Below are 72089 nucleotides of genomic sequence, written 5' to 3'. Positions count from 1 at the left end.
ATAGAACTAAAAGCCTTCCTCACCACAAAGGATATTATCAACAGAATGAAAAGGCAACCAAATGAATGGGAGAAAGTATTGCCAAACCATAAATATGACAAGGAGTTGATATGGATATGACATCCATATCATATAATATGATATCCAAAATATGATAAGGAACTCATAAAACTCAATAGCAAAAAACCCCAAATAATCCAATTAAAAAATGGGCAGAGGATCTGAACAGACATTTTTCCAAAGAAGGCATACAAATGCCCAACAGGTACCTGAAAAGACGCTCAACATCACTAACTATGGGAGAAAAACAAATCCAAACCACAGTGAGCTATCCCCTCACATCTGTCACAATGGCTGTTGTCAAAGACAAGAGGTAACAAATGTTGGCAAGGAGGTGATGAAAAAGGAATGCTGGTGCACTGATGGTGGAAATGTAAATTAGTGCTACCACCATGAAAACAATATTGATGTTCCTTAAAAAGTTAAATATAGAACTACCATCTGTTCTTAACAATCCCACTTCTGGGCATACATCTATAGGAAATGAGATTACTTATCTTGACTAGAGAATCTGCATCACCATATTTATTGCAGCATTATTCACAATAGTCAAACATGGAAATAATTTGAGTGTCCATCAATGGATGAAAGGATAAAGAAAGTGTGGTGTGTGTATGTATGTGTGTGCGTGTAATATACAATGAAATAGTCATAAAAAGATGGAAATCTTGTCTTTGCTTCAACACATATGGACCTTGAGGGCATTATGTAAGGTGAACTATGTCAGACAGAGAAAGTCAAATACTGTATAATACCATTTATACATGGAATCTAAAAGAGCCCACCTTGTAGAAATAGATTGTAGATTGGTGATTGAAAGGGGCTATGGGTTGGGGGATATAGGGAGATGTTGGCCTAAGTGTTTAAAATTCCACTTATAAGATGAATTAGTTCTGGGAATCTAATGTACAGTATGATGACTATAGTTAACAATACTGTATTATATATTCCAAAATTAATAAGTAAAAGTAAGTCTTAAATATTCCCACCACACACACACACACACACACACACAAAGGTAATTATGTGAGAGGATGGATGTGTTAACTAATCTTATTGTGGTAATCATTTCACAATATGTGCACATATCAAATCGTCACATTGTATACCTTTAGCTTACACAATAAGTCAATTATATCTCAATAAAGCTGGAAAAAATCTAGTATGTGTTTGTTCTGAAATTGACTTGGAATTTCTTTAAGCAATTCTAAGGATTAAGAAATACCAAATAGGAAGGAATAAAACTGAAATGCCAATTTCGGAAATTATTATAAAAGTGAAACTGTCCAAAGAGCAAAATATCAAAAATTATTTAAAGAGATAGAAGATAGATAGGTTGTTATAAATGATCTGCTGAGTGCAGTTCCATGTACCTGCTAGAAGAGCACAAGATGTAAGTACTGGGAGATAATATTCCAAAATTCTTGCTCTCTATCTGTTATGGGTAAACCCAATTGTGAAGAATTTAAAAAAATGTCTCAGAGAATAAATATTCTAAATCATCAAAATATTAGAAAACCCAGTTATTTTACTGTGAGGTTATAACACACTGAAGACAGAACTAAATGATTTCTTACTTTGAATAGAAATTACTGGCTTTTTGAAAACTTTTCATTTTTTCTCTTTTTAGGAAAATAAGTTCAATTTTTAAAAAGATGTTATGTATTTATTTATTTGAGAGAGAGATAGTGAGAGAGAGCATGAGTGGGGAGGAGAGGGAGAAGCAGTCTCCCCACGAGCAGGGAGCCCTTGCTGGGCTCGATCCCAGGGCCCTGGGACCGCGACCTGAGCCGAAGGCAGACGCTTAACCGACTGAGCCACCCGGGCGCCTCAATAAGCTCAAATTTTTATATTGAAAATGCCAGGTAAACACTTGCCTTAGATTGTATTTATTATTTAAAACTTCAGCCTCCTTTCTCTTTTCCTAAGTCCAGTGGCATGTGCTCCTATTAAAGACTAAAGTAAATGACCAGCTACCTTGAAGAGGAAGGGTGACTGACATTAAAATAATTCAAAGCCAAATTTCTAAAGTGTTATTAAATATTAACCATCAGTATAATAATAGTTTAATAAAAAGTCACCAGTTCTATTTCATGTAAAATTAGGAAAATGATTTATTTTGATGAATAAAAAGGCAAGAAAGAGCATTATTTTAATCCAGACTTCATGTCATTTATTTAATTGATGCAATTATAGACACATTTCAAGTGATCTTTTGTGAAAGAAATACTAATGCTCATGAAAAGACAAACTCAAATGATTGTAGGTAGTGTGTGCTAAATGCTATTTAAGAGGCGTATAAAGAAATGCACAATTACTGTAGTATATTCTAATTCAGTTACACAGAGAGTGACAGGTCCTGAACAGACGGTGGTGGTGCTAAGGGCAAACTCCAGGTCCGTCAAGAGACTCACAACTGGGGCCTATTTGTGGCACAGAGGCATCAGGACACTCCAGAAATGTGCATCTGTGCTGCCTCCCTTCCTGACTCAAATGGAAGCTACTGCTAGGCATCTTCCTGTGTGTGAGGAGTGTGTGTGTGTGCATATGTGTCTTCTATATAACATTCTCTTTTAATCCACACCAGAGATCTGAGAAAAATTTTGTTAGAGAATCACATCAATCTTTCACAGAACACAGCCTACTTCCCACATTGCTGTAATACTGAACAAGCATAGATTTCCTCCAGAAAACACGAGCAACAGAAAGCCTATCCTACAAAAAACATCCTCCTGATAAAACGTATGTGGCAACCAGGTCTCTAGAGATTTGGAGACGCTGCCTTCCTTCAAAATAGATTTAAACTTATAAACAGAAAACACTGTGAGTTCTGTTCTCCATGTGAACGAAGAAGACATTGCACTTGTAAATAGAATATCTAGGGAGTATTCTTAGGAACGGTTTGCACATTTCAATTTAATTTAATTTTAAGACCCTTTTATAGCACTTATTCTGTGTCAGGCATTTTTTTTTTTTTTCTGTAGTCATGCACTGTTTGTTCCTGAAAACAAACTAGGGAAGAAGATATTTTTAATCTATTTTACAGACGAGGTGTACTTTTTAAAAGTGGTCATTATGGTTGTCATGAGAACGCACCTGGTATTCTGCTGCTACAGAGGATGGAATTGAACAAGGGTTCTAGGTGCTGTACTTTGAAATCCATTACCATGTTTGTGCCCAGGCTGTACCTCACACAGGCTGCTATAGGACCATGACTTAGCTGGTGGGATACTAAGGCAAACCCGTTTCTGGTAGACACATGGCTGCCAGGACTCCTAGATGGCTGACTTTGCCAAACATTCCTGAGACTGCCACTCAAATGGCAGTGTGAAATGCTTCCACTCAATCTGTTCATTCTTTTTTTTTTTTTAAGATTTATTTATTTATTTGAGAGAGAGAGAGCAGGGGCAGAGGCAGAGGAAAGAATCTCAAGCAGACTCCTCACTGAGCGCAGAGCCTGATGCAGGGCTCCATCTCACGACCCTGAGATCATGACCTGAGCCACAATCAAGAGTCAGACACTTAACTGACTGAGCCACCAGGCGCCCCTCCACTCAATCCTTTCTAAGCTCAATGCTGCCTAACTGTTCCAAAAGATGAAACGCATGGAAATGTTTCATTTTGCAATTTTAGTTTGTCCCTGAATTGTGAAAGTTGTTAAAGAATGCAATGAATGAAGAAAAACCAAAAAAATAAATAAATAGAAGAAGAAATCAATTTCCATTGTGTTTGATTTCATTTATGAATGTAAGTGCAGAATCCTAATTAATATGCCTCTAAATAATTCAACACCATATTCAAGAAAAATCAGAAATGAGTATCAATAGTGTTTTAAAAAAATATGAGATACCACCTCATACCTGTCAGAATGGCTAAAATTAACAACACAGAAAGCAACAGATGTTGGTCAGGATGTGGAGAAAGTGGAACCCTCTTTCACTGTTGGTGAGAATGCAAACTGGTTCAGCCACTCTGGAAAACAGTATGGAGGTTACTCAAAAAGTTAAAAATAGAACTATCCCATGACCCAGCAATTGTATTACTAGGTATTTACCCAAAGGATACAAAAATACTGATGGAAGGGACACATGTACCCCAATGTTTATAGCAGCATTATCAGCAATAGCCAAATTATGGAAAGAACCCAAATGCCTATCAACTGATGAATGGATAAAAAAGAAATGGTATATATATATATATACACACACACACACACGTGTGTGTGTATAGAATATTACTTGACCATCAAAAAGAATGAAATCTTGCCATTTGCAATGATGTGAATGGAGCTAGAGTGTATTATGCTAAGCAAAATAAGTCGGTCAGAGAAAGACAAATACCATGATTTCACTCATATGTGGAATTTAAGAAACAAAACAGATGGACATAGGGAAGAGGAAAAAAAGAGCGAAGCAAATCGTAAGAGACTATTAACTATAGAGAACAAACTGAGGGTTGCTGGAGAGGAGGTGGGTGGGGGATGGGCTAAATGGGTGATAGGTATGAGGGCACTTGTAATGAGCACTGAGTGTTATATGTAAGTGATGAATCACTAAATTCTACTCCTGAAGCCAACATTACACTCTATGTTAACTAACTAGAATTTAAGTAAAAATTTGGGAAAAAAATGTGGTGCTGAAACATACTTGCTAATACTCAAAATTCATTCTTCAAAAGAAATTAGATTGGTAGTGTGAGATTACTTTTTTAACATGAGAAAACTATCTCATATTGTATTAAGATTTAAAGAGGGCACGTACTGCACGGAGCACTGGGTGTTATACGCAAACAATGAATCATGGAACACTACATCAAAAACTAATGATGTAATGTATGGTGATTAACATAACATAATTTAAAAAGAAGATTTAATGTCTTTCTTCTAAGTTTGTAAATGGGACCAATCACTTTTCAAAAATAACTGTTAAAATTGCCAGACCTACAAATAAAAGACTTACAAAATTAATATAAAAACTGAAGGACAGTGAGTTTTTAAAATTTTAAGCTTAGTTTTTCTAATTGAAGAAAAAAACCTCTAAATGCAAAACAATTTACCTGAGTTATCAAAAGTCCTAAATTTTTAAAAGACCATTCTAGAAAGTCACCTAACATTACCTGATGAGGGTTTCTGCAAATTCTAAGTGCTTTTTTTTCTGTTAAGAAGAAAGAAACCCAATCTTTTGAAAACAGTCAAAATTCTGGATTTTTAAAATAATGATAAAAAGATCATAATTCAAGTGATAAAATTTAAAAGTAATTATTAAATTACATTATATCATTACACATTCATATGAGAATTTGTAATATGAAATTTATAAATATATAACATTATTTTGTCATTTTATGCTAACTTTTAAAAAGTCTCTAAATTCTAGAGTATTTTAGGTAAAATATAGTGCTCATAATAAAAAAAAGTTAGGATTGAGCTATGTATTATTCCACTTATTAGAAGTAAGATTTCAGTGCTGTCAAGGTCTTGTGCCTGAGTCAGTTAACTCTGACTTAGAGCTGCACTCCAAGCCACAGATAGCCTTTTGCAAACATATTCTATTTAGTTGTCTTCATATTAGATTATAGATGATTTGAGTACAAGAGCCAAGATTTAATTACTTTTGCATTCCAATCAAGAGGGAATCAGATATGAAACTGTGGTTTCTTCATTGAAAATCTGTGTAATACATCTTGTATTTTATTGAAACTTAGGTATCATTGATTATAACATGTAGTGCCAAGATTGTAAAAACAGTGCCAATTCCAAGTGTAAAATCCTTCTCTATTTTAGAAATGATACATGTACAAAATTTTGCCTATTAGAATTCATGAGATATGATACTGCCCCCTTTACTATCAATTCTGGGATCCTCCATGGAGCTTTAAAAGAAATACCCATGGTCTTGAGTCTTGGTCCTCTTGCTTAAGCTCTTGAATTCAGCCAAACCATAATCAGTACCTTTCAGGACTGGAGTAAAAATATTCACAGACTTCGATCCTTTGCGTAACTTAATCTATAAGTAAACCCTAAGTGTCTCGAATATCTTCTTCTCCCAAATTCCCACCTCCTATTCTCTATGGGACTATCAGGAGTAATTTTGTTCATCTTAAACCCACCATTTTATATTTTCATGGTCTATATTGTAGATGCATGCCTCTTCAGTCATCTTTTCAATTCATATTGTCCTTTCTTTTGAGCCAGTTTCCTACTCCATCTGTCTCATAGTTTTTTAACTTGCCTGACCCAAACTCTATTGTGTTTGTAGCAGGTACATATTTTACTGTTTATATGTTCACATGTGTAAAAATGTAACTATTTTTCTATAACTCAATTTAACTTTTATTTTAAACCTCATTCTACTCAGTAATGGAAAACTTAATCTTTCCAATTCAAAGTAAATTCAGTCAACTTTGTTATTTCTGTTTAATACGGGTTTGTAATTCATGTTAAGATTAAATGTACTTCTCAGGTTTTCTCCTTACCCTCCCATAATGAGGTTAATTAAATTATAAGTCCTGCTAGGCACACCTGTTGCTAGAGGGTCATTGTGGACATAGGACTCTCTAGATTCTTCAGGATATAAAATAGAGCTGAGGTCTTATGCTTTGGCATAAGAATGGTGAGCTGAATGCAATTAAAGTATATTATTCCATTTCCATTTTGCTTTCTGCTGCGAATGACCCACTAATACATGAGCTATATCTTCATAAAATTTCCAGTGGGGATGGTCCAGGCTGAACTGGGAAACCATTTCATGGCAGACCCAATAGCTTTCTCTCAGTGACCTTGTATACGTTATTTGGAGACAAGGAGAGCTTTCAAATTCCAGACAGCATGAGTGATTGCTAGACATCAGAAGCTTTCAAATGCTACACATTTCCTTAATGAGATTTCTCATCTCCAGCACCAGGTTTTTTGTTTCTGCCTCATCTGACCTCAGATACAGAAGCACAGGTTATCCCTACTCTTGGACTCCAAACTTGAAGGTGGATTCCAGACTGGGAGATGGAGGCAGTCTTTCCAGCACGACTCACCCACCCTCTCCCACCCACCTGTCCTCTGCTGCACACACAGATTACTTCTAACACATTAGCTTCCCCCCCCCCAATTTTTCTCTTTTCTTTACAAATCCTGAGTTTTCTAGGTCAGAGATTTCAGGGAAGAATGCCCGTGGCCAGTACATGTGGACTTTCTTCCTCAGATCTGAATCCTAGGCTTTTGTTCCTAGAAACGGAAAATGTTAGTCTTTTCTCCCTGGCTTGACTCCAGCTACTCACTGCTATGAGTGGTGATCCTGGCTCTTACACTCTGAATTTCAGTGATCAGGGGTAGCAGAAAAAAGATTCTACAATTTATGTCTCAGATTAGTGTTCTATCACACTCAGTTAACATCTTCATACTCTTCTTTAATTTTTTCCTTCATTTCTTTTTTTTTTATTTTTTTTTAAAGATTTTATTTATTTATTCATGAGAGACAGAGAGAGAGAGAGAGGCAGAGGGAGAACCAGGCTCCCAAGGAGCAGGGAGCCCGATGCGGGACTCGATCCCAGGACCCTGGGATCATGACCTGAGCCGAAGGCAGACGCTTAACCATCTGAGCCACCCAGGCGCCCCCTTCATTTCTGAACTAAGCAGAAATATGGCTTTTTCCACATGGTGCTACTTCCCTAAAGCCCTTCTCTATTTCCCCATACTTCATGTGGCCTAGGGTCAAGAAATGCCATGCGTCTTCTTTACTCTCTGACCCTGGGAATAACTCTCATGACCCAAATCTCCTGTGGACACTCCTCTCATGGACATGCCCCAAAATTCAGGGCATTGGGGTGCCTGGGTGGCTCAGGCAGTTGAGCATCAACTCTTGATTTTGGCTCAGGTCATGATATTGGGGTCCTGGGATTGAGTTCTGCATCAGGCTCCCCACTCAGCAGGGAGTCTGCTTGTCTCTCTCTCTTTGCCCCTCCCTCCACTTACATGCTCTTTCTCTTTCTCTCCCTCTAAAATAAATAAATAAATCTTTTTAAAAAACGCAAAAATTCAGGGCATTTATATAATGGAATTTTAAAGTGGACACTGATCTAATGAGATATAATTGACATCACTTCAAACTGTGATAACAAAAGTGAGAATTTTCAAATAATTTAGATAAAACCAGTTGTGTGATTTTAAATGGCCATTCAATGTAAGGGTATAGAAAGCTTGAGAATGAGAAGATGAATGAAAGGGGATTTGGAGTTAAAATAGTGTTTTGATACTTAGAGTTGATAAAAGGTGTTTTTTTTAATTTTTAATTAAAAATAATTTAGGGTTCCTCAGAGAAGTCATAAGACCTGTGATTTTTCATCTGGGCACAGTGAGTAAATTAATAAATGCTAAGGAACAGTGGGAAAAACAAAAGCTTTTTGTTTCATGCCACAAATAGTGTTTTAGAAGGATACGTTTATATTCTGCTATACTTTTCTTGGTCACTGCCAACCCCAAAGTTCAGCGTCTTCCCACTTATTCATTGAAGGTACAGCATATTCCTCATAGTCATCCCTACTTCCTTAAGTCCCGACACTCTCTGGGTTACTTTATCATCGAGGTAGTTGATCCAGGCACTACTATAGTATTTCATTGCCTTCTATCCAGTGACACCCTTACCCACACAGTGTAAGCTTCTGCCCTGCTGGGCACACTTTGGACCATGCATTTGGCCAGAACTGCTCCACTTCTAAAATAAGAAATACATTGTTTTGTCTGACCACAACCTTCTAACCCACTCTTTTAATTTAAATAACTCAATGCCTCCGCCTTATTATGTATTCTTAACCTTTGGGGTCCTCTGCTTTCTCCACTGCAGCAATCTCGTCAGAATTGTTTTATGTATTTCTTAAGTTTAGTGTTATGTCTACTTCAACCACCCTGGTATCTTCTAGTATCTTCATCTCCTCTGCTCCGTTTTCTTTTCATCACTCCTGTCTCGCAAAATCTGTCTTGGTTGAGATTCATAGGTCCCCTTTCTCCATGCTGGGATCTGTGTACATGAAGAGTGATTTAGAAGATCACAAAACCACGCCAATTCATATTTAAAGCATCCATTGCTGTCCTTTCCATGATTAGCTCCTTTTCCTTTTCCAAAAGCAGTTATTTCAAATATCCTCCACTCTCCACAAATTTCTAACTCTCCCGTCTCCCCTTAATTCTCAACAGATGATTTCATCTTTCTACTTCTTTGTACTTCACAGAGAGAATAGGTAATTACTTCTTTAAGTTCCTTCAACCAACTTATAATTTCACCCATTCTACAATTTCACCCATCTTTGTCTTCCACCTCTTCTTTCGATAACGCTCTCCTGAATTATCTTCGACTTGAGCTACTGATTCTTCTCTATTGTCTCCTTCTGAATCTCCCTTCATATTAATTCCACTGTATCCAATGTTTTTCGCAGGAGGAAAGAAAACCTCCTTCAACCATATACTGCTTCAGCTTTGCCCTATATTTCCCCTCTCTCTCAAAGCCACATTTCTTGAAGGGAATTGTCTGCCCCTACTTTCTGATGACTCTAAATTCTACTGCAATTTTGCCTTCACCCGCACCATGCATTGAAACTCCTCTTGTCGGGGCACCTGGGTGGCTCAGTCATTAAGCGTCTGCCTTCGGCTCAGGTCATGATCCTAGGGTCCTGGAATCGAGCCCCGCATTGGGCTCCTTGCTCCGCGGAAAGCCTGCTTCTCCCTCTCCCACTCCCCTTGCTTGTGTTCCTGCTCTTGCTATCTCTCTCTCTGTCAAATAAATAAAATCTTTAAAAAAAAAAAAAGAAACTCCTCTTGTCAAAGCCACAGTGACTTCTTTGCTGCTAAATCAAATCTAGCATTTTAAAATATACAAATTATTTTCACCTGCCTGCTTTTCTTTTAGTATTATTTCAGCCTCGTAGTATTATCTACATTTTCTGAATAAGAAACTGATACTCTGAAAGCTGATTTGGTCAACATCACAAACATAACTATAGCTGGCAAAAGTTGATCTTGAATCAAGGGCTTCTGACTCAGGATTCTATATTTTGCAATGATAAAATAAGGTGAATCAGTTATCTTCTCATATTCATTATTCCATGGGTATTTACAATTTATTTTTTACTTAATATCCTATATTTCCATGGCCTACATTGATAGCAGATGCCACAGCATCTGAAGTTATTAATAATTTAGATGACCCAGAAATTTCTGGGAAAAGGGGAAGCTAATGAGAACAGTTTTGCCTCATGAATTTCTGAGCAAACATAAAGACACTGAACGTGTTAGAGACAGACTATTCCTCCCAAGTAATGTAAATTTACTCAAGCAAAAATCTAAAAAAAAAAACCAAAACAGTGAAAGAGTAAAATCTCACCCATTGTGAGAAACTAGATTGCGCTTAAAAAACAAATACTGAATGATAGACCTCTGATCTGACTTGGAAAAAAAATTCCAATATTTTCTCTTTTTCTTTATAAATCTCTTTCCATTGAGAAACTTATATTTTGGTGATAAGAAAATCATGCAGAAGAATAGTTATAATCCACAAGAGTTTTCAGTGCATTGCTATGGTATTGGTCTGTGTGAAATGCCCTGAAAGGAGAAGAAAATAAGCCCTTGAGAGCAGGCTTTTCAGAAGAAATGGCACTTGAGCTAAGACTTAATGGATTGCAGATGTTTTTCAGATGGGTAAGAGAGGAAAGGCATCTAAGCAGAGGGACCAGCATGTGCAAAATGCAGAAACACAGATATCCTGATGTGTTTAAAGAACTACAACCAGTTGTCCCAATAAAGTATTAGTCAAGGCTTTAAAAAATATAATTACCAGGGTGACAATTCAAAATAGTTTGGAGGACTAAAATCAGAGTGGGTTTATTGTTCACACAATGGAAAGTCTCCAGAGTGGCTGGTTTCAAGCACAGATGGATGGGAGGATTTAAAACATGCCATCAGTTCTCTGTTCTGTTTCCCTCTCCTGTCTTTCTCTCCCTTTCCTTCCTCCCCTCCCTCTCCCTCTTTTCGCTTCTGTGTTAGCCTGATCCTCACACAGGCTTTTACCACAGAGAAATCAAAATAGCTACCAGCAGTGCTAAGTGAAACTCATTCCCATATTCCTGGATCACAAAGTATGTATTCATTTTATGACTACTGTCCTGTGAACGAATGCAAATTGCTTGATAATGTGTCCCCTACTGGCCTGTCCCACTTTATTTTCTATTGTCTACCCGTATTTCAGTTATACATGTACCAGGTTAAGGAATCGTGTCCTAGATGAATGGGGAGGCTTTGTCAGGAGTATCATAAATTCATACATGGGAAAAACAAGATGACTCGAGTAATTTCAGAGATAATACAGGGAGACAAAGAATTGCTATGGCATTTGTGACAATTCAGACTATTATTGTCTTTACTATGTTTATGTCATAATCTAACTAATTATAGATTCATGTAAATATAGGGTTTTTCCATGACTATTAAACTCTGCAAAAAGTATGCTTGCACACACAAGTTTGAAGCTGTTTTCTTTGGTTATCTTTTTAGAAGTGAAAGTGCAAAGGGAAAAAAATGCACAATTTAGAATGTATACATATTAGCCAATAGCCTTTTAGAAGATAATTCCCGGTTTTGACTTGCATCGGCAATCTGCTTGTTTAAATTTTCCAGCAGCACAAACTCCTTGAAATTATGTAGCTTTGTAATTGTCAATATGATAATATGATTCTATTAGAAGAGAATTTCTTTGTGGGTATTTTCACAAAGCAGGATCTGTCTGTAGTTATCTTAATGTGTCCATTTATGGTTTGGTTAGTAAAGGGTGAAAGAGATGGTTGTCTTAGCACTTTTACTATCTGGTGACTTAATTTTTTTTTAAAAAGATTTTATTTCTTTATTTGACACACAGAGAAAGAGAGAGAGAGAGAGATAACAAGCGGTTGGGGGGGGGGGGGAGCAGAGGGAGAGGGAGAAGCAGGCTTCCGGCCGAGCAGGGAGCCCGATGTGGGGCTCAATCCCAGGACCCTGGGATCATGACCTGAGCCGAAGGCAGACGCTTAACCGACTGAGCCACCCAGGCGCCCCTGGTGACTTAATTTTTAATCATAAATATGTCAGTATATCCACCTCAAGCAGTATGACAGGTGTAAGAAGGAATTGACAAATCCAACATTTTTACAAAAACAATAGGTTAGCAGTGCAGATCAGAGAGAAAGGAGCCAAATGAAGATGGCATATATTACTGGCACCATGTCTCAAATGGCAGGGCCAGGCAAACAAATGAGAGAACCATTTGGATGTAATTAGGAAGCAGGAGGCTGGAAAAAGAAAGAAAAGTCTTATAAACTAAGGAGCAGATGATGCCTCTATAGCCAAACCCCCCAAATCTTTCAGCTTGCCTTCCCTGCTCGTTCTGCTGTAACAATGTACGTGGACTCTCGCTGAAATGTACTCAGCCTTGAGATTATTAATAATTTTGAAACTGAAACCAGCTGCATACAAAATACTGTAGGCCAAATGCTTCAATTGATTCTCCTGGCTTTATGTATCCCCTATTAAGATATTTATCTCATTAAATTGCAGTTTTATTTTCAAGTGTCCTTAACTAAACTCTGAGCTCCAAAGAAGAGTTCTGATAGCACATTTGGAAAGTATGTCTGTACATGCCACATCCTAGATGCTTAATGAGAGTTTTTAGTAAATTAATTTATGAATCAATTTTCACATCTTCATGGGTTTCCCTCCCACCCCCCATTCAAAGCAACTGAAACTCAGAATAAAACCTATCACCTTTTTTTTTTTAAGATTTTATTTATTTATTTGACAGAGAGAGACACAGCGAGAGAGGGAACACACGCAGGGAGAGTGGAAGAGGGAGAAACAGACTCCTCGCTGAGCAGGGAGCCCGATGCAGGACTCGATCCCAGGACCCTGAGATCATGACCTGAGCCGAAGGCAGACGCTTAACGGCTGAGCCACCCAGGTGCCCATCCCACCACCTTTTTAAGTTATTTGTCCATTTCACCAAATATTTAGTGCTAGGCCCTGAGGATATAAAAATTGGCCTTGGAAATTTCTATGCCCTTGATGCGTCATACTTTAAATAAGGTGGGGTACACTTGGGGAACATGGGGCTTGTAGATACTTATGAAATGTCCTTAAGGTTTTAATACTGGTAGTTGGAAGATCCAGGATTAGTAAATGCCTATGTTTTTTTTTTTTACCTTGTTAAATGTTGCCGGTCCTTATTTACTTTCTGGAGCTAGACAGTATTTTTCTATTTCTTCCCAGTCATATAAAATGAGAGGATGAATAGTGAGCTTGTTCAGCACTTCTTTCATTCCTAACAATTAAAATTGATAGTAATTCTGTTTTTGTCTCCCTCAGATTTTCATGCCTAAAATAGATGTTCCATATTTTTCTCCTGTTCTTCTTCCTTACTGAATACCTCTCCTATTGGTAGTTGAAATGGGGTTTCCAGATCCTGGAAAAGACAGCCTCCTGAATAATTACATTTTTTTGCCCCAGTGGCCATACATGATACTTCTGTTACCCACTCCCTCACTTTTGCATGAGCCAGAACATAAGGTCTGTACAATGATGGGGCAGACCCTCCTTAGAATGGCACTTCCAGGCTTAGCTCTAAATTGCCTTTTAAAGTCAAGATATGCTAGTTTTCTTCTGAAGTGCATAATTATTCAAATTTATGTGTAAGTAGCACCTGCCATTCTTGCTTTCATTCATTCCACAAATATTTGCATAAGTCTCTTCCAGGGAAAAGACATTATTTAGGTTCTAGAACTACAACAAAGTTGCTGTGGACCTCAGGCTTATATTCCAGTAACTGTCCTAGAGCACACTTTCCAGAAGGTATGAACAGACATACTAGTTAGCGTTCTAGCTACTTTGCCTGCTTTTGATGATGATGACGATGACATTCTGATGACAAAAAAAAGACCTGATTCATGCTAATTTATAGGTTCAGTCTTTAGGGAGTGTTGGAAAATGTGTCTTTTTTTTTTAAGATTTTTATTTATTTGTGTGAGAGAGAATGAGAGACAGAGAGCATGAGAGGGTGGAGGGTCAGAGGGAGAAGCAGACTCCCTGCTGAGCAGGGAGCCCCATGTGGGACTCAATCCCGGGACTCCAGGATCATGACCTGAGCCGAAGGCAGTCGCTTAACCAACTGAGCCACCCAGGTGCCCGGAAAATGTGTCTTTTTTAATAGCAGGTTTGGAGAGGATGCCAGTGATGAAATAAATCCCAAATTGGATGAATGAGTAGAGTATCAAGTAAAAACAGCAAATTACAGGAATAATGGGACTCACACCTGGTGATTCTCAAACTTTGTTTCACTTCAGGTCACCTGGAGAGCTTTTTAAAAAATCTTGATTCCCATCCTACACCCCAAACCCATTCAATCAGAAAGTTGGTGGGTGGGACCTAGGTATCAGGTTGTATTTTTTTGTTTGTTTGTTTAACTCCCTGCATTATTTCAGCATGCAGACAAGCTCGAGAGCCAATGATCCAAACACATCTTTATCAACCTTCAATGTACATGCAAATCAACTGGGGATCTTATTAAATACAGATTCTGGTATAATAGATCCCGGGTAGTCCTAGGTTCTTCATGTCCCAGGAGCAACCAGCTGTTGCTACTGCTGATCTATGCGGCACACATGGAGTGGCAAGGTTCTCACCAACACATCTCACCTTAGCAGGGCTGGAAGAGCTCTGGAGCTAGCCACTAGCCCTTTCCTGGGCAGTGGTTATGTCAAACCCCATTCAGGACAGTGGGGGCATGTCAGTGTTCGGTGAAAGGGCCGTGTAAAAAGCTTTCAGGGAAGAGACGGCAACATCATAGGTTTTCTAAGTTTGAAAACCTCCCCTTCCCAACCCAAGCCTGAGCAGGAACTGCTGGGGCCTACATCTGCAGGTGCTGATCTCCTTCAGGGTCTTCGGGAAATACCATCATCAGGATGTGGCTCATGTTTACCCAATGGCCAAGCCTCCAGAAGAGAAGAAAAGGCCAGGCTTCTCATCTACATGTGGAACTCCAGCTCTGGAGCTTCTGCCTATTCTAAATGTGTTTCATAAGTGAATAACCTGACTACAAATTGTTCCACAACCTAGTGGGTGGTTAGACAGAGGATGGTAGGAAAGACCTATTCCTTTTGTGGAAGTATAACTTAGAATCAGCAACTTTTAGAAATGAGCTATTTAGCTCTGTGAGTGATCACCCCAGTTTCTTACAAAAATGTGTTCTAACTGATCACATAAGATCCCTTGTCTCTCCACCCCAATTCTTTTTTTCTTAACTATATGAAAATTCTATTCTTGGAATACGTTTTTATTTTTAAAAATTTTAATGTTTGAATTTCAAACACACTTGAACCGGTGTCCCCAGTTTTTTTTCTTAGATTAGAGTTTAGAACAAAAACCCTACAATCATCAAAAATGGCTGACATACAAAATGAAAGAGAAATGTATACATTTAAGAAAGGGACCTGTCATTTTGCCAGATGAGGAATAATGTGACTTTGCATTTTAACTTTTCAGTCACAGGAGTCCTGATAGGAATCCAAAATATTTGACTGCACTTGCAAAATGATATCATTCTACCAGTACAAAATGTATTCTATAATATAATCCTATTGGACTATTATGTATTGGTTATGCCAATAATAAATGCCCAATAAAAGTCAGTGCACACTAAATCAATGATTCTAATGAACTACATCTTCTACTGTGAATTTATTGTATAGAGTTAAGCAGCTTTTGAATAGGAAGTGAAGTTGGTAGAAAAGTAGAATAAGAATGTGTTTTTTTTTAAATAAACTCCCAAAGTGCTTGTTTTCAAAGAATTAAAGATGACAAGTCACTTCAAATGATCCATCGATTAGAGAGACTCATCCATTAGAAAGGCTCTTTTGTCTGCAATAACAAAAGAAAGATACATTTTAACATGCATCTTTTTTTAAATCAGAGCAACCTTTTACATATGCAATCATCACACATCCACCCACAGTATATCTCAATTACAAATATCAGCCATTCAGTTCATCTCATCCCAAACTGGGTCTGAGATGAATTCAACAATTCAGCACTGTTCATTCCAGCTCTGTTCAACTGAGAAAATCCTTTATGGAAATAAAAACACCTCTGGTTTTCTGTTTATTTCTGTGACTTAGTAAAAGTAAAATGAACATAGAGTCTAACTGGCAGGGTTTTGCTGACTGGAACACAATAGGTTTGCAATACATGATTTTATTTTCCATGTATATTTATACTGATTATTCTAAAATTTGTGTTTTTTTTTTCTTAGGAAAGTATAATTAGGTATGTACTCAACACTCTTGTAAAGGAAAATTTAAACATCTATTATAAAAGTTCCCAAAAATAAAACCAGATTTTGTTATAATCAGTCAACTAAACTCTGCCTTTAATGGATCTGTCATGTATTTTTCAGGAGACTGTAGTAGTTTCTATTACTGCTTTAACAAATTACCACAAAATTATCAGCTCAGAGTAACATCCATTTATTAACTCCCATTCCTCTAGTCAGAAGTCTGAGTACAGAGTGGCTCAATCAGTCCTCTGCTTGGTGCTTTGCAATGCAGAAATCAAGGTGTCAGCAGGGTTATATGGCTTTCTGGAAGCTCTGTGGATGAATCCACTTCCAAGCTCATTCAGGTTGTTTGTGAATTCAGTTCCATATGGTTACAGGACTGAAGCCCTCCTGTTTTCTTGTTGACTGTGACTTAGGAATCTTTCTATTTCCTTAGGTCTGGCTATCTCCCTGTTTTAAGGTCCATAATGTCAAATACATTTGCAAGCCTCCTTTTACCGTGTTACATAACATATCCATAGATTCCATGCACGAAGGCATGGTACCTTTGGGGGTACTATTCTCCTTACAGATAGGCTAATAGAGGAATTCTGAGAATAGTGAGCTTCCCTTATGAAACACTGACAGAATGGTTGATTACGATCAAGGAAGCTCAAAGGGGAAGAAAACATTGATGTCTGAAGATTCCTCCTGGTTCAATGAGACAGATATTTTATAAGTTTTCGTAGGTATTTTACCTGTCTTTTCCAATATGTACCTTCACCACCAAGGTCTTTTAGAAATTATCTCCAGTTGGGCTAATTGACAATCCCCACCTAACGGTTTGATTGAGAATGTTGGTATGACATGGCACTTCAAACTGTGTGTCCTGAGTCAGGCATAAAGCACAAAAAAGAAATTAATTTGATCCACTTAAGTTGTATTAAATCTCTTATTTCAAAGAATCTTACAAGGCAACTTACACCAGTTATTCTTCCCAGAAATCTGTACTTTAAATTGCTGACCGCACTCGTAAATGAGATGGGGAAAATGGTATGTTCTGTAGTGCTTTTTGTAGGATAAAAAGTCTTTTGTGGACTAGATGGAGAAATCAGACATAGGCAGGATCATTGGCTTTGCTAAATTTGAATGCTTAGATGATTCACTGTAAATATTTTAAAGATAAGCGAAATACCTGTTATTGAAATTCCTCTCCTTGCAGTGAATGTTAACTGCTATTTACAAAAAATTCTGTAAATAAAATGGAGTTTTTTACTGTCGAAAAATGAAAGGATCATAAATTGAAAGCTGTCTCAAAGCAATAGTGTTTTTTAGCAACTGTTTTATGGTTAGCATTGCCCACATTTCATTTGGACTCTGAAAACGTTTAGGATCTTATAATTTAACTAAAAAAATATGAAGGAAACTGGTTTCCCAAGTTAATAAGGCGGGCGGGGTGTGATGAGGAGGAGGGTGGATGGTGCTTTTCAAAAGAAAAAAACTTTTGAGTAATTTAATTTTTTTTAGAATTTTAAAATTATTATTCACTGAAATTTTTCTTCCTCTGCCCATCTTTAAAAATACAATGTTTTTTCCCATGAATTTTCTAGAGTTACCTTCTCTGGAGTATTTTTTCTTCATTAATAAAATGGAGAATTCAGAATGTATGTGCAGTAATTTTTATATATTAACATTTAAATGTCCTCTCATCATACATTTCACCAGATCTCATAACTTTGAAAAATACTGTTACATAGTATTATTTGAAAGATTTACATAACAATTCCCAAAGTACATTTTACACTCCCATTAAATCAAAACTTCACATTGCCAAGAAAGCACCTTAAGAAAGCTTATTAACACAAAATTATGAATTTGAAATGATTTAAAATGTATTTACAAAATAGAAATCAGTGATATTTGTGAAACATCGTCGCAGGTTGCTTGTACATATGGAGAGTCAGTGGAATATCATAGTTACATTTTAATTATTCTGAAACCTAAAATTTATGATCTTTCTGAAGGGAGTAACTGGTTTACAGTGCCTATCTCATTTATTTCTTTAGTTTTTTAAGTGAAAATTTCCTTTGAGAGTTATAAGGAATTCCGATTTTCAAAATGAGTAAAAGAAATATATAAAAGTCTTTAAATTTGCCCATTCTGGGGCACCTGGGTGGCTCAGATGGTTAGGCGTCTGCCTTCGGCTCAGGTCATGATCCCAGGGTCCTGGGATCGAGTCCCGCATCGGGCTCCCTGCTGGGTGGGGAGCCTGCTTCTCCATCTGCCTCTGTCTCTCTCTCTCTCTCTCTCTCTGACTCTCATGAATAAATAAATAAAACATTTAAAAAAAATTTGCCCATTCTACCCACAGAAAACAATTTCTATTTATTAATTCATATACACTGCAAAGATGATATTCCTCCAATAATTTTGATATTCTCCTTAATAGCTATAGATAATACTGCATATCTCTGGGAAGCACTCTGACCTGCTATCATTATCTTTGTCTCTCTGGTAGAGGTACGCAGGTAAGAGGCACAGGGGATGAGTAGATGGGAGAAGCAACATGTTCACTTCTATATTTGTGTGGTTTACATTAGTTTTTCCCAAACTGGGGAGTAATCTTTTTGAGGACGGAAGAAGACTTACCCTTGTGCCTAGCACAATGTTTCGCTTGTAATAAGCATTGGCTAATATGTTTAGTAAATGTGTTTAGTAAATAAATAGTTAATGATAATAGTTTTTATCTTTGTTGAAGATTCAGGATATTGTACCCAAATCTATAAGGAGAAGGACAATAATCCAAAGTTCCTTTGAGGTTGTAAAGTTTGTGATTTAGTGAGTTTCTAATATTCAGTCATTCTGGGTTTACCTTCATTTACCTTACTATATATGTAAGCCTGGTCATCTTCATTTTCTTACTTTTTTTTCTTTTTCTTTTTTAGAGAGAGTGAGCAGGGGGCAGGGGAGGGGAGGGGCAGAGGGAAAAGGAGAGAGAGAATTCCAAGCAGGCTCCATGCCCAGTGCACAGCCCAATGTGGGGCTTGATCTCATATCCCTGAGATCCTGACCTGAGCCAAAATCAAGAGTCTGATGCTTAATCAACTGAGTCACCCAGGTGCCCCAATTCATTTCCAGATCAGTCATATCCCTGTATCCACACTTGGATTTTCTATAATATATACATGAATTTTGCATAAGTAAATATTCATTCCCATATTTTAAATCAAGGTTACTCCTTCTATATTTCTGTAGGGTTCATAAAATTGTCCTTGATTATTCTCCCCTATTGTCTAATCTCTTAAAGTTTTATGTTTTCTTACTATTTTCTTACAGTTATTATATTTGTCAAATACATAATTGTAGGCACCTGGGTGGCTCAGTCTGTTAAGTGTCTGCCTTCAGCTCACTTCATGATCCCAGGGTCCTGGGATCTGAACCCAGCATCAGACTCCCTGCTCAGCTGGGCGCCTGCTTCTCCCTTTCCCCCCCCCCCCCACTCATGCTCTCTCTCTCTCTCACTCTCTCTCTCAAATAAATAAAATCTTTAAAAAATTATAAAAATAAAAAATACATAATTATATAATTTTCTATATTTTTCTCTTTATGAGGAGTAACTTTATCTTTAAAATTGTGTCTGTTTTTTTCTTCCAGTGCATGCAGGGAAGATAAATGAATCTCAGTAATTCAAATGAATAGTTTTGATTACCTCATTTTTAGCTGAGATTTCATCTCAGAGGTTTTTTTTTTTTAATTTTAATTTTTGCTATTGTCTTTATAACTCTTTGGTTAACTTTCTGATGAAGGTAAAATTAAAGTATATGTTTTAAGGGAAATATTTGAAGGAAAAGTTGATTTTTAGTAGGATTTTTGAATATTTTTTTCATTCATGATTCCTGTTTTTTCTTCTAATCTCCTAAATTGTCAGTTTTTTTCTAGCTGTTCTATCTTTATTCTATCTGAAAAATGAGAGGGTTGGACTACATTATCTCTAAAGTTCTGTGGTCTGACACTTTAAATCAACGTCCTAGCCCTCATGAGATTTCCAAATGAAAAAGGACATACGAATTAACTGTATGAAAAAAGGGGGGAAAAAGTCAAAGGGCTTAAGAAATGGATAAGTAGATTGCTTTGAGCATATGGGCCTTCAATCTAAAACAGTATTAATTTTATGGATTTTTGTTGTGTAATAAAGATGTTGATTTAATGAATTTGATGGAAGAATGAATGAAAAAACTAAGACAATTTCATGGCACACTAATTCCATAAGCAATACTAATAGCTACTTCTTGTAGAACACCTCCTTTGTGTGAAATATTTTGCATGAATTAATTTATTTGATTTTCAAAATTTCATGAGGAGATAGAGCAAGTTCATCATTTCCATGCAGATGAGTCTTAGGAGGGGCAATTTTTGGAAGAGAGGACAAATGACTTTTCTTGAAGCGAGGACTGCATACAATACTGTTTTCACATCTGTTCTATGTTTATTTAGCCTGGGTTTGAAGCTTCCACCAGTGAGGGCTAGATACTAGTAAATTATTCATTTACACAAGATAAACTGAGGCATAAGATATGTTAAATGACTTCTTTCATCCAAAAGTGATGTTAAACCTCAAGACCTATGTACTTCTTGACTATAACTACCCATTTCTTTTTTTTTTTTTAAAGATTTTATTTATTTATTTGACAAAGAGAGACACAGTGAGAGAGGGAATACAAATAGGGGGAGTGGGAGAGGGAGAAGCAGGCTTCCCGCTGAGCAGGGAGCCCGATGCGGGGCTGGATCCCAGGACCCTGGGATCATGACCTGAGCCGAAGGCAGACGCTTAACGACTGAGCCACCCAGGCGCCCCTATAACTACCCATTTCACCTGCCCCTAGTTCCTGGATCTTGTTCAGAATTGCCTGCAACAGACATATCAGTTTCTTGATATGCACACAACACTTGAAATTATATTTGCATCTTATATTGTCCATTTGACATTTTGTTGCCCTTTTTCTTAAATTTTTAGTATGACTCTTCTCCCTGTGGAGATGTTTAGTGCAACTACAAGCAAAATATTGCAAATGGATAAAATATTCTTCATGAGGGCAACTTCATGTTGGAATAGCTACCACATGGGCACACAGTAATGTTTGTTAAATTGAATAGAATTGACAGTCATAAATATGAAATAAACTGGGTAAATTAGTTTATAATTCCATCTGTGTCATAAAACCCAACATTAGAAAGGGGGTTGTGGCTCCAGTGTTTTCATTGCTCATTTAATGTTTAGTAAATGAGTTCCCTATCCTTTTCAAATTTGTAAAATAGGCTTGAAAGCCAATTATGAAAATTGTGAATTTTCTGGTCTCTCACATGTGGATTTTTAATTTCTAATGATATCATAAGTTTATAGCTTTAGTGTATAGCTTTATCAGCTATAAATTATTTACCTGCTGTATTCCATACTGTAATATATCTCATTCATATTCCCTGGTTTAAGGCCCAACTTTTCCCTTGAATTATCACTATTACCTTGTCGTGAATCTCTAGAATCTTCTTCAACAGAAGCTTCATACATGGCCAAAATGATCTTTTTTTTTTTTTAAAGATTTTATTTATTTATTTGACAGAGAGAGACATAGCGAGAGAGGGAACACAAGCAGGGGGAGTGGGAGAGGGAGAAGCAGGCTTCCCGTGGAGCAGGGAGCCTGATGCAGTGCTCGATCCCAGGACCCTGGGATCATGACCTGAGCCGAAGGCAGACGCTAAACAACTGAGCCACCCAGGTGCTCCCAAAATGATCTTTTTAAAACACAAATTCTCTGGGATAAAATTGCCACCTCCAAGTATGACAATGAGCCCCTTCATTATTTGCAGTACACCTACAGCTCCAAGCTCGTTATTCATTCTCTTCATCCCTTCAGCCACAAATATTATGATTCTTCAATCATGACATGCTCACTTTGGCCTGTGTGCTTGTACATTATTCCCTCTTCCTTGAATGCCCTTCTCTCTCCTCTGCCAACTTCCCCTGGCTAAATTTTTCAATTAGACATCACCTCCTTTGAGAGGGCCCAAATTAGAAATTGGCCTCTTTGGGAAGCTTTCTCCAATACTTTCTAAAATTGGGTTAAGTCCTGTTCACTTGACATGCTGGGAGTAGGCATTTATCCCACACAATGTTTTGAGATTGATGGGTTTTCTTATTGGCCTTCCGCACCATAATCTAAAGTCATTGAGGATCAAAGACTCTGTCTTGTTCTCAGTTAAATCCCTGGTAATTAAGAGTACTAAAATAAATACGAATGGAATGAATGACTGATTTTTTTTTTTTAAATCATCCCAGTATTCTTACTTCTTGACATCAGTGGGTTAAGGCTTAAATTTCATCCAATTTTGTTCTATACCCATAAAGGAATGCATTCCCAATTTAGGGGTTTATCAGAGAAAAAAAAATGCTATCATTTTAAAAACAATTCTGTACAATGACTGACATTTAGAAAATTATTATAGACTGTATGCATGTATGCATATATCGATCCAAAAAATACATATGATCTTTTCTTATCAGATGTAGAGACAACTAGGAAAGACATTACAGGAGGTCTTTTCTCTGAGAAATTACCAATTTAAAAAAATTTTTTTTCCTGCTTCAAGTCTATTTGCATGACTGTCATTTCTCTACCTTTTAATAAAGATTTATTTTTTTTTAAAGATTTTATTTATTTATTTGAGAGAGAGAATGAGACAGAGAGAGAGCACATGAGAAGGGGGAGGGTCAGAGGGAGAAGCAGACTCCCCGCTGAGCAGGGAGCCCGATGCGGGACTCGATCCCGGGACTCCAGGATCATGACCTGAGCCGAAGGCAGTCGCCTAACCAACTGAGCCACCCAGGCGCCCAATAAAGATTTATTTATAATTCACACTGTGAAGGCACATAGCTAGGCCGAGATTGCACAAGTCAGCAAAATGGTATTTTGCAGCAATTGACTGCTTTCTTGAAGTGAGAAAATCTAACTTGGAAGAAAATGCTCAGATATCTATGTCTCTGGCCTCTGTGAGTTGAGACTGCCCAATGTTGAGTTGAAAAGCACCCTATGTTCAGTACTGTCTTTCCTTACATTCTCCATGTCTATCAAAGATCAGGACCCACAGAATCTTCACTTCTCCAACGAGATTGGAACCTGAGTCTCCACTGACTCAGGAGAGGATTGCATAGTTCCTCCTTTTACAGTTGTTAACGGAGACATTTTCTGGGAGCACAAATTGGAATCCCTATGAGGTAACCTACTGGAATCAAGTCAACTTCATACCATCCCTAATATTAGCTTCAGTGATGTTTTTCATAGCAAGATTATGCCCGTTGTTTTCATAAAACACATGCAGAACACCCAAAACACAAAGGATTTGGCTATTATTTTCATTACACTCGTACCACTAAAACTGTTTTAAAAGAAGGATCTATTTTTTTTTTCCTTTTTAACCACCATTGATAGAAGCATAACTGCCAAGACAACTTTTTTTTTTTTTAATAGGGTCAGGGAATCTACTCTGAAGACTCAACTAACAAATTGTTTTTTCCCCATAGCTGAAATTGCTATGTTGCTTTTAAATTTCCCAATCCAAATTAATGAACAATTTTCTCTGTAATATAAGAATGGCTTTGGCAGTGCAAAGATCAGAGCAATCTCTTCTTCATTAAATTGGGCAAAGAGGATTCACTGGTTCTCAAACTGTTAAATGGATATTAGGGTTTTTAATGAATGGAACATTTATTTTTGTGCCAGCTCAACTAACAACATTGACATGATTAGCATACATTTTGGCAACTGTTCTAGCACAAGGTGTTAGTAAAAAGGGGCTTTTATCTTTGAGCTTAATTTACTTTAACTTTCCTTGTTATAAATGCTTTTAATGTGAATGAGATGTTTTTGTAAAGGAAATCCTGGCACAAGAAGTTATTCAGAAATACGTCTTTTTATTAATGTTATAGGCATTTCTCGTGCACCCCAAACACATGAACTTTCTTCAAATTTAGAAATAAATAGAATATTTTGTTACTTATACTCAGGGTGAAATCACTGCACTTAGGAGGGTTTTTTTTAAATTAATGGTGCTACTTATTTCATATGTAGTTCCTTCCTTTAAAAAAGGGAAAGAAGATATGAAAATGATTGGTAGAGGATGGTTTCCTCCATTGCTATACATCAATTATGAATGAAAAGTTTTGGGGGTTAAATGATCTTAGTTTCTAAGCTCAGGTGCCTCTCATACAAAAGGAATCTCCAATAAAAATATATTTCCTTTTTGTAACAAACAGTACTGCCTCCTACACTTATTTTATTTATTCAAATTGTCAGACCGAAGAAAACAAGAAAAATGAGTTAATACAAATTCAAAAGGTCCTGGGTGTTTGCATTCAATTTTTTTTTGCAATGTATTTTTAAAATGTATTGAAAGCTATTGTAACACAGCTAACAAGGGATTTGTCAGAAATATGTAGTAAAACGAATGTTTATAGTTGATACTAGGCCAAAAATTAATATGCATGTGCACATGCATGGGTATAAATTTTCATATGAATGCCTGTCAAACATCTAGGCATACTCTCTATCATATGTATGTGTCTCTATTTATACACATATTCAATGATTTACCCAATGTTTAATTGAGTAATGAATTAGTTTAATATAAACTTTAGCAAACAGAGTATTTACACTTTACCCACATTTACCTTTAAAAGCAAACAAATGCCAATAACAGGCACTTCAGTGAAAGACCAAGCCCATGTTCAAATATAAATGGTAAAAATGAGAAAGAAGTTATGAAAATATATACCTTTAATTTGCAGACATATAAACACGTTTGGTATAGTACAGACACATGAGGCCAAAAAAGTAGAATGATCCGGCTTAAGCTAACACATTCCTTGTTTACACAGATATTTTGCTATAGCTCTCATATCAAATAAAATTCCCAGCTCAACACAATGAAGTGAAAGAGATCAATCACTAAGGAACCAGCTTGCTTCATGGCAAAGGATTCAGTAAAAGCTAAGTTATCGAAGAAATCTGCTGCTGGGCTTACAAATAAACTCTTGGACCTAGTCCAAAGCCAAAGAAAGGAAGCCAGAAATGGTAGCCAACAAACCCAAACAACAACAAAAAGATAAGTATAACTTTTATATAAAGGGCCCAACTAAAGCGACCGGTAGTGTACACTAGCTTCTAGAATAATTCCGTTTTAATATGATTTTTATTTTCTCATGTGATAAATGAGTTCAAGCACATAGAAACCTAATATATAACCCAAGTATGAAATACTACTGACGAGTTGTCAAAGCACCAAAATGTTGTGAACGCCTACGAAGCAACTAAGGATTGAAACAGGTCTCTGCTCCTGGCTGTTTTCCTTGGACACAATTTCCAGTTACAATGTCTGTAAGGGAGAATATACACATTTCCCCTGTAATACTAGCAAGCACAGTGGCACAGGGAACAGAGAGCAATCTGAGTACACAGAAAGCGAAATACTCTTCAGCAGGTCAACTCTTTAACACATGGCCACGTTTTCACCCTTGCTAAAAACAAATTGCGCTTCTTTGTAACGCCTTCTCTTTCAAACTATACATGATGTACTTGTGAGGTAATAAACATTCTGTTTACAAATGCATTTCTTTTCTTTCTTATCATACACTGAAGTGCGGTGAAATTCAGTTTATTTCAATTTCATATCTCTTAAATGTTAAAAACAATATATTTAAAATATACTCTTTCATTAATTTCCTGTACAACTGTCCTGTACAATACCTCAAAACAGTTCCCTGCAGAGGAGCAGTTGATGCCCTCTTGTGGTTAAAGGACTTTTTAAAAAAAAAAAAAAAAAAAATGCAATGTACCATTTTCTTACCTTATTCCCAGGTTCTTTGAAAGCTGCAAATCATGTCCAAGCTTTTTTTTTTTTTTAACAACAGTTGTATAGCTGTTAGTACTAATTTTCATTAGAAAATGCTGTACACATTTTATAACCTCTGATTTTGAATTTAAAAACCTGTAAACAGCTTACTTACAATATAGTACAAGTTATAAATTAGTCGTCCTTCATTGGAACTGTCATCTACACACTCTTGTTTAAGGTGATGAAGACTACCCAAAGTCAGCTAAAACATCTCTTATTCCATGATGAAGTATCAAATATTAGAAATAGCCATTGGTTTCCTCTCTCTCATATGCAAGTCAATTTTTCCTTTGAGTGGAATTTGTACTTCCAAATTTTCGTCTTCCCTGTGATGCTTTTTCCCTCTCCTTAAACAGATGTATATGCCCATCCCTGTTACCAGTGTGATAGAACCCAAGCTTATTACAGACAGAGCCACTAGGGTGGGCACACAGGACACAGCCTCGACTTTCCTATGAGTCGGTTCTATTGAGATCTGTGGTTCTTTCTCCTCTATATTAATTTCTGGTTCCTTTCTTAAAAGACTCTCAATGTAGCTCTCGTTACTGACAGTGTCATTGACAAACAGGTTCACCATGACCGTGGAATGGAGAGGTTCGGGATAACCATGGTCACTCACTTTCACCAGTAAACGATGGAGTCCATAGTCTGTCTGCAGCAATGCCTCTTCCAAAGTAATGTTGCCGGTTTTAGGGTCAATCCTAAAGGACTCAGGCCTCGGACCTCTTCTTCCTATGATGCTGTAAGCTATGACAGCATTCATGCCTGTGTCTTTGTCAACAGCATAGACCTCTGTAACTGGGGAGCCGGGGAGAGTAGAAGGCAGTACCAACAGGTAGGACATGTTGGACTGAGGAAATAGAACCAGAGGAGGGTTGTCATTGATATCTAGAAGGAGAATTGTGATTTTTGCAGTCGAAGAGAGGGCAGGCTCACCCCCATCAACAGCTTCGACCCACAACGTATAGGAGCTTTGCTGCTCTCTGTCCAAAGAGACTTTAGCTCTCAACATGCCCTTTCCTGTGTCTATGACAAAAATATCACTCTGGTTCACCACCGAGAGGGCAACCCATCCATTTCGTCCAGCATCGGCATCTGTGACACTAATTACCCCAATTTCACCATATCCTGGAAAGTTTTCTGGCACAAAAAAGCTGAAGTCCTTGTTGATAAACCTAGGGCTATTGTCATTTTTATCCAGCACGGTGAGAACCACAGTGGCAACTGATTCTCTGGGCGGCTTCCCAGAGTCAACAGCTCTGACTGTGTACCTGTACTTTTCTTTCTCTTCTCGGTCCAGCTGAGTGGAAACTGTCAGAATTCCTGTCACACTGTCTAAGGAAAAATATGAGGGGGCATCAGGTCCCAGGAAATAGGAAACTTGGCCTCTCTCCTCACTGTCAGCATCTGTCGCGTACAGCTTAGTCAAAAAGGCATGGGGTGCGTTGTTTTCTTCAATAGTTAGTTCCAGCAAGGGCTGCAGGAAAATAGGAGCATTGTCATTGTCATCTAAAAGTTGCACTTTAATAATTTTTTTGACATGAAATCCCTCAGAGTTCCAGGCCACCACAGCTATTTCATAGAACTGCTGTAGCTCATAGTCCATCGGTTTTGTGGTTTCCAGCAAATATTCATTATTGTACGGTTTGTAGGGTGATAACCTAAATGGTCCTTCACCATCCAGGTAGCAGTTCACCTTGTATTTACCTTCTGGATCTCTTATGGTGAAGAATGCAATCGGAGTGTTAATAGGCTCCAGTTCTCTCAGGTAAACAACACCATCTACCTCATTTGCTATATAACGAGGAACAATTTCAGGTGGTCTGAAAATGACTTTGATAATGGTCACCAGGGCCGTGGTCACAGCAGGGATGCAGCCTGGCCCGTTAGCAAGGATGGTGAGCTTGTGCGTTTGCAGAACACTGCCCCCAATCTTACTGAAAAGTTTAATGACTCCGGTGGTTTCGTCCAGATGGAATAAATCCTTGGATGCTTGTGGAACTTTCTGGCTGTAGGCGTAAGTGATCTGAGCATTGGTTCCCAAGTCTCTATCCACGGCCTGGACAGCTGCAACCGGGGTGCCCACTGTAGCATTCCCAAACACAGTGACATTGATTTGTGAGTCCGTGAAGAGAGGGCAATTGTCATTAATGTCAGTTATGCCGATGGTGAGGGTGGCGCTGCCCAACAGTGGTGGAGACCCGCCATCCTCCGCTATGATGATGCTCACGTACTGGTCCTGGGTCTCCCTATCCAACAGTCCCATGACAATTAGGTAGGGAGTGCGCTCCCCATTCTCATTCTCCTCCACGTCCAGGGTGAACATGCGATGGTAGTCCAGTAAGCGGTAGGTCTGCACCCCGTTCGTGCCTATATCTGGGTCCATGGCAGGATGCTCTATGGCCAGCCGGGTGTTTATAGGTGCATTTTCTGGGACCCAAACCGAGATCTGGGAAACGGGGAACTGCGGGGCATTGTCATTGATGTCCCGGATAGCGATTTTCACCTTCACAAACCTAAAGTATTCCTGAGGCAGGACCAGTACATCCAAAAGCAAAAGACAAGAGTCAGAGGAAGGGGAGGAGGAGATGGAAATGCTGCCGCCCCACGCTCCTCCACCTCCTTCAAGACACAGGGCCTCCCGGTCGATCTCCTGGGCAGAAGTGTGCAGCTCCCCGGAACGGTTGTCCAGGGTCACGTACTGGCCACTCAGTCCCCGGGAGGCCAGGCTGAAGGAGAGAGGGGGGTTCCGCTCCGCGACGGGGCGCTCCGGCAGCTGCGACAACTGGTCCTGCCTCCCGGCGGCGCGGGGCACCAGCCGCAGGTCCTCGGCCAGGCTGCCGATGAGCACCCCCGCGGGCAGTCCCTCGTTCAGGCTGTACAGAAGCTCCGTGGCCCGGCTGTAACTCGCGAGGCAGGTGAAGGGTCCCACGAAGAGGAAAAACAGAAACAGATGCTGAAAGTGGGGGGAGGGGAGAAGGCTCGTTACACACACGCGGGACCACGGAGATTGGAGTCAGAAACCAGGGCCACAAGGTCATATTTACCCCCATCTCCATTACCAAAGGCAAACCCTCTAGTGAGAGAGGGATGAAGAGGAAACTTGCTGCAAAGAAGAGATCTTTGCAACACTGTCGCCAAAACTTATTTTTTCTGTTCACTTTCTACCCTTCCCCCTCCTTTCCCCCGCTCCTCATCAGCACCCTTATTCAGTTAATAATCGGAATCCCAAGCCATAAAGCGTCCCTGGAAACACACGCCAGAGTGGAGAGCACTCAACTCGGACTGCGCAACGCCGCAGGGAAACCACCGGGGTAGGTCATGGAGAGGGAGGAGGTGGGTAGAGGAGAGTACTGAGCGATGATGGGCAATTCATCAATTTATTTCCCACTGAAATGTTTCTACCACTAAGGTCTCCGGAACGCGAAATGTGTCACATCCCTTATTATGAGAACACCACCACCAACAACAATATCAATAATAATAATATGGAAAACATAGTGACACTTTCCCTTTGGAAGCACCCCCGCCCCATTAAATAAACACTTTAGGTCAGAGAAGTGATTTTCATTTTAGCTCTCATCTAGTGTCAAATCGAAAGAATCTGGATCTCCACCTCCTATCAAGCCCTTCCTAATCCCCCTCCCCTAAGGAAAAAGAAGTAAACGCGGAAAATGTTTACGCAAAAAAAAACAATTTGTCAATTACACTGGCCAGTCCTAGCAGGTGCCGACAGCAGGAAATCTCCTCACCCCAGTATCTCAAGCGGATCGAGCCCCCCCCCCCATCTGCCTACAATTTCTATTTCAGAAACTTACTCTCCCGACCCAAGGACTTGCCTATTCCTTGGTAAAATGGAGACACCTTATCCTAAACTCCCTTTCCCTCCCCCCAACCTTTCCGTAAAGTTTGGATTAAGGGAAAAGGTTTGAAAAACCATCAGGAGTAGGAACTGCCTCACAGCACAGCAACTTGTCGGGGCTGCAGGGTTCCCGGACCCCAACCCTTACCGGCAGGTTTCTGTGGCTGGTGCTGCTCCTGGGACGACTTAGACGCCCCATATCCAGGCGCGGGAGCCAGGTCCCCGGGCGCCAGCTCACTGCTAGGGCCCGCGAGCTGCGCGCATTCCCTCGGCCGCGCATTCCCAGGGAGGCTGCAGTCAGCGCGCTCCTGGCGGGAGGGCGGCGGAAGACACTCCCTCTCTGTTCATGCAAATCGCTGGGGAACTGCAGCCAATAGTCACTGGCTCGTCAATTAAGGACGGGAGCTAAAGGGGGGCAGAAGGGCGCGGGGCAGAAGGGCACCGTCATGGTTTCCTTCCCCGGGCGCAGCTAAGTCCCGACCCCGCGGGAGGAGCCGGAACGGGGGACTTGCCTCTGACGACTGCGACCAGGCGCCCCCCGGTCGGGCACCGGAGTGCCTGCCCACCAGCCTCCCTCCTCGCCGCACCAGTCAGAACCCAAGTCCACGGGTTGCGAGCGCGAGAGGGAGAATTAGAATAAATAAATAAGCCCGCATGTATATCTGAATATATAGAGAGAAGAAGTCGGCGCTACAGAGTAGCCACAGGAGCGATCCCCAAAACGCTTGCTTTGCTACCAGTTCTTCGGAGAGACTTGCATCCAGCCCTGTGTGCACAGAGAAAGAAAAGCCGCGCTTCTCTGAGGAGGGAAGGAATTTCAAACTCTTTTTAAGGTGGTTTGAACCGGAAAAGCAAATAGATGAATTCGGGGAGGGTTTTGACATGCTCTAATTTTGAATCTTCGTTGTTGGTGGTGGCAGAGCTTCTGCTAGTTTCCTAGTTGGAGGCGCAAGGGTCTCTGGGTGTCTGCCTTGTGGTCTTACTTTAGAGACGGTTGTGGCTTCTGGCCAAGGAAGGAAAGAGCCCAGGGGGAAAGTGGAAACAATTGTGTGGTAACTAACACAAGTAGTTCTGCCCGCTGGCAATTTTAACATACTTCTCGAAGGGAGGCAAAAATTGGTTACTTTTCATTTCAAATTATTGCTTTTTTCTTTCCCTTGGAATGCTTACTGGGAAAGTGGCCCTTTAGAAAGGAATCCTGGAGGGGTGTGGTGCAAAAATGCTTGGATATTTCCTCTGATTCTCACACTGAAGAGCCATGTGACCTGTTTCTTCCTTTATAAAATCAGGGCTGGTGAGAGACTCCAGTGAATTAAGTCTGTGAAACACTTTTTATCTGCAGGGTGCCATATAAATAATGGAAAAGACCATTGGCATTTCCCTGAGTAGACATTTCTCTTCATCACTGGGTTTCCAGATAGCCTCTGCACTGCCCTGAACATAAAATCCTCCCCACTCAATATTTAGTGACTGAGCCCAGAATAGAAAAATCTTCCTTTTGGGTCAGAGAAAGATCTGACATCCTGTGCTTTCCATAGGAACCACTTTAATTTTCCTATTCTACCTTATACTAACTAGAATCTAATCTAAATTGGTTGGCTGAACTAATTGTTTTGCTCCTTCTTATTTTCTCTCCATCTCTGCTAATTCTAGAGACATGGAGTCCTAAATATTGACAACACACTACATCAAAACATTTGGTGTGTGTAACAGTTGCTTATTGCACAAATGGGCCAAACATGGAGTCCACAAACAAAATTCCCTGTAATACATATCTGGCATATGATATGGATCTGAATTATAAAATTAGCCCCTTTAGGCTCTTTAGAATGAAACTGGAGTGCTGGTGAAGAGGTGGACACACAGAGGAACATGTACACGTGGGTGTGAAGCCATTATACAACTGATAAACAAAGCACAGTCAGGGAAGTAGGATAGGTCTCTTCTTCAGCTGCTAATTCTGCCCTCCAGATGAACTTTTACCATAACTGGTAAATATTTACTGAGGGATCTCTAGCTGAAACATGGCTGACTCCAAAAATCAGTACCAAGCTGCTTCAGAAATGTGTTTATGTCTTCGCGGTGCTCAATACCCACATCTTCTGGAAGTTTGGGGGACACGGCCAGAAGCAGGCCATACATCGGCAGTGAGAGTACATGGAGGCTGGACCCACAGTCTGAATTAATTTTACATCTATACAGACAGCAACCGTGATAGACTGTATATCCCCCTTATAGTTCATGCCCTCTCCTATAGGTTAAAATCACTCACCTTATATTTTGGTGAAAATATAGGAATCTCTTTCCTTAATTTGTCCTTTGTTTACAATGACACTACATAGGAGCTGTCGTTTATGAAGACAATCCAGTTGAAGTGACATTGCCTCTTTGTAATTATTTTGTTGACTGTCTTTAATTTTCCGTGGACTCCTAAGCTCTTTCTTTCTCTACTTTGCCGTGGATACTTTTGGCACAGATGCACCATTTTCAAGTGTCCCCATACTACATCCCAGCAGAGTTTTGGTCTTCTGACCATATCATCCAGCTGATCTCTATGGAAAAGGTTAGTGCTTCTCCTCCCCTTCATTAAGCAGGCAAGAAATTAAATCTGTGTATTCTATAATACATAGGTTTAACAATAACTTTTCTAGAATGTTTCTAAAAAGCATGACCATATGAAATATAATGGAAGTTGAAACACAGAAGTTAAACCTTCTGGAGATAATGTTTAGAATGACAATAATAACTCCCATTGCTTTGTGATTGCAAAGTCCCTGGATGGAAGTTTGTCATCAAAACTGGAAGACCTTGGCACAATTTGAGGTAAAACCTTCATGTCACAATCCAAACTGTTAACTGAGCTACTTGTTACTATCTTTCCTTTTTGAAGATCTAAGCAGAGGTTTCATGCAGGGTTACACTGTAATTGGGCCTCAGGAAAAAAAAAAAAAAAAGGGCCAATACCCTTCTTTCTTCTCCTGTACCTTCATCCTGGGTACAGTGAAAACATTCCCAAACTCCTGTTCCTTATGATGCCAGTCCTGTGACCTACCATCTGGCGTCACATATTTCTTCTAAAGATGATCTGGAGAGCTTCTGTGCTATTCCTCCCTTGAAAATAATACTTACGAACTTCTCAGATGTCTCAATTGCTCTGGCCTGCTTCCCAGGTGTTTTGTAAAAATTGATCTGGAAGAATAGTTAGATTATATGCCTCCCAAACCTATTTTTTCTTTAGACAAGGAAAACAATTTTATACAATAGATGGTACACTGAGCAGAGCCAGGAAATTTGGATTCCATTCTCTGAGTTGCTGCTAGGTTACTGTGTGACTTTAGGTAAGTAATCACACCTCTCTGTTTCAAATTTCCTATAAATACACCCCTACATACTACATGGACTTATATGCATTAAATGGCTTACCTAATATCTGTCATTAACAGACACTGAATAATGATACACAGGTGACTTTGATAATTATTTATTGCATGATCTCACTGAAGGTTAGTAATAATTTTCATTTACTGCAAGACTTCTCTCCTTGTAGTCTTACCTCTTTATAAAGTGTGAGCATGCTTGTAAATGTATGTCAGGATACTATCTTCAAATTTTGTCCATTTATCAAACATACTCTAAAACTTTAAAAATATTTGAAGTGCTGTGTTTTCCAGGTAACTTTTATAACTGAGCCATTTGAAGTATTTTAGTAACAGTATGGTATCCACAAGTTTCATATAATTAATATGTACACAGATATTTAAACCTATTTTGAATCATAGTTCTATAAATGTTTTAAGTAATTGATGATTGTAAATAAGTATAAATTTAGAATATGACCTTATTTTAAGATTACTCCATTTTTGCTTCTTAATATATGAAATTAGCGATCCTTTTAGATGACTTAGATGTATGTGTGTATATTTATGATGTATATATTATATATATGTAAGTGTAAATCCTATAAAATATAGGAATATAATATATAGTATAACATAAAATAATTATAAATATGTAATTAAATATGTTTTTATATATAACATATTTTTAAAAATACATTCTTTTGTAAATATAAATTACATATTTATACACATTACATAATATATATATATATATGGAATGTATGTGTGTATGCACACACACACACACACATTCTTTGATCCAACAATCAAGACTGAGAAATGATCACATTTATAAAACCAGTACAATATTTGAAAAATAATAAAATCGACCATTTATTGCGTGTCAGTAATGTTTTGAACATGCTACTGGGTGCTTTACATGTGTATTTGCTTACTCTTCATAACAGTTTTATAATGTACGTATTATTATTTCAATTTTACAGCTGTAAGTTACATGCCTATCAGTATATGTGGCCCCTATCCATGGCCTCCAAAGTGCATGTTCTTTCTACTCTGGTACACCCTTCTCACCTGAATGGATGGATCTAGGGTGTATACACATTTAAATGTATTTCAAGCCAACAAATGTTTATCACTCATCTACAGTAGGAAAAACATTGGAGGCATAGATTTGCTATATGATAACTTTTTGAAGTAAAAACTTCTTTAGTCAATTACTATGTTCTAAACAGATATACATACAGAAACACAAACTCCTCTGTGTTTGGCCAGCTTCACTCTTCTTACGACTTGCAGACTTAGAATATATTATGTGTGTAGATATATTGTGTGTACTTGAAAGTCCTGAAAAGTTCTAAGTAATTTTATGGATTGCCTAGTTAACCCTCATTTTATATATTAGTTGAGAGCAAGAGAAGTGGTGCATAACTAATTCAAATCTTAAAAATTCTCCTATTTCTTGGAATAGCAGACTTTGGCCTCGGGATCAGCTCTGAATTTAGAGGATAACTTAGAAAAAGAGCAGTTATTTTCTCTTATCATCTATGACTTCCAAAAGCCTTGATCTTAAACATTGCCGTAAGTGCCAGTTAGTTACTTTATATTATTTTATTTTTCCAATTTACAAATATATTTAAGAAACAGTACTGCAGGGGCTCCCCCTTATTTGCAGGGCAGACGTTCCAAGACCTCCAGGGGATGCCTGAAAGCCCACATGGTACCGAACGCTGTTTCTCCTATACATACAGACCTGTGATAAAGCTTAATTTATAAGTGAGGTACAGTACAAGATGAACAATCACTAACAGTAAAGTAGAACAATTTTAACAATATACTGTAATAAAAGTTATGTGAATGTGGCCTTTCTCTCTCTCTCAAAACATCTTACTGTATTATATACTCACCCTTCTTGTGATGATATGAGATGATTAAATGGTCACATGATAAGATGAGGTGAGGGAATAACGCGGGCACTGTGACTAGCGTTAAGCTATTATTGGCCTTCCAATCACACATCAGAAGGAGGGATCATCTGCTTCTAAACCACAGTTGCCCGTGGGTAAATAAAACCCCTGGAAGCAAAACTGAAGGAAAGGTGGGGGGTGGGCTGTGATAATTTAGATAAATTGTTGTTCAAGTATATCAAGCTTAAAAAAAAAATAAGCCTACATTGCATTTTCCCTACACAACTCAGAGATTAATTGTGAGGCTAATAGAAAATTAGCATATTGGTTCTTTTGCTAAAAAAGCTGTATAATTGCTTTAGTAAATAAATATACTATTTAAACTACTTGTACAAAAGGACGCAATTAAGATAATTTACTATAATACAGACTTGTATTCTAAAACAGTTAACAGTCAACTGTGCAATTTATGTGACTTTAGTCGATACTAACTAGTACATTCTCTTTGTTTTAGAAAACTGTGTGTAAATAAATGGATCTTACATCTCCTCTTTCCCCACATATTCCAATAGGAAGGGTAGAGTAGGGTAGAACAGTTAGGTAGGGTAGAACAGTTCTTTAGTTTCAGAACTTAATTAGCCTCACTTTAACAGGGATAAGTATAGCTGGGCAAAGTCATCAGAAAACCCCAGGCCTAATTTTAGCTCACATTTTCAACTTTCGCTCCTGATCCTCAAAATAAATTTTAAAAGTCATTTCCAACTCATTTAAATTTCACATTCTTTCTTCTCACTTCTGGTAGAGGTGATAATGAGCAGTGAAATCATCAAAAGAAAGGTAGTAGGATTGAGGAGGAGACAAAATGAAAGGCGTGGAAAATCCATAAAGTGGATCAGCAGTCACTGAATAATGAACAGTTAACTGAAGGCAGTTTATTGATGACATGTATGCCTTACTTCCTGGAACCGGACCCTGGGAGACTTGAAAGAAGGGAGAGGTATGGGCTGTGAGAGGATAAAGTAATCACAAGCCCTGTAAATTAGCATAGAAATTAGGTCAGGGGCAAAACAACTCCACTGAAGGAGAGAAATCATTTTACGTTTTATTGTAGGGCACTGATCCCATGCCCTGTGTTCTTCAGATACCAATTCTTCACTCACAAGCTGAAGTGTTACATTTGGAAAAGCTTCATGAAAATTTGTGCGCAGGTCGTGTTTTTACACAGATCGACAGATCTTTTGCCTGGCTTTATAACATCTCTTTTTATCTGCTTCTTTGAATCTAAGGTAGGATTGTTAAAGCCTGCGTGACCGTTCTGATCTCAGTGTGTATGGTATATGAAAGCACTGAGCTAGTATTGCAGGGTCAACGAAAGGCTCTTTCAGTGACGTAAAAAGTCAACATTTTCACGGGGTAGAACTCTGATCACTAACTTCTTCTTTCTGGATATTTTTTTAGGAAGAGGCGAGAGAGTGCTGACCTTAATCTCATTTACTGCTAACATCTACCAATTACTGAGCACGTAACTTTTGCCAGGTGCACGGTGAGCATTAGTTCTGATCTTCACAAACACCCTGAAAGTTAATGATGACCCCATTTTAAAGATAAAGAATCTGAGAATTTCAGAGGGTAAGTAGGTTGCCTGAGGTTACACAGCTGGGAAGTGGCCAAGCTAGGACTGAACAAGAAAAATTTGAGGTAGTTTACTGTAATGTTGGTGAATCTTTCTCCTATATATTCACTGAAATAAGCACACATATTGAATATTGAATATGTACGCATTATAAACAATGCATAGAATGTGATAGCAACAGAATCATTGAAAAATACCAAACTTGTAGAAAAATTGAACAATTACTGATGAAATGTAAATGTCATATTTATGAAATAGCATATTTTCTTCTTTATTTAGATTATCAAGAAAAGGAAGTCGATTTTATAAATGAATTTTCATTAATGGTTTGGAGTTATATGCCAATAAGACATTTATTTGGTGAAAGTAATATGCTTCTTGATAATGAAATCATAAATATCCTAAAGGCTATCTAATTCTTAATTATAGATACTTAAATCTGATCAAGTTGGTATCAACTTTATTTAAAATACAATATTAATAAATCTATTTTTTTCTCCCCTTTATGGATAAATAAATTCATTAACTAGATTTTAGTGAGGCATCACTAATAATAATTAGCTTTTAATGACAAAATTGTATTACTAACTTTATTTTAAATATTTGTATGTGCCTTTAGGATGTAAAATAAGACAAATGTAGATAAAGTGACTATTACTAGATTAATATTTGATCTTACCCAGAATTTAGATTTTGTGCTATTTAACACTCACAAAGGAGAAAAGAAAGCTAGAAAGAAAAAAAAGCATAAAAAGAAAAAAAAAGATCGATTTGTATGGGAAACAAACTTTTTCCATGGTATTTTTCTCTCAATGAAAAGGATTTAAAATGCCTCGAATGTGCCATAAGCATGACATATATTCTCTATAGAAGCAGTTTTTTTATTCTAAATGAGGAAATATATGACGTGTTTTCTTGAAACAAAAAAAATATTGCCACTTCCGTATTCCAATACATTAAAAAAAAAAAGCACCCAAATCTATTAGAGTCCGGTCAGAGCTTATTAAATGATTAAGTAACGATCGTAAAAGGCATTTGACACACAACCTTTACTAGTCATAAAGCCAAGAAACCTGAGATAGCCTTGCTAGCTGCGAGCGTGAATATTTTAGCATTTTTGTGGTATTTCTGGATCAAGATTGATTCCAGGTGCCATCTCCACATATCCGTGTATATGTAAGAGAAGCTCTTCTAGGCTGGACATGGACAGATCCTTGGAGTCTGGATCACCGCCAGTCTGGCTCTGTGAGGTGTGACACTGCAGCCTACAGTTAACCTCTTAATAGTAGTCAAAGCAGCAGTGACTTTTTTTTTCTTTTTCTTTTTTTTCTTTTTTTTTGGTAAAAGGACAGATTTTCACTTCCACTTACTGTTAATCAAAAAATGTTAGCTCTCTTGAGTCACCTTTATATTTTTCCCTCCAATAGATTTTGGCAAGAAGACAACCTATTCCTTAGACGTCATCAGACGCTGAAGGATGGCAGAAACAACATAGAAGGTACTAGACTCTTTTTATTGTCGTCGCTTTTGGTTATTTAGAGCCCATTTCCTTGACTTTACATGTTCATAGTCCACTTTTCCCAACTCTGTGACACTACACTTAAGTATGTTTTGTATCTAATACCTCTGACCTATATTGACTTTGCTGGATTTCCTCTTCTCACCGTTTAACTATACGTTTCTCCAAAGATTCTATTTCCTTCTAGTCACTCACTGGGGAGCCCTTCCATTATAATTGTAGTCATCTCTTTCTATATTTAGGCTTCCCAATGCCCCTAAATTCCACACGTCCAAAACTGTTCCTGTCACCTGAAGTCATCTATGGTTGAAAATGCCTTTCTCCCAGGTGACACCTAAGTTCCTCCCTGACGATACTTGCTCCTTCTTATTCAGAGTGGCCTGTTTCTGGGTCAAATAATGTAACATGTGACAGTGCTTCTAACACAGAACAGAAATATCCATGCTTATAAACACTAATTACTGAAGGGTAGTTTGTAAATATTATGAAACCAATAACTACTCTTGCCATTTGTTGAGGGAAGGCAGAACTGAGGTGCCCAGTTTTGTTTTCACCCTATCAATACATACAGAACTGACTGTGGTGAAACATAGCAGATACAGAAGTTTGAAGAAATCACCCAGCAGTACAGAGCATCGTTGCCTGAGAAAAGTCAGCAGCCTACCTCACAAGAGGCCCCAGAGAGTTGAACTGGAGTAGGAAGGATATAATAACAGCCACCAGTTTTTGAGCATTCACTGGACTAAGATAGACAGTTGACCCTGGATCAACACAGGGGTTCAGGGGCTGACCCTCCACGTAGTCGAAAATGCACATATAACTTAACTACTAATGACCTTACCAATAAGCATAAAAAATCAATTAACACATATTTTGTATATGTATTATATACTGTATTCTTACAATAAAGTAAGATAGAGAAAATAAAATGTCATTAAGAAAATCATAAGGAAGAGAAAATACATTTACACTGTACCGTACTATATTTATTGAAAACATCTGCATATAAGTGGACCTATGCAGTTCAATCCCATGTTGTTCAAGGGCCAACTGTATATATATATATATATATATACATGCATATTCACATATATAAACACACACTTATTTATATGTATGTGTGTGTATGTGTGTGCTGTATATAAATTCTCACAATAGCCCTATCAATAGGAATTATTGTTTCCAATTTAAAAATGGGGACATTACAGCTTAAAGCTTTATGTACATTATCCAAGATCACACAGCCATGTTTAAAGAGTTTTTCTTTTATTTTTAAGTCATCTCCACATGGCGCTTGAACTTACAACCCCGAGATCAAGAGTTGCATGCTCTACTGACTGAGCCAACAAGGCACCCCCACAGAGCCGTAGTAAAAACCTTCCAAACATTATCTTAATTCAGGCACTATATATTACTAGGCTATATCGTTGCACAGGCTGAAAAATCTAATTTGGGGAAGGAGGACAGACAGAGTATTTTAAAATCTCAGGCTTAACTCATGTTGACCCAGCCTGACTATATGTCCCAATTTCCTAAGTCTGTTTTAGCCTATTGTCTCAGAGCATCAATAATACCCTCTTTTACTCTAAAATACTGTGGTTTAGATAATGAAATAGAAGGCCAACTTAAGTGAGCCATATTTACAAGATTGGTATAGAAACTCGATGTGCAATGAAAATATAACTGTTACAAAGACTTCCATACTTCTGTGGCATGGTCAGTGCATTCTTTTCTGAAGACAGATCTAAGTGGGGAACAAAAGAACTAGGAGAATCAAACTATAACATGAATCAAATGTTTATTCACGGCCGGCTGATGGAAATGGGATACCACAGCCATTTGGCTTCAGTTCCGGGTCACGGCTCAGTAGTTCGATGCATACTTCCTCTGGAATGCTCCCTTTATTGTTTCCAAAGCTGGCTGGTCTCTCTGCTGATGAACACATGCTTTAAAAAACAAAACAAAACAAAACATAGATACCTTACTCAGGGTATGACGAGAAGCCTGATGTCTGGGAACCATTCTACTTTCATTAGTGAGCAGTTTCATGCTTCTGCTCTGATTGTGTGATCGGCAAGAGGGCGTTTTACCTTATGGCCAGGGTATAGAAGGGCATTTCACTGTAGTCTGTAGGTAGGGGCAGGGGGACCGCATTGTGCCTTTGAGCCTAGGCTTTGCGGTCAGACGGACCTGGCTTCAATTCCCAGTTCTCCCAGTTACCGGTGGAGTACCCTTGAGTTTTACTTAGAATTGTGAAGACTCAATTTTTCCATTTGATAAAAATGGTTGAAAATTTTCCACACTTGCCATTTGCCAGGCACTGTCACAGGAACATTACCAGTATTAAAGTAGCTAATCTTCATGCCAATCCTATAAGCTAGGGATTGTTAAAGGTCACTATTTTAATAGGAGGTATAAAGAGGGTCGGTAACTTGCCCCAGATCACACAGCCGGTAGTGGAGGAGCTGAGATGGGAAATGAGGCAGTGGGCCTTCAGAACCTACACTCCCTGACCCCCCTGTACTTCATCCGATAACAGGATTGAGAGCACTTACTAGTGGTACGTATTTAAATGAGAGGATTCATTTAGAGCATGTCACGGTCCCTGGCACAGAGTAAGGTTCAATCATTGCTAACTATAAAAATTGTAGTTCCATTAACTCCTTTCCTTTTCCTTCCCATCCTTCATTTTCACTCAAATTAGATCATGGTTCTTTTTATTTCCCACGCCACATAATTATCACTGTTTCTATACCTTATTCTTCAATAGAAAGTCCTATATTGTCTGCTTCACTTTTTTCAAAACATGCTTATTCCTCACAGTCCAGTGCATGGGACCTTTTTCATTCTACTTTGTTGGTGCCTTCATCCACGTCAATTTTGATTCCTATGAGTTTTATTGTAATTAGATTGTTGGAATAAGTTATGACCATTTTGCATGTCTCCACACATTCTTCTATATCACTTTTGGACAGAATAGAATTTACTCATGTAGGTTTGCCATGTGGATATACACATTTTACTTATTTCAATATTTCATATAAGTATCTTTTCAATGAAGCATCCTTTATCCACAACTTTGCCAACATTTATGATTATTTAGTATGTTACTAAATATTGGATATGTGTTTTATTTTATTTTTTAAAAAATATTTTATTTATTTATTTGTCGGAGAGAGAGAGAACACAAGCAGGGAGAGCTGCGGGCAGAGGGAGAAGCAGGCTCCTGGAGCCTGATGTGGGACTCGATCCCAGGACCCTGGGATCAAGACCTGAGCCGAAGGCAGATGCTTAACTGACTGAGCCACCCAGGCATCCCTGGATATGTGTTTTAAATGGGATGTAAAATTTAAGGTTTTCTGGTATGTTTCAGTAAATATATCTTAAGAATTTTTTGGTAGTTTATGATAGCACTAGTAGGGTATGAGGGTACTTGTTTGTCTACAGTGATATCACTACTAGATAACATATATATTTTTCATTTATTTCTAATATGATAGTTCCAAATAGAATTTATTATTGTTTTTATTGGATGGTAATAATTTGAGCAAATAGAAAATTTCTTTTATGTTTTTCATTTTGGGGGGAATTGGTAGTTTTTCTTATTGCTTTATAGATTTTATTATACAATAGGGGTCATGGTGCCATTTTTTTCTTTCAAATGTTTGGTAAATTTCTTAATTATTTGCTCTGTCTTGACTTGTATTTCCCCGATTAAATAACCAGCTCTGTATATATCATGGTTCACACAGACTGGGCAAATAGTTAATGTTCAACTAATAATTTTTAAATGGCTAAAAGCACTAATCTCTTAGATTTTAATTATGTATTAGATATTTTAAAATGTCTTTAAGTTTCACTAGCAACAGAGATAATAAATTTCTAAACACAGGAAACTCTGCCTGTTTATGCAGTACTTGCAAGCACTATTTATTTAATTTTAATGAATATAATGTGTATTAACATTAATGTACTTTGACTATAATATGTATTATGTAGTACTCTAATGTGAGCATACACAGTGTAATTAATATTCCTTTACCAGAGTTGAAGTGTAATGTGGCTAACTCTGTTTATTGAAGGAATATGAAATTCTTTCCTTCAAAATTCAATATAGGAAGTGTCATGTTCTCATTTTTGTCTCTGCTGGATGGGACCTCCTAGCTTCCAGAGACGGTTGGTCCCATGAGATCTGCTAATCCATTTGTTCCTTTCCTTGGTCAATAAATTCTTCCCTAGAGTTCAGCAAAATGAGTAATGTAAAGATACTTTGCTCCTCCAGGGAAAATGTTTCCTTTTTTTCTTTGCTTTGATACACTGTTCTTTTCGTTTTTGGCTGTAGTTTAAAACATGAGGGAGAGCAGTAAATGACCAACTGAATGAGAATGAAAACTTAAGAGCTGCTGCCCCAGTAGAGTAAATGCCTTTGGGTAAGGAGTGACTCTCTTTTATTCCTCCTGTGGTCTATGGTCTATTTTTCTTATCTGCAAAGTACAGAAAATAACACTTTTCTCTGATGTGCAGATTAACTAAAAATGTGTCTATAAAGAGCTTAAATTTCTGAAGCCAAAAAAAAAAAGTTCTTTTTTCACTCTTAGGGTTCAAGTAGTCTTCAATCCCAAATCTTGATAGATAAGGCTATCATCAGAGCATTACAGAAGAATCCTGCAGTAATCTTTTGCAGTGTCGATTAGTCTTCACTATTGTCTCTTTCTACCCTCCCCTACTTCTCCCATTTATCTGGCTTATATTTCCACTGCATAAGAGAAAAAATGTCTTGTTTCTAAAAATCAAACGTATCATTAGTAAGTCAGTAACTGGGATATGTCAGTCAACATACAGATATTTCACATGACAAAAGTATTATATATCATAGTAGAGCTATTTTCTATTACAGCAGAATTTGAGACTTTGATTTTTAATTTGAGATGATAAGCATTGCAGAAATGTGAACTCACTGCTGGCTAAATCTGGACTTTATGACAGGTAGCATGTTCTATAATTTAAAATCTATTGAGGGTGTATATAAACTACTACTATTGATAGGAATTAAAAAACTGTATTGATCGGGGTGCCTGGGTGGCTCAGTCAGTTAAGTGTCTGCCTTTAGCTCAGGTCATGATCTCAGGGTCCTGGGAATGAGCCTCACGTTGGGCTCCATGCTCAGTGGGGAGTCTGCTTCTCCTTCTCCCTCTCCTCCTTCTCACCCCCCAACTTGTGCTCTCTTTCAGTCTCTCTCAAATAAATAAATAAAATATTGTGTAAAAAACAAAAAACCCTGTATTGATCTTATGCTTCAATAAAGTCTTGTTGACAATCATAGAAATAATTAGATGCTGTTATTATTCCAGTTACAGATAAGGAAACTGAGACACAATGAATATATTAGCCAAATTAGGCAAGGTTATGCTGCAGTAACAAATTAATCCCAAGCTCTCAGCAGCTTCACACAACCAAGATTTATTTCTTGCTTATATTACATGTCCACTGTTGGTCTCCATGTATTATTACTCAGGACCAAGTTGATGGAATTTCCATTGCTTATGACCCCTCCATCCCATTTCTTAACTTTGAGGGACACTATATTGGGAAGGAGAAAACATGGAGAACTCATGCTGATCTCTGCCCTACTATGCATGTATCTTTTCCACTCATAGGCCGTTGGCCAGAACTCATCACATCTCTTGCTCATTTGTAAGAGATAGAGGAAATATAGTCCTTCCTTGTGCTTAGGAAGGAGAAGAGAATCAGATTTAAAACCTTAGAATAATTTCAACAAATTTTAAGTAGCTTGTCCATGGTCCAATAACTCGTAAATAATGGAACTGGAATTTAAATCCAGACAAACTGGCTCCAGACCCTGTACTCTTAACAGCCTCACTATTGTTAATATCTGATAATACCTGATGTCATTTTATGATCTCCATTCTTGCTCCAAATTATATACTTATTGACTTATTTTGGAATCATTTATTCCAAATATCCATTGCTTTAAAAATTAATAAAGAAATGGCTTCTTAAAAAATCATAGATTTACTCTTACCTAATATGCCTCCATAGGTGACTACAGCTATTGAGCATATTCTCAATAAATATTATATATATTTAAATTTTGTATATAAGTATCAGATATAATTAACATATAAATATGTATGATATTTACAACAAACAGCAATCACTGAGACTGTTCCAATGTCTGTCTGACCTACCTGATATTTTAAAGAGGTGTACCTTAATTGCTCATTCTCTTCAGATCCTTAAATGTCAATGTATATCTGTTACTTTGTAAGGTTACTGGTCAAGAAGGAGGACAAAGCATTCAGGACAGTCTACCCATATCCTGGGGCTATCGAAATTCTTTTTTTCTCAGTCTACAAAGAAAACAATATTTTAGTAACTCTAAGCCTGCGCAAACTCTGCCTAGTGTCCTAAGTAAACAGCAGATGAATTTCAGTTTTTCTTTATTATAATTTACATAGACTCTGCAAAAGCTATAAATGCTGAGATTTGATTTTCCTATCCATACCTTTAGTCTAGTCAAGGAAAACAAAAAACTGAGCACACGTTAGATTTCAGAATATCTTCTTGTTATTGCCTGCTCAACAGCAAATAATATGAGGATCATAAAGTCTTAAAGAAGATGCTGAATTTCTTGTGGGAATGGATAAAAGTGCTCCCTGGTGTGTTAAACTCATTCTAAAGTGTGAAAAGGGGAAAGAAAGACATTTTATTGTCAAGGGAATTTATGTGTAGATAAGGTTACAAATTTGTATGGGCCTGCTAGAAAAAGTATGTGCAACAATGAAATAAAGAATTTAGAATATTGAAGGTCCTGATTTTTTGTGCTTAGAGATTGGTGTCTTTCTTTTGATTTGGATTAAATTGTAACTCATTCTAATTAATTATTTTATTACTCTGTCAGAAAAATATTGAAATCATTGACAACGATATAAAACCAAAAAAAAAAAAAAAAAAAAGTCCAGCCAGGAAAACAAACAAACAACCCCCCCCACACACAAAAAAGAATTTAATAAAACCCTTTAACAATACAAATAGAATAAATGTAGGTAAGCTCAGACATGGTTGTCTTGTACATTTTGCAAAGTTAGAATTATCTATTAGATTTATACACATTTAGATGCTTTAGGGCCCGATTCATGTTATAAACCTCTCACTTTATATATAGGGAAAACTGGGCTCAGAAAGGTGAAGGTCATGCCTCTAAATATCTCACTAATGGCAAGGTAGAAGAAGTGAATTCTATTTACAGTTATCTTACATTGTTACATATTTGTCTTTTATCTTTCATTGAATTACAGTTCTGATAAATTTTCAATTGTGGATATTATGATCTGTTATAATTATAGATGAAGATGCCTACTACAAATTTCTTAAGTTTCATGGAATAAGCAATAACAGCATTGAGGCAATGCAGAAGTAACCTTATATCAGCATATAGTGAACTAGGCCCTGATTAACAACATTATAATGAATTTAGTTGTGACTTTAGAAGGCTCAATTGGCTTTTCACCTTCTTATTCCACATAGGGATATTGCATACTACATATTCCTTCTATTCCACATACTCCTTCAATACTATTTTAGTCAACTCAAAGAAGAAATCCTTTTTTCTTATAGGGTCTATGAGATTATGAAATGAACAATTACATAAAATAGCTTTTTATTGCAAAAATTAGTGTAATTACAAGCTTTTACTTTTTTGTATCAAAGGATTTTTAATGGTAGTTCAAAGTTTTGTTTTTGTAATATTTATTTCAATATCTCTTAGTACTACATTCCTTCAGAGAAATTATTTGCATTGTTCCAAAACAACATAGGACAGGAGGAAGTCTTTCTATTCTTATCAGTCAGCAATTAATATATAACAATAGCTAAAACAGATCTAAAATATTAATAACATATTGAAATTTATCTCTACCTGCTCCTAGATTTCTAATCTTCTTTCTCTGAGTCTGCTATAAACTAGTCCCACTTTCGGCTGGCGTAGAATCCTGTAGGATAGCATAGAATCCTGAATTAACAGGAACAAGATGTGGACTTTAATTCTCTCTAATCATTTCTATGATCTTAACCAGATTATTGACATTCTTCTGTGTCTCAGTTTTATAATTTATTTAAAATATGTGTTGGATTAGAATCTCTAAATTTCATTACTTAAAAATTCTGACTCTGAGAGTTTCTATAACACCCTTTATAACTTAAATATTGGATAACAGTGAAATATAGAATAGCTTTGTTTTATGAATTGACTACTTTTTCCTTGTATTCCACTAGTTAAAAGACAACTGATCCTTAAATTCACATAGACTTTGGAGTTATTTGGCCAAACTAATCCCATCATACTGTACTAAGTTCATAGTCCTGTATTGAAAACTCACACTGGGTAGCAAGAAGCAACAGGTAGAAGATATAAGATCCTATTTTAATCAAAGGGCCAATAAAGAAATAGAATTAGCTTTATTAGTAATCAGAGAAATTAAAATTAAAACTTCATTGAGATGGTATGTTTATACTTGCTAAATTGGTCAAAATTAAGAAGTCTGACCAAAGCAAGTATGGGTAAACATGAGAATCAGTAGGAATATTCATATACTGCTGGTCTGTTGGTGGTAGATCAATTGATCCCTCCCACCTTAGGAAACAATTTAACACTGTTTAAGGATACTTCATATGTAAAAGAACTGCACTTTTTTTTTAAAAGAAGGGAATTATGAATGTACAATCCAGACTAGTCGTTATATCTGAGAGCAAGGCAGGGGATGGCATAAAAAAGGAACAAAGATTGAAAAATCTTGGGGTTTGATCCAGTTAAGTTGGGTGGTGGGTTAATTTATCATTTTTATTCAGAATTTATTTATATGTGACATATTCTTTTGTTTGTATCAAGTACTGTGCAGTGTAAACATTATGTGGTAAGTATAACACATGTACTTTTATAAACTGAATCTCAACTTTTTGCTAAAATTTTTTCTGAAAACTATAAGAAATTTTATATAAGAATGAGTTAGTTTTTCCCCAAAGGGAAAAAATTATTACTAGGTGATAAACTAACATTCAATGAATTGGTATCAGAGATCTTCAAGATCTAGTTGTATATAAAAGTGAATAATATTCAGACTGCTGGAAGCAGAGTGATCAAATGATTATACTATCACATGAAGAGCACTTGTAAAGTTTTAATGGAAGCACATAAAGGAAATCCCCATTAAGTCTTAGGGAATCAATGGCATTTAAAAATTAAAAATAAAACAAAAGGAATTTACTAGACAGGAAAAGAAGCAGAGCAAACAGCATGGTCAAAGATGCTCAGGAATACTAAAGCAAAACATTTTGGGGAGAGCAAGTTGCCCAGGGAGTGTGACATTTGGAGGCCATGGAGTGGTGGGGATATGTTAATAGGGAGGAAAATCAAGATATGAGAAGTGTGCCCTCCATATTAATACATTTGGAAAATAATTGGTAAAGAATTGAGAAAATTTCTGGATGACTATGATTTCTTTCCTTGATAAGTGGGAGCATATTTTATGGGAAAAGGTGACAAATAATCTGTTAAACTTGTTAGGTTTCATATTCCTTATTTGAGAAAGAATGACAAGCAAGAGTACTTAGACATGCAGGCCAGTTTCTGGGGAGAGGTGAGACTTAGAGATGTAATTATATTTTTAAAATATCAGCTTAGAAGTGGCAGGTGAACCATAGACTGGATAAAAACATCTTGGGATAATGGTGAGGGAAATGAGAGTCAAAGGCAGAAATCTGGATTATAATAATCAAGAGGCTGCCATAAGAGTCTGAGAAAGAGAAATCAGATTGGTAGGGCTAACAAAAGAGGTAATCATTTCAGTAGGGAATAAAGGGTACTCTTAATAGAGTCCTTAGGCGTTAGACTGTACTGAGCCCTTTACACACTTTATTTCATGCCACACACCCCCACAGTCTTTGAAATACTATGTTATGTTCTTAATTTTTAAAATGAGTTGAATGAAGCAGAAAACAGTTAAATATGGTAATGCCACACGTATCTAGTAAGTGTTAGCGATGAAGTTGAAACTCTGTTCTGACTGCAGCTCACACTCTTAAATGCCCCTCTGTACCAGAATAGATTGAGAGCTGATAATGCCCAAAGCCAAAAATTAATCAAATGGAAATTAATTAGAAAATGAAATCAAGATTGAAAAAGAAGCCATTAGATTTAGTAGTTAGTAAGAGCAAGTTTGATGTATTAGAATGAGGAATCAATTAAATCTTGGGGAATTTATGGAAAAATATTTTTTAAATGTAACTTAGAGGTAAGAGGGTTACAAAAAAATTATAAGACAAAGATGATAGGCAGCAATGATCTGTATAGTTAGACAAACTGAACAATAGTGGACAAGTTACTTAATATTTCAGTATCAGTTTTCAGCTCTCTGAAATGTAAATAATCCTCAATTTGTTTTGGATGGGTAAATTGAGCAACATACATAAAATCTGTCACTATGAGCATTGGATAATAGAAGTTTAAATAACATTTGCAATCCCCTCACGTGTGATTTTACTCAGTTCTGCTTTTGAAGAATGAGAAGGATAGAACCCAGACCGCAGTATGCCTATGTTGAGGAGCAGTAGAGAATACGGTAGTGGAGATATGAATGTAGACTATTTTGTAGCCTTTGACTGTGCAAAGAATTGCACTAGGGATGTAGTTGAGTGGGATGATGGGAATTAAAAGAAGAAAAGTTTATAGAATAGAGGGAGAGATAAACTGAAGATGGGAAAGTGGATGGCTCAGTGCCTTCAAAGAGGTGGATAGGATGGAGTTGAATCATATGCCTGCAAAAGATTAGATTTGAGTGAATCCCCTGATAACTTGTTTCTTTCCCTTCTTTTTAACCCCTTTGAATAACAGGTATTGGGTCATCTTGCAGTGGAAATTATATTAGACCAATTTGTAGAATATCTGAGGCAGGGTCCTCAGGCAAGTCTCAGTGTCTGCTACAGACTAAAGGTTTGTGTCTTCCCCAAATTCATATGTTGACGTTATTTGGAAGTGTGTGTGGGGGGGGGAGACTTGGGAGGTAAATAGGGTTGGATTAGGCCTTGAGAGTGGGGCCCTCATGATGGGATCAGTGCCCTTATAAAAAGAGGAGGAGACACGGGATCTCCCTCAGTTTGTGACACCAAGGAAAGTCTGTGTGAGGGGAACTGACCATGTTGGTACCTTAATCTCTGACTTCCATCCTCCAGAACCATGAGAAATAAGTTTTTGTTGTTTAAGCCACCTAGTCTATATGATATTTTTTTTTTAAGATTTTATTTATTTATTTGAGAGAGAGCGAGAGCATGCTCCCATGCAGGAGCAGGGGAGGAGGGGCAGAGAGAGAGAGAGGAAAAGCAGACTCCTGGATGAGCAGGGCTGCTATCCCAGGACCCCAGGACCCCGGGGATCATGACCTGAGCCGAAGGCAGACACTTAACCGACTGAGCCACCCAGGCACCCCTATATGATATTTCATCATAGCAGCTTCAACTGACTGAAACAGTGTCCCAGGGCTTACTTGGTTTACCCATTTGTATAATGAAGCCATTGGACTGAGAATCCTTGAAATCCTTTCCTCTTATTCTGACTTCAGTTCTGACAGTGTCTAAAACAGGTTCTTCTTGAATTTAGTGCTTGGCATCTTTTTCTTTGTTCTTAACCTGAAACTAATCCCTAAACTTTGGGGGGAAAAAAAATCACAGAAGGCAGCCTGAGAATGTGTGAGAGTGGTTAGGGAGGGGAACTTTCAGTAGTTAGCCTAGGGAAGCCCAGATGTTTATGGGCTAATTATGTACATATCAGGATCAGAACTTTCACTCTGTTTTCTTCTCTTTCTCCCACCTTGTTTCTTTCTTTCCTTTATTTTGTTAAAATAAAAAACAAATGGAGACCAGCCTTGAAAATTCCCTGAGCAGACAAAACCATTTAGTCATACAAACAAAGCTTAGGTTAGCTTCTTTTCCAAGACTAACGTGACCTGGTTCATTTCTTGCTTGTGCCTCTGGAAATCATCAGGAAACTTGAACTCTTTTCCAAAATTGATATGAGGGGACCACTAATCAATTCCCTATCATTTAAGAGAATTCCAATACTATAACCAGTCACTGTGAAGAGTAAACCGCCACTGCTTTCTCACTGTATAAGCTGCTTTATAAAAATATGCCCCTGAGCTTCATTCCATCTTTTGGTCTGAGGGCTCTGGGTTCACAAACTGTCTTTTTGGTGTATGCACAAGGAATGTTTACCAATTACTACTTCAGTGATTCATTGGTTTTACTTCAGCAATTTTTAACTTTTGACACTTTCTTTTCATTCCTTCCTTTCTTTCTTCCTTTTTCCTACCTCTCCCACTTTTCAAAATGAAATTAGTAAATAGAAAAAAATAGCTCTTTTTATTCTCTATATTCAAATAAGATAGCTGGACCATTTTATGGATGAAACATTTTAGATAATTTTGCTTACAGATATTGAATGTTGATTTACTCATGAATTTTTATATTAAAATTTGTCCATTTTTATAAAGAACAGAATAGGAATTCTATAGTACATATCTGACATGTATTTCTTCACAAGTCATTTGGAAAATTTGAAGGTCAACATCTCACATGATTTCATGGACCCTTTCCAGCTCTAATTTTATGGTTACTGCCTATTCTTGTAAGAGCACATTCACATACCTTATACTCACATCCCACACAAACCTTAACACATATGCAGTCACACACACACACACACAGACTCCCCAAACACATCCATGAGCACATATACCTACATTTCTGCCAATAGATAAAATAAGAATAAGTAGTAATACAAATTTTCTAACAAAATTAGTTTATGACATTTGTGGAAGACACTGTAAACCAAATGTTTTCAAATATATTTTGATTTGAGGAAGAGTTTTAAAGAGTCCCCCTTTTTTTTAAAGAAAAGTGTTGAAATCTCAATGTATTTTAGATTTCCTATCCCATTAGCTTTTTTCCCAATTATTTCTTAGGAAGAAAGTCTTAACATAATAATGATTTCTGTATTGTGCTGGAGAAAAGCGAGGTCTATGATACAGTGCTAATATGATACAGCTGAAATGCTTAATACCATAAGTTTTTCATACCATTTCTTATCACATTAACACAGGGACAGCATTCCTCTCCTGGCCAGCTTAGTCTCCCCATTGCCTCCAACTCCTGGAGATTCATGAATATTTAAAAGTTGTGACAAAGCTCTTGTTGACTCTGTGCTATGGCTCAACAGCTGAAGTTGGCTTTCTTTTTTCTTCCAGAATTTGGATTCTCTCAAGGAAGATTCTGTCACCTGCAGTGGAGCACAGCACCTGCGAGGAAGGGGTAGGCCTTGCCAGATACTTCTCAGAACACAGGAATGAGGACTCTCTGATAGCAATCTGTTGTCATCCAATTCACTACACAGGACCAGTGGGCTACAGGCAACACGTCTACCATGTCAGCAGCAAAAGGGGAGGTATGTATGTCCGTAGAGTTTTCTGTTTCTTCATTGCCAAGCTGCTTGCCAACTTGCTTGTGGTTACCAATGTAGCAATTTGACAGTTTACTGTTGATTCCCTTTAAGCTGATAGTTTTGCATAAGTACTTTGCATAGGCACTAAGGCATTTGAGAGAGAGCAAGAACATGCTCACATGCAGGAGCAGGGGAGGAGGGGCAGAGAGAGAGAGGACAGTTTGAAAAAAGAACAAAGAAAAAGATGCCAATTTAATTGGATGGTTTATTTCACAAACTCAACATTTGCCTAACCAGTAAATCAGAATGTTAAAAAGTGGAAGTAGAGTTATATATTATGAAACCCCCTTAACTATCAGCCTCAGCCAACCATGTACTTTTGACTGTCTGAAACTCAAGAGATAAGAGGGTCGTTGGGGAGGAGAGGAGAAAGAGAACTCAAAGCCACCTGGATAAGCTATTGTAAATCCACTCGATAAAATGGTGAAGTTACCTTATTCTCAATCCTTCATATTACTTTTTGTTTTCAAGAAAAACAACTACTTATTTTAAGGATGAGATTATATACTTGCAGTTATTAATAACTTTTTTTTACAAATATAAAGTTTGCTATATAAAAAAGTTCAGGAATAATTTTCTATTTAGTTTGAGATACATTTATTAGTATTCAAGTTATGAATTTGTTTACTTTGATAATTTTTAGTACTGAATTAATAGTGATTATTTGGGATCACTTGGCTTTTCTATGTGTAAATGACTTATAAATGGGGAATTTTGTCACCATTTCTTGACATTAGCATATTTTTTAAAAAAGATTTATGTATTTATTTAAGAGAGAGAGAGAGGGAGGGAGGGGCAGAGGGGGAGAGAGAGAGAGACTCTCAAGCAGACTCCCTGCTGAGCACCAAGCTTGATACCAGGCTCCATCTCAAGACCCTGAGATCATGACCTGAGCTGAAATCAAGAGTCGGACGCTTAACCAATTTGCCATCCAGGCACCCCTGCCATTAGCATATTCTTATATTTTATTTCAAATAAAACAGCAGCAATATAGTATCATCAGAAAAGAACTATCAAGAGAAATGATAGAAAAAAACAAAAGTTACATCACATCAATGTTTTCCATTTCTCTTTAAATAAAAATTCTATAAGCTATGTAGCCATTATTAAAAGAAAAAAATTTTAGAAAAGCAACTGAAATGGTAACAATATCACTTTTAATCTGTCCAAATTTTTAGGAAAGGATAAAAATCCGGATATTTAAACCTAGCACTACAAGTCACCTTTACCCTGTGGACATTTGTTTATATAGACCAAACAGCTATGAAACTGAACTGTGTTTTTGGCACTTTAAGGGACAAAGACATAAGAGCCAAAAACCAGGTTTATGCACAAGACAGAGTCTGATACCCTTCCCCATCTTAAGCTGAGAACTGATGGGCTATAATTTCATGGCAAAAGTAACTGGAATTATTAGGACTTCATCAATAATTCAGTTTAGGGTTCTGGCTCCTGAATGGTCCAGTGAACTTCACATGTATAATTGGACTAAATATTTCCTGGAAATATAGTGCCCTTAGGATTCCAGATGAAGCTAATGAAATTCTTTTCTGGGAAAAAGATCTGCTAACCCAGACCTCAAATTACCCCATAAATTAATTTTCACACAGTGTTCAAGTTATAGCCTAAAATAACTAGACACACAATAAGGCACAATAAATAAAAATCAGTGAAAAACAAAACAAAAAACAGCACAAAAACTTGAGATATTGAAATTATCAGACACAGGTTATAAAATAACCAACTTTAAAAGACATGGGGGAAAATCTTGAAAATAATTACAGAGAGCAAGAAACTATAAAAAGTAAAATCCTGATTTGGAAAAGAATCAAATAGAAACTCTGAAAGTGAAAAACACAAAAATTAAAATTAAAAATTATAGATTAAACACAACTAAATGAAGCTTATTAATCAGAATTATTAAAGAATATAGAGAAGATATGGAAAATACAAAATAGAAAATAGGCGTTGAGGATACTATAAAAATTATAGTAATCTATTACTTATATCTTCTGTAATATATATTTACAACAGAATGAGAAAACTTCAATTTTTTTAAAGATTTTTTTATTTATTTGAGAGAGAGGGTGGGTAGGAGCAGAGGTTGAGAGAGAGGGTCAAGCAGACTCCGCACTGAGCATGGAGCCCGACATGGGGCTCAATTCCAGGACCCTGAGATGATGACCTGAGCTGAAACCAAGAGTCAGATGCTTAACTGACTGAGCCACCCAGCTGCCCCAGAAAACTTTGATTAAAAAAAAAAATCTAACCTGGAATATTATGCCCAATGAATATTTATTTCAAAATCACTTTCAAAATACACATTTTCAAGCACATGGGTGGCTCAGCTGGTTAAACATCTGCCTTCACCTCAGATCATGATCCCAGGGTCCTGGGATCGAGCCCTGAGTCAGGCTCCCTGCTCAATGGGGAGCCTGCTTCTCCCTCTACCTCTGCCCTTCCCCCTGCTTGTGCTCTTTCTTTCAAATAAATAAATAAAATCTTCAAAATACACATTTTCAAAGAAATATAAACATACAATTCACCACCCAGAGAAGTACACTAAAGTAAATTATAAAGGATATATATTAGTGTAAAGCAAACTGATCCAAAATGGAAGATTTGAGGATAGGAAAGAATGAAGAGCCAAAACAGTGGGGTAGGTATTTGCAGAAGGGAGAACAAATGAGCATTAATTGTCTAAAACCAGCAAACAAATAAGAAAAAAGACCCAAAACAAGAAAATGTTTTGGATTATAAAATAGAGAATTAAAACAAATACAGAAATAGTACATAAACTGACAGAGAATAAACTATTCTGGTAATTTAAAGTAATTAATTTATCAAGTAAGAGAGCAAAAGTTTTGATTCAAGTTACATTTGGTAAGTAGAGAACGCATGTTGCAATCCAGATGAACCAATACAGAAGACCTGATTTTCAAATCAAACTCCTAACCCTTATCAAATTTTACTATTAATTTCAAGAATAGACTCTGAGAAACAAAGTGAGAGTTCTAGAGGGGAGGGGGGTGGGGGTTGGGTTAGCCTGGTAATGGGTATTAAAGAGGGCACGTACTGCATGGAGCACTGGGTGTTATACGCAAACAATGAATCATGGAACACTACATCAAAAACTAATGACGTAATGTATGGTGATTAACATAACATTAAAAAAAAATGAATAGAGGTGATAAAGAGGATCTGCAGAGCAGGGAGAGGTATGGGCATTGAGGTAGCTACTCAAGTCTTTCCTTCTCTTAAGGGATATCCAGTCTCTGGTCCAGACTGGAAGTCATTTCTAAGTGAGGTACATAAATTATCACCTCACACAACTGGGAGGGTTCATTCATGTCCATTTTATACTTTCAGTTTACATGATGTATTCTTAGAGAAAAATGCTTCATAAATTTATGGATTCTAAAAGGCTTATTACTATAAGTAATCCTTTAGCCTGAAATTCCTCTTTAAAACATTCCATAAAGATTTACCTCCTAGAAAATATCATTAATCTGTTTACCTAGAATACCAGTAGTCATGTTTATCAGGAAATTAGGCCAGGTCACCTGCCTTGTTTTCTTTCCCCTGGGTACATCCTTCCTGTAATCTGGAAAGGAATGAATTAGAGGTTAGCTGTTTAACTCCTTCCTTTCCACTATGGTAACCAATGAAAGAAGCAAAATATGTAACTCTCGTATTGGTACAAAAGACAAAGTGGAATGGTAACAGAATAATCATTTAATTCTACAGAAGGCAAAAACAGAGGACAAATAGAAAGCATAAAATAAGATGATAGAATTAAATGTAAATATTGCAGTAATCATATGTTAATGTACAAGTATGTTTGAATTCAAAGATGATAATTGATAAAAAATAAAATCCAGTCATAAGTTGTTTGTGATAAGTCTGAAATAGAGTAATATAAAAAGGATTAATGTAACATTTACATTCAGATAGGCATGTAAATACCAACCAAAAGAAAGCAATTTTTTTTTAAAGATTTTATTTATTTATTTGAGAGAGAATGAGAGAGAGCACATGAGAGGGGGGAGGGTCAGAGGGAGAAGCAGACCCCCCACCGAGCAGGGAGCCCGATGTGGGACTCGATCCCGGGACTCCAGGATCATAACCTGAGCCGAAGGCAGTCGCCTAACCAACTGAGCCACCCAGGCGCCCCCAAAAGAAAGCAATTTTAAGTACATTGATGACATTCAAAATATACTTTGTTGCAAAAAGCATTATTAGAAATAAAAGTTACTTCAAAATGATAAAAAGATTCAATTCACCAGGAAAGTGTGCTATTTTAATTTGTCTCAATAATGTTCTTAAATTATGTAAGGCAATTGAAATAAATCCATAATCATAGTGGTTGATTTTATTTATTTATTTGTTTACTTATTTATTGTCATCTATATCAAGTTAGGGATTCATTTATTCAACAAATAATTGTTCAGTGCCTGTTGTGTACCAAGAACTATTTTTTCCAGCTTTATTGAGGTATAATTGACAAATACAATTGTAATATTTTATAAAGTGTACAATGTGGTGATTTCATATACTTTCTACTTTATGAAATGATTACCCCAATCAAGCTAATTAATATATTCATCACATTACATAGTTATCATTTTGTGTGTGTGTGGTGAGAACATTTAAGATTTACTCTCTTAGAAAATTTCAAATGCACATTATTATTAACTATAGTTACCACATTGTGCATTAGGTCTCCAGAACTTACTCTTTTTAAAACTTAAAAAAGTTTGTACCTTTTGGCCAACATCTCCCCTTTTCTCCCAGCCTCCAACCCCCAGTTACCAAATGTTCTATATTCTGTTTCTTTGAGTTCAACTTTTTAAAAAAAATAGGTTTCCCCATGTAAGGGATGCCATACAGTATTTGCCTTTCTCTTTCTGGTTTATTTTACTTACATAACGCCCTCCAGATTAATTCATGTCATTGCATATGGTAAGATCTCCTTTTTATTGGCTGAATAATATTTATTTATCCATTGATCAACACTTAGGTTGTTTCAGTGTCTTGGCTGTTGTAAATACTGCTGCGGTGAACATGGAGGTGTAGTTATCTTTTCAATATAGTGACTTCGTTTCCTTTAAAAAAATACCCAGTAGTGGAATTGGGGAACATATGGTAATCAATTTTTAATTGGTGGTCAATTTTTTTTTTTTTTAGAAATCTCCTTACTGTTTTCCATAGTGGCTGTACTTATTTATTTATTTATTTATTTATTAAACAATGTTTTTTTAATTTGACACAGAGAACATAAGCGGGGGGAGCAGCAGGCAGAGGGAGAGGAAGAAGTAGTTTCCTGCTGAGCAGAGAGCCCAACACAGGGCTCAATCCTAGGACCCTGGGATCATGACCTGAGCTGAAGGCAGACGCTTAACTGACTGAGCCACCCAGGTGCCCCATGGCTGTACCAATTTACATTTCCTTTCACACCAACAGTAGACCAGAGTTCCCTTTTCTCTACATTCTCACTAACAATTATTATCTCTTGTCTTTTTGATAATAGCCATTCTAACAGATATGAGGTGATATCTCATTGTGGTTTTGAATTGCATTTCCCAATGATCAGTGATGTTGACATCTTTTCATATACCTATAAGCCATTTGCATGTCTTTTTTAGAAAATTGTCTACTTTGATAATTTTTTAATTGAGTTACTTAGGATTTTTTTTTTTTGCCATTGAGTTATGAGTTTCTTATGTATTTTGGATATTTACTCCTTATGAGATACATGATTTACAAATATTTTTCCCATTCTGTAGGTTGCCTTTTCATTTTGTTGATGGTTTCCAAAGCTGTGCAAAAGATTTTTAGTTTGATGTAGTCTAACTGGTTTATTTTTACTTTTTTTTTTTTTTGCCAGTCCTTTTGGTGTCAGATCCAAAAAAATCATTGCCAAGACCAATGTCAAGGAATTTATTCCCAATGTTTTCTCCTAAGACTTTTATGGTTTTTCATCTTATGTTTTAAGTATTTTATTCATTTTAAGTTGATTTTTGCATGTGATATAAGATAGAGGTTCAGTTTCATTAATTTGCATATGGATATCCCATTTCCCCAGCACCATTTATTAAAGAGACTATCCTTTCTTCATTGTGTATTCTTGGTGCCTTTGTTGGAAATTAGTTCATGTATTTGAGTGGGTTTATTTCTGGGCTATTCTGTTCCATTGTTCTGTATGTCTGTTTTTAGGCTAACACCATAATATTTTGATTACTATAGATTTGTAGTATAGTTTGAAATAAGGAGGTGTGATGCCTCCAGTCTTGCTCTTCTTATTCAGCATTGCTTAAGCTATTCAGGGACTTCTGTGGTTCCATAGGAATTTTAGGACGGTTTTACCTCTTTTTAAACTCATCTCTCTTAGTAATTAGTGAAATAGGCCAAAAAATTTGTTAAGTATGTAGAAGATCTAAGAAACATTTTAACAATTTTAACCTAATGGCACATATAAAATATTTCACCCAACAACTATAAAATATTCATTAAGTATACATGACATAATTATAAATATTAATCATGTGTTAGTCCACAAATCATATCTCAATAAACTTCAAATGATTCAAATCATACAGAGTATACTCTTTGACAATAGTGTCTTAGTCTAGATATCAATTACAAAAGATAATTTAAAGTTATCCTGTATGTAGGGATTAAAACATGTAAATCTACATGACCTATTTAAAAGCCAAATGCTAAACTCTAAGAGCTCCTGGGTTGGGGTTGATAGGGGTAGATGTAGGGAAGAAAAAATAAATAAATAAAATTCAATTATATTATAAAAGGAAAAAAATGAGAGGCAAAAGAGCACAGACTAATTTTCAATTCATAAATTTATTTCTAGCAAGACTATGAAGTGAGTATAAAGGCAGAGTAAGGCATTTATAAGCATGAAAAGACTTATAAAACTTATCTCCAATGTACACTTTATTGTTAGGACACTGAAGAATATACTTCATAAAAAGAAGTTAGTAAATGGGTTGAGGTAAAAAGCTAAGATACAAGAAACAGTGTAACTGACTGAAGAGAGTAGCAAAGAGTTTCCGGATGGGCTATAAACCTACAGATGAAAACAGATTGGAGGTGGAAGATTCCAGGAGGAAAAGTCCAGGAAAACAAACAAACAAAAACACAGAGAGTAAGTAAATTAATTAATTAATTAAAATTTAGAAGAGAACCTCATGATGCCAGATTAATAGCTATCAACCATTATTGCCTATCATATTACCATTGCCTGGGGAGCTCTAAAATAATAACAATGGCTGGGCACCACTAACAAAGTTTTGATTTAATGAATCTGAGTAAGGTAAGTGGTGTGTGTGTGGTAGATTTTTTGGGGGGGAGAGGGTATCTCAGAGGCAGAGGGCTGAACTCATCACACTCCTCATTTTATGGCCATTGTCCTCATTGGTCTTTGCAAGATCCCACTCCTAATTTTCTTATTTCTTTTTATCCCTATGCCACACTTCATTTCTTCACTGTAAGAATGTCTTCTTCATTCTTGTCACATGGAAGATGTCTTCACTGTAAGACACCATTTTGATATGTTTGCTATGTATTGTCTGTATCTATAGTAACTGTACTGTATTTCGAATGCATGTATTTAAGTAATGTAAGTACTAAAGACTGATACATCTCATTCTATTTCTTTTTTTTTTTTTTTTTTACTTTCTTTTGAACACTGTAAGGTCACTCCATGTTGTTCTTTGTATTTATCCCATTTTTTTCTGTGGGATATGCAATTTACATGAAACAACAAGGGATTATTGACTCTCAGGATTCTAGGGCAATTCTTCTGCTGGTTGTGCAGGGTCTTAAGCATTTGCATTCGTCTGTAAAGTCTTTAAAGGTTATGCAGCCTTGGCCTCTCTCTCCTTGTGGTTTTCCACCTGGGCTTCTTTACATCATGTTGTCTCATGGTTCCCAGAGAGCAAAAGCAGAAACTCCAGGGAGGTCCTTTGAGACCTAATCTAGGAACTAGAACAATATCATTTCATTCTCATTTCATTGGTCAAAACAAGTCAAATTCCAGCCCAGATTCAGGAGGAAGGGAAACAGACCGTTTGTTAATGGAATGAACAATGAATAGCAAAGTTACATAGCAAAGGGCATGGACAAAGAGAGGCATGCTTCACTGAGGCTCTCAGTTGTAACTGTCAGCCATGTAAGTAAAAGAAAAAGACCCCCAAAAATTGTAAATGGAGGAAAAATAAGAAAATGTAAAAAAAAAAAAGAATAATTGTAGACTACTACTTAGCTCTGAATAATATTTGTGTCACCATTATAATAATGTAAATATTATTTGTTAATTTGAGTACAGAGTGTGATAATTCTGGCAAGGCTAAATGGTCATCCAGCATCACAAAATATGAACAAATAATTTATGAAATGAATAAATTAAGGGAAAGCAGCATGGTATATTATTTTTAAATTTCAGAATAAATACTTGAAGAAATAACTTGAAGAACTGAAAGTTGTTGCCAGTGGGGAGTGGTTTGTGGACTGGAAAAACCAGGAATTCCTGCTTTCCATCTGGACCTTTTATCAATTTTGTAATGTGTGTACAAGAGTTATTATGATTGAATTTTAAGGAAAATCAAAACTAAATGAAACCCAAATGCATAAACAAAAATAATTAAGTTGCTAATTTTTTTTCTTAAAATATCTCTTGATTAGCCTTCCTACAACAAAATCTTTTCTTTTTTAAAGATTTTATTTATTTATTTGACAGACACAGCGAGAGCTGGAGCACAAGCAGGGGGAGTGGGAGAGGGAGAAGCAGGCTTCCCGCGGAGCAGGGAGCCCAACGTGGGGCTCGATCCCAGGACCCTGAGATCATGACCTGAGCCGAAGGCAGATGCTTAATGGCTGAGCCACCCAGGCGCCCCACAACAAATTCTTCCAACAACTAACTAGCATATGTAAGACACTGGTTAAGGCAAAATCTCTCTTACATGCTGTAGACTAGGATTTGAAATCAGCATGTTTATATTGACATGCTTATATTAACAGACTCCAGGAGGAAGCTTTTCTCACTGCAAGGCTGAGGAGAATGCTCTTTTAAAAAGGCACAGACTGCGCTTGATCACCCAAATAAATCTTTGAGTGGATTCTGAAATTCCACCTGAAAGCTAGGCAGACGTACCTTCTGGCACGATAATCATGGACCATTCCAGAGCAGCCTGAATAAGGGTCCTTGGACTAACAAGGCCTGAATCCATTCTTGATTGTAACAACAAACGTTTGGCAGGAAATCTTCGTGGTTGTGGCTGAAGTGTGGGCTGGAGGAACTGAGGATCATCACTGGTGCATTACATTTTGCAAAAGAGTCCCGACATTCTAAGTGCTTCAGGCAGGTCAAAGCCAGGAAAGAAGCCCTGGTAACAATCCAAAGGGTTTTGCATTTTTGTATTATGTTTTGCATTTAGTTTGTATACAAGTCTATATTACAGTTTTGTTTTTTATGAGCCCCTTCTCTTTTAAGAACCTAGCATACAGGAAAAGCATATCCTATTTCAATTCAGGAAAACAGCAGTAAAAGAAAGCCTGTTTGATACAAGGATTTGAAATGGAAGGTATGCAGATGAACATGCTTGCAAGCTGTGAAATGAAGATATAATTTATGTAGAACTATTTTCGTGTACTATTTTTATTACATCCATGGAAAATATACATAGGAAAATGAGTGTAACAAGATGCTGTATCATGTTTAGGTGACGGTATCTGGGCTATAGGATTCTGGATTTCTTTTTTTTAACCTCTAATTATTTGTATTTTCTGTAGTAACCACAAACTACTTTTATGATAGGAAATAGCTACATTAATTTTTTAAAAGACTTAATAGGACAGTGACTGTTCTATTGGAAAAATAGGAAAAGAAGCACCAAAAAATTCAGGATGCAATCAACTTAGCAGAAAGATTGTTTTTGATAGTAAAAATAGCAAAAGAAAAGTCAGTTGTTGCACAGGGTGGGCGACTATCGATTGGTTCTTCTGTTAGCCTTCTCCTCTTTAAATGCTCCTGGCATTCTTGATCACCATGATTATAACTCCATCCACACTTTCTCTTGCTTCTAGCTGGGTCTCTCCTTCTAAGATGGTTGGTAAATTCATAATATTCTTATTTGCCCTTTACTTCCTGATAGCACTCTGACAATGTAAACAAAATCTTGAAGACTGGGTGGGTTGACCTCATTAGATAGTATGAAGTTATTTATTCAAGAGAACTTAAACCTCACACCTAAATGAGGTATATCTGACTACCGAAACATAGTGTAACTTATAGTAAAAATTAATGCTTAAATGTACTATAATCTGGTTGCTACTCTTCCACACCTTCCCTCCCATTAATGGTGCAGTGTATTTCCCTGCTTGTTGACCTTGGGCTTGGCCACTTGATTTATTTTGGCCAATGAAGTATTAGCAGATATCAAGAAATCAGAAGTTTGCACTTGTGCTTGTATGGTTGGGCTTGTTCTTATGTCTCAGCCATTGCCATAAAAGGAATTTAGCAAGATTTTCTCACTGGTCTGAAGAGGATAAGAGCCATGTGGAACTGAGCTGCCCCCAAGTGAGCCCTGTTCCAATCAGTCAACCACCCAGGCATGGGAACAATAATAAATTATTGTAATTTTAAGTTACTGAGTTTAGAGATGTATTGTTCTACTGATATAGAAATTGTTACTGATAAGTGGGGTGCTGTCATTATATACATATTTAGAATTGGGAAGTGGTAGGTGAGCAATCTGTTAAAAGATATAAGGACATTGTTATAGGATGCTTTAAAATTTGCAAGCCTGTGTCACATGTTACATAATAGTACAGTAACTATCACAGTTTGTCTGGAACTGAGAGGTTTCTTGGAATGTGAGACATTCAGTGCTAAAACTGGGAAAGTCATGGGCAAATCAGGATGAGTTGATGACCATATGAAATGTTGAAATATTTGGCAGGGTTGTTGCTTGCAGTAACATGTAATATAGTAAATGGACCTTAAGAACTTGTCCACTGGAGAAGGATGGTAGCCAGGTAGATATCAAAATCATCGTAGCTACATGTAATACTATTCTGCAACACATACGTTAAGGAAAGAATTGTCCAGTTTGCAAGCAGAACTGTTGGCTTGGAAGCTAGAACTTTTTCTCAACTCTAGACTCTTCTGCTAGCAAATTTTAAAATAAGGATGCAGACAGTAAGATATACACTCAGGGTAAAAACCAAGTCAAAGATATGACCCCAACACCCTTTTGTTAAATTCTCTAGAAGTGATTAAGTGGTCTCTAGTGGACACTTTTAGCCAGGCAGTAGGTCTCCTAGAAAATGTGTGGGCCAGATATGCCCAAAAACCAAATAATTAAGTCTGGAGAGAAAGACATTTACCCCCAAGACTTGTGGAATCGGATACATAGAATGCCCACAAGGTATTTGGAAGAAATATCTGACAAAATGCCATAAATCTGAACTAAAAGATACTAATCCTGCTTTAAATAGTAAATAAAACAAAAATAAAACAAAAATATTTCTGGGCCCCCAACTTTCTGCATCCAGAAAGCAGTCTGGGAAAGGGAAAGCTGTTTCATTGCTAAAAAACCTGAGCACCCAGGGGTGCCTGGGTGGCTCAGTTGTTAAGTATCTGCCTTCGGCTCAGGTTATGATCCCAACGTCCTGGGATCGAGCCCTGCATGGGGCTCCCTGCTCTGTAGGGGGCCTGCTTCTCCCTCTCCTACTCCCCCTGCTTGTGTTCCCTCTCTCACTGTCTCTCTCTCTGTCAAATAAATGAATTCTTTTAAAAAAATTTCATTTTATAATGCCATCTTCAGATATGATTGAGGAAGATGAAAACCATGTGGAGCAGCCCTGGACCCACTGAGCTCTGGCCAGGAGCAAGGCTCCCCTTTGCCTATTCACAGACCCATGCGAGTAAATGCTCGTTCTAAGCCACTTAGAATTGGGATGTTTTGTTACAATCAGACGTAGGTGGCTGACACAAAGCCCTTTGTATATGCTCACAAACCAATGTGAGGCTCCATACCTACTATAAAGGAAATTTAAAGTTGGTAAAAGTAACAGATGTCTGCCCCCAAGAACTGCATATCTTCTTCTTCTAATTGCAAAGTGAATACTTAATACATATTCATTGACTTGGTATGCGGCCTAAGATTGCCAGAATTTTGGAATGTGAGATAGATATGCCCTGTATCTTAGTATTATTGGAATATCGGGGGAATGTGGTCCATTCCTTGTATGATCTGTGCTAAAAAGTAAAGAGGGAATTGGAAGCAGTAAAGCATGTGTGATGTAAAGCAAAATATTCTGCTGAAATCAATCACATGGCAAATAGCTTACAATCTTGATATGGTATTTGGTTATGTTTTCACAGAATGCCTCAATAGGGTTTAAACCTCCCAATATTATGAAAAATGTCAGTGTTACAAATAGACTCAAAATAATTATAAATTATAGAAAAATTAAAGTTTACTAAGTGGAAAGCAAAATAAATACATAATTAGATGACTGGGCAAAATGATTTTGCTATGTTTTGGAAAATCAGTTATACATGTGAGTCTTCACTGATAAAAATACTAATTATTTTATTATTTTAATGAATGTTTGTGGTTTATTTTATTCTAGCTACTTAAAAATAATACTTTCTATTTTATATTTCTAGAAATTGCATATCTGCCGTTTTCAAAGCAGAACTATTTCATAGCAGAATTAAGGATAAGAGGCAACCTTAGTTTATACGCAAAAAAGGAATGGAATAGGTTAATTTTTCTCTTTAGCAAAAAAGAACTTCCCACTATTATAATACACATTGGGTAGTCAGTCAAAACCATTTATTGAGTGCTTACCAGGGGCAAAGCACCGGGGGAATATATAAATGTTTCCTTAGCTCTTTAAATGTCATTTAAATAAAAGAAGCAGAGAGAAAAAGAAGTAAAAAATTGAAACCCCAAATATTAGAAAGGTATTGTACTAATATAAATTTCATTTGTAAAAACTCACTAAAAGATCCAAAGAGTAATTGGAGTGAATAGACTTCAAGGAAACTTCCTGAGGTTCTCAGAAAATAACTTTGGTTTATAAAAGTAAATGCATTACTGATTAATGCTATGCTGTTCACTCTTTTCTTAGATGCCTAACATACAATCACCTCCATTCCGAGGAAGTAAATTTTAACTTCGGTCTCTAAAAACAGAACTCAGTGCTAACTGTATAATTATGTGATTCAATCAGGAAATAACTTTCTTATCAATTCACTTCTGTTTCGCAATCTGGGATGCCATCAACCTTCCTATGAGGGCAGCTCCATCTCAGAATAGTGAGAACTTGACCCTGAGAAACAAGACCTGGGCTACACTGGTCTAGAGTTATTGTCAAGAGAAACTCGCATCATTGCCACTCATGTACCTGTTCATTGCACAACCCTTCACTTTGGCAATGAAGAAGCTAAAAATAGCCAAACATCCACAAAAATGCTGTTCTGACTTCATAACTTCATTAGTCATCAAGTAAAAATGATCTTGCCATCACCCTATTGAAAATAAAAAGGGCAACACTGTTTAGATTTAACATGCCCAAGCTCCACTTTGCCTCCTCTTCTCTCACCTCCTACTGACTCTTCCTCTGATTTTTTTTCCTCTTGGGAAATGGCATCACGATCTAGCCCACTGCCTAAGCTGAGTACTTCACGATCGTCTTTGCTCTTCTGTCATAGATCCAGGTTCAAATAACTTCCAAATTACCTTTCTAGTTTTAACTTTTATTTCCACTGTCCCTGGCAAGTGATATACATTCAATAAATGAGAATTGTCAGTGTACGCTCTTCAGCAAGGCCCTTTGCTGTAGCCCACTGTCCTAATCTCGCCTGTAGCTGTATCTTCTCATGCTCACTGCACTGTACCATGTTTCCAAAACACTTTCAAATAGTGATTTTGCCCAAGCTAGGAGCTCTCTTTGGGCTGTCTTCTCCCAGTTTTTCTCCCAGGTGAACCTCTACTCAATATCAAATTCCCAGTCTTCATAACTTTCCCTGATACTTAACAACTCCCTGATTATGTTCCTATCAAGTTTTCTATCCACTTTTAATATATCACTTGTCACCTTGCATTTTAGATGTTTGTCCTTGTTTCCTCTGGTGGCATCCTGAGAGTTGGAATTGTGTCTTACTTATTTTTGAATTTCCAGAGTATGGCAGAGTGCTTGAAATATTGAAGGTGCTCAATAAGTTGTTTGTAATTTTCTGTCCTCTATACAAGCATTATGAAAATCTTATGATTTACGGAAGACTTGAATGTAATAATGGTCTCTGTGCCATGCCAGGTGCAGAAGTAGTCATCATTTGGAACCACAGTTGATGGAAATGTTCGTTAGGCCACTAAGAGTGCTATAGATGTGGAGAAGTCTTTCCAAATTCAGCAAAAATACAGGACCTGCAGCTAAATTTGAAGGTCAGAGAGATAATAAGCTTTAGTACAAGTGTATCTCAAATGTTGCATGGGACATACTTATACTGAAAATTTATTTATTCTCTGTCTGACCTTCAAATTTAATTGGCATCCTGTTTTTATCAGGCAATCCTCCAGGTCAAAGGGAAGTAGACTGTGTACAATGGAAGAGAAGCAGTAATTCGGGTAACTATAAACCCTGGTTTGCCCTTAAGAGGACTGGTTTACATTTACTGTCTTCGTGTAACTTTCCCACTTCATGATAGTTCCCACTTTGACCTTCAAATATGACCTGATTTGGACATGGATCATATGATCACAGCAAATATCAATAGTAGCTCAGCTCATTATTTAACAAAGATGACAAGTATAATATTGTGATTAGTTTTAGCAATACATTGTTAAACTTATAACAAACCCAAATGTATAGCTTTGACAGCAGAGGAAGCCAGTTGGAAGAGTGACATTTCTGGACAGTGTGAAAAATGGTGGATGGAATTGGAAACACTTGTTCAGCTGAGATGTGAGAAACAGAGTTAACTACTGTCATGTATATTGTAATGTGAAAATGTACCAGGTGTCACTTTAGGGTGGAGATAGTAGCAAATTTAGGACCCTTAGCGCCCTAACTGCCTGACCTCTTCTACCTCTCCAGTTTCCCCCTGCAGCATTTTCCCTCTTGTGTAGTTTGGGTCACATACTTTGTCCCTCTTTTGGTTTCTTGAATGCAGCTGTCTGCCTCAGAACCCACACATCCAGTTGTCCTTACTCTGATCTCTGTAGTGAAACAGTCTTTCCTCTCTTCTTCTCCTCTGGGCATCCTCCACTCCAGTCCCCCCAACCTCCATTTAAATCCCCTCTTCTTAGTTCATGCAATAGTACTTTTTTAAGCCTGTTTTTTGTGTGAATCCCAGATAAACATTAACAGTAACTTTTTTCCCCCTTCTCTGCATTTTCTCAATTTATAATACTATATTTGTGCTATTATTTGGTGATTCTTGTCTTTTCCATTGGACGGTTAGTTCTGTGATTTCAATGTATTTGACATATCTGGCATTAAATAAATACTTGTAGCAAGTATGTGTGACTATAGGGAAACAGTTTAATAGAAGTAAAATTTAATAAAGACTCCAGCTGTCCAGATGCAAAATGGGCTGCCTTTAAATTACTAAGCTTGTGATCACTTGACATTTTTAACCAAAGGATGAATGACCATCTGTCAGTGATAAGGATGTTCCAGAAGGGTTTATACAAAAAAAATGGAGTGGGAGGTTGATGGCCTCTAAAGTCTTTTCTGACCTTTATATTCTGTGACTTACAAATGAACTTGCTTATAAATTAGAACTGCCAGTATTTTATAAATAATCTTAATTATTCTGAAATATTAATAGAATGAGACCTACTGATGATTGAACATTAAATTTCTGATCAATATTGATTAAAACAATGAGAACAAAGAGATGATTTTCCTTGTTTTTCTTTCTTTTCCAGATGAAGATTTGAAGACATAAATTAATTCAAGGAGGTGTCAAGTTGAAGTTTGGGATAGATTTAGAACTCAAGATTTAGGAAGTCTCCTTTGCATGTTGGATAGTGAGTTTCTGAATTCTTTAACTTTTTAAAACATAAGGAAAATAACCATATTATTTGGCATACTGAATGATTAGAACTAAAATAATATAAAAGCTTTTTCAATTTCCCAATGTAATTACAACTAAATTCAGAAAATTCTGCAATTTTCATTTCCTTGGTTTCTGACATCAAAAACTATATATGATGCCAAATATTATAATATGTCACATTTCCTTTCCATAAAATAAGTGCTTCAAAATATACATCTAATTGCTTCTAAGAACTTGTCATGTTATAAAAAAATCTTTATAAAATTAGACATTTGTAATGTATCAGATACCATCATAAAAATACTATTTTCACTAACTCATAGCAATGTTTTCAGTAATACCTGATGTTATTTTAAAATTTAAATTATGTGTTATTATGAAATGCATTCGCCATTATCGATATGCATGATGTTTATTTTCTTTTTGTTTTATTTAATTATTTTATAGTGCTTACCTAATGCTACATACTTTTCATCTATTTATTTTTTTTTTAAAGACTTTATTTTTAAGTAATCTCAGTACCCAATATGGGGCTTGAACTTACAACCTGTGATCAAGAGTCACATGCTCTACCAACTGAGCCAGGCAGGTACCCCAGCAAATGCTTTTTAAATATTAGCTCATTAAGCCCTGATAAGAACCCTCCAATAGAACCACTTTTAATTTTTAAATTTACAGAAGAGGACACTAAGATAAATAGGTATTTAAGATGCATAAATAGATGTTGTAAGCAGTGAAACTAAGATTTGAACCAAAGCATTCTGGTTGTAGATTGATACCCTTAATCATTATGTTATAGCAACTAAATATTAACAGTGCAGTCAGATAAAAAATAAGCAAAAGTAATTTGCTCCATTCCTCCCTCATATCTCTTACCATGTTTTAGAGGTAAGCATACTTAGCCTTTAGTATTCATAACTGTTTCTGGTAGATACCACCATAACTGTAAGCACCTTTAAATACCTTTATTTACTAATTTTTTTAATGTGTAAATTTGAACATACTACTTCTAATTCTTTTTCAACTTCCATCCCCATATTTTTGTTAGTTGTGTTTCTGTAGTTCCTGACAAGTTATGCTTATGCAATCATTACTTAACTTAGAACCAAGTATTGTGAAAGACATATAATCCAATGCCATTAAAATTTGGGATCATTTTACCTTCTCTCCTTATAATTGTTCAGAATTAGGCTATACTTTTCTTTGCTTAAATGAAGAACATGTCTTTATCATACAACTTTATGATAAAATCCACAGATTTTCTGTATTTTTATTTGCTTTATTAAAGAGGTATTATGATGGCCTCCTGATTCATTGGTCATATAAGTCAAATATCAGATTCCATTTTATACATAATCATTGCAACAGATTTTACAATATGGCTATTTCCTATAATAATATCTGTATGTATGTAAATATACCTAAGTGAATCACTCATTATGCTTAAAGATTTTTATAGATAAGCATAATAATTATGTATTAGTATAATAGGAAAATTACATATAGTTGTAATCAATTTATGGATTTTTCCAGCTTGAAATTTATTAGTATTACATAGGATGTATTTTTAGCTCTTTAGTTAATAGAGCCATTTATATTGCTATGATAATCCTCTAGTCTCCAAGGAATATAAAGTAATTATACCAAGTATCCTATTGAAAAATTTTAATACTGAGTTACCCTTTCCACACTGGGTCAGCTACACATATCCTTTTCTGTCCTCTCAACAAAATCAGTAGTTCTGAGACTTAAAAACAAACCCATTTCAGTTTTCCCGGTACATTAAGATATTATGGTTGCTCACTGTGATTGTCACTTAAATTTTCAAGGAAACTTTTTAGTGTATTCTCATCATTAGATGCTCTTTATCTGCTTCTTATAATGGTATTGAATGAAGTGCTAAATATTCTGAGTGACCTGGTTGCTGAGATTTCTTTGTTAAGGGAACATGGACATTGCTCACTCACAAGATTATACCTTTCCTACCCCACTTAAGGGGAGGATCCAGGAGAAAAAGAGAAGGGGAGAGACATATCATTAGTAGGATGACAATAATCTAAAGAAAAACAGTGGGAAATGATGTCTAGTAACAACATACATATTTTATTCATATGAAGAATTTTATTTTCTCTGGATAATTCTGAACAATTATAAGGATATTTTTCTGGGCGCCTGGGTGGCTCAGTCGTTAAGCGTCTGCCTTCGGCTCAGGTCATGATCTCAGGGTCCTGGGATCGAGCCCCAATTCGGGCTCCCTGCTTAGCGGGAAGCCTGCTTCTCCCTCTCCCACTCTCCCTGCTTGTGTTCCCTCTCTCGCTGTGTCTCTCTCTGTCAAATAAATAAAATCTTAAGGAAAAAAAAGGATATTTTCCTACTGAGGTTCCTCAGTGTCTAATTTTTTAACATTATTGTTTTTGTCCCATTTGGGATATTAAGGTTTGGGCAACTGTACCATAAGAGCATTGAACATGCACATAATATTAATATTAACATTTTAAATCTCAGAATAATCAATATGTTCTTTTGAAAATTTCAGTTCAAATAATTTAAAAATGCCTTGTAAACACAATACAAAATATAAGCTTGTATGATAGAATGGAACATTCTACCAAAAGCTTTAAATTAATAAAATGGTAAGTAAAGTTTGCCTCAGAGTTTTACATGAAGATATTCTTATATAATTGCTGTGAGAATAATCATGCTCAAATATAATTAATGTATGTCCCTAAGTGAAATATCAATATTCACTGAGTAATCAGGAAGCTTTCACATCCATATGTTTTGGGGGGAAATACCTAAATAAACATCTATACTGCATACAGAATAACCCATCTAATGGCTAATATTTTATTATCAATATATTAATCACTACACAGTAACATAAGTTCCTTGTGTAAAGTTTATACAAAAATAATGACCTCTTTCATCAAGGCTTGAATCAATGTCCCCAGAGGTAGATGTGTTAAGGTGGTAACTATCACCCCATTCACAATTCAAATCCACCTACATCCATAACTTCACCCCAAATGGATGGTGTTGAGCATGGTGGACATTTTGGAGTTTTACTAAAGTTTTAAGTCAATAGATAGAGTGGAAAGAGAAAACAGGAAGATTTTAATCATTGATTAAATCTTAAATAAATTCCTCGAGTTTTTATGAGATGATGCAGTTGACTTCAGTACCTGCTCTGGAAAAAGGCAAGGGTATGCAAATGCTTATATGAAGACAAATGAGAACAACTAAGTTTTATGTATGTTGACTTTGTTAAGAAATAGGGAAAATGGTTAGATATATTCTCACTTTGGAAGGAGGTGATTATTTTCAATTTTGGCCCTCAAAACAGTATTTTCCCATGATTTTAGCCTATCATTCTAAAAAACTGTCTTGTTTGACAACAGCTATCAAACATTTATTGCTAGATAGGATGATAATAGCATAAAGGGCGAAGCATCCCTGCATCAAACATAGTAACTGGCTAGATAACATTAAACCTCCCCATAGAAAAGGAAATAGTCTAAAACATCTTTTATATAACACTTTCTTCTTTTTTTATATCACTTTTCTTTACTCTGAGGTGAGTTTATCTTAAAGTACCTTGAGTGTTTAAGAAGAACAAGCAAAGGCAAAAAAAGGTGTTATTCATAAAGGAAATAAACACAATTAAATATAATCAGTTCTAAAAGAAGATGAATATATTCACTTAAGTAAGAATGAAATATAAATAGGCTCCTTTATTGGAGTAAGATGGGAATCTTGATTTCCCTGATTCTGAGAAAATGTTTATTGGGTTATGGACAATTAATTATGATGGGACAGTCTCAGGCAAAGAGTAAA

At 36.8% G+C, this 72089-nt stretch overlaps 1 protein-coding gene across 1 annotated transcript; it reads right to left on the bottom strand.

Moving 5' to 3' along the window:
- Positions 1 to 26547: 26547 nt before the first annotated feature.
- Positions 26548 to 30457, bottom strand: PCDH20 (protocadherin 20). The gene is made up of 2 exons (XM_021697936.1): positions 30326 to 30457; positions 26548 to 29271 (listed from the first exon to the last, which is right to left on the bottom strand). The coding sequence occupies exons 1-2, from the start codon at positions 30455 to 30457 to the stop codon at positions 26548 to 26550; spliced, it is 2856 nt and encodes a 951-aa protein (XP_021553611.1).
- Positions 30458 to 72089: the final 41632 nt, after the last annotated feature.

The sequence above is a fragment of the Neomonachus schauinslandi genome, chromosome 3 (assembly GCF_002201575.2).
Source record: "Neomonachus schauinslandi chromosome 3, ASM220157v2, whole genome shotgun sequence".
Taxonomy (NCBI): domain Eukaryota; kingdom Metazoa; phylum Chordata; class Mammalia; order Carnivora; family Phocidae; genus Neomonachus; species Neomonachus schauinslandi.
This window is presented reverse-complemented; position numbering and strand designations above follow the sequence as displayed.

Excerpts from the sequence above, each read along its gene's own strand:
- PCDH20 (XM_021697936.1), bottom strand. The coding sequence starts at position 30,457 with ATGCGCGGCCGAGGGAATGCGCGCAGCTCGCGGGCCCTAGCAGTGAGC. Across the intron at positions 29,272-30,325 it reads CCAGCCACAGAAACCTGCCG|CATCTGTTTCTGTTTTTCCT; the intron begins GTAAGGGTTGGG and ends CCCCACTTTCAG.